Genomic DNA, 65,811 nt, shown 5'->3' with positions numbered 1-65,811 from the left:
TTAAGTTGATTAACACCTTAATATACTTCTTTGACATTTTAACAAACATCATCAACACAATCAACAACAATTATATTCCACACATATAATCAACAACTATCATCACAATACAATTAATCATGGTTATAAACACCTAATTGCATGTTAGGATACCTTAAATCCATGTTACAAGTGCCTAATTGCACTTAAAACAACTATCAAAAAGTTGCTGTCACAGTGCTGTTCGCTAAGCGAAGGCTTAGCGAAGCTCACCAGAGGATCACCTGCTCGTGGCGAAGCTGTAGCGAAGCTGTGGCGAGCTGTTCGCCACACGTTCGCTGAGCGAAGGCCTAGCGAACGCCTCCTGTCAGGACAGTTCAAAACCTGCGTTTTCCACACCAATTCACCCAAAAATCCCATTTTTCATGTTATAAACCCCAAATATGTTCATATTCAAGCATAACAAGCATATCTAAACACAAAAGGACGGTTCATTTCACCGATCTACCATTTTTACTACGAAAAAGTAGAGATTTAACACTTTTACTCAAAACACTCAAGAACACAAAGTTCTTGAGTTTAATCAATCATAAACTTCGTTTTTAACCATTAAATTCGTTCATACATCATGATAAGAGCATGTTAAACATGTTATGAACCTTAGAATCGATTTCCATTAAGAAAATCCATTCACAACTAAAACGAAAATGGGGTGGAGGAAGTTCGGGTGAGGAGAAATCGACATTCTCCCCTTCCTCGAGTCACCCACGAATATGAAATCTACTCTCTTACCTTGGATCGACGAAAGCTCCACGATTGCTCCTCGAATCCCTCCTCCAAGCTCTTGCCCTAGCTCCTTGAGCTCTCCCTTCTCTCTAAACTCTCACAAGAACAAGAAAAATGAAATGTTTCCTCTCTTCCCCTTGGCCATATGGCGCCCCTCACAAGTCCATAAGGCCCATTGGGCCTCAAGCCCAATTGGCTTGGCCCAACTCGCGTTAACTCTCACTAACTCGTGCGTTAACTAAAACTCTCGATAAATAACTTAAAGTTACTATCTTACTTAAAAACCACATCACCAAATAATTAAACACTTAAATTTGGGTCGTTACAACTCTCCCCTACTTAGAAGATTTTCGCCCTCGAAAATTACGCGACTAAAACAACTCTGGATAACTCCTGTATCCGAGCCTCCAACGAAACGCTCAAAACGCTACACATACTAAGTTTGACAAAATTAGTTTATCCCATCCAACACAATTTTTGTCCATTTATCAACAAGAGATCAAGGACGGCCAGTTCCTCAATTTGTCGATAGATAGTCAACAATCATGATATCGGCATAAACCATTCTTATCAAACCGCTAAAATGTCCACTCCGCACGAAACATCCATAGACTCACATTCTACGACCTCACAACGTTACCCTAAAATAGGTACAACCAATCGAACTCTCCGAAAGATACTTCCGTGGAATACTTCCACAACTCCATACTCCTCATAAATCTTTGATTCCCTCATGAATCACTTAACCGTGTTACATCACTTATTCATATTCGAATCTTATTCCAACATATCACTCGATAATTCAATTCCAACAATCACTTGATGACCAACATTCTCAAACTTCATTGACATATGCTAAAAACTACCGTCTCTAACCGTCAAATTCCTTTTCTCACATTGAGTCGAATCCAATACGACTACTCTGTTCCCAAGTAATCTCTTAACCAACCTTTGCATTCCTTAACACAAACAATTTCCAATACCACTTCTTAATCTTTTAGTAATTCGCTACTTCCAAATTAGACCACTGCCTAAAATTGGTTCTCCAAACAATCATAACCTCTATCTCGTTGATTCCAAACGACATCTTCAATTTGCCCATAATCCATCTATCCATGTTCCTCATCATCTTGCATTGCAACAAGTATACTCTTCTTCGTTTATTCACTCATCGAATTCTTATTCACCTCTGACTTCTACCAATCAACATCTCTCTATGGATAGCTATCTTTAAACTCCTCCTTAGTACATTCGATACCCAAAATCAAACTCTTGAATTTAAATCCACAAGGCTTCAAATACTCGTCATACGATCTAACTCTATCCATTAAATTCTAATATAAGGTACAAGGTCTTCCAATATCAACTCTTTGTCTTAGTATTCTTACTAGCGACTCCTTGTCTACTCCCAATATGACATCTCTAGAAAATTTCCAAAATTCTCGTCCAAAATACATCTCAAGTTTATTCCTCGAATCACTCTCATTCCGTCGTCCACGATGAGACCATACTATATCAACATCCACGATGCATCTAACAAAACTAGTCTCTACCGACTCTTCCATTCCATGAATCCAAATTCCTTAGCAAATACTTACTCACTCTTATCTTGTGGGCACTACCAAATGCTCTCCGACACTTACTTTAGGCATCACCTTCAACCCCTTACTATATGTGCTCAAACACAACATCTACTCACATGTGCGGTAATCCTTTTCGCAAACTCTCACCTAACACAAGTCACTTCCAACATGACCTCATATACTCATTCTCTGCACGTTCTTCAACAGCTAACTTTCTTATTTCCAATCATTCTAAGACGTTACTACTCACTTAGCTTCATCTCAACCTCCAAGACTCTACGTTCTCATTCAACATGTGACATCAATTGTCCGGTTATTATCCAAATCCAATTACCCTTTCTTCGACAAGCCTCTCACAAAATCTTTCGAATCGTTATCCTACTTCCATCTTCGAATAAACTCGACTACTCATACAATCCTTACTTCCAACGATTCAACAAACATACCAATCCTATTATGATATTTCTCAATTCCATTCTCGTCTACCTTAAAGCCTACTTCCCTTCATCGATTAATGAACACCAACGGTTCACTAATCTTCACATCTCTTATGAAAATTACTTCACACACTAGACTTAGAACTCCAAATTGTTCAACCAATTCAACCTACTACCAAATGCACGACTCACGTAAAACTTCTTACTCAAGAATCCGCTACAACATCCGATCCACTTGGATGACAACTTACTTCAAAATCATCACCTCCAAAGAATCTTAATCACTCCCTCTTCTTCATATTCGACTCCTTTCGATCAAACAGGTTCTTCAACTTTGGTCCACAAAACACGCCTCCATACTTTTAGTGCAACACACGATCTCCAATCATTCCGAATACCCTTCATCTCACTTAACCAATCTCACTAACGCCCCACAGCGTAACACTTGGTCTGACAACTTCCCTTCTAGTAGTTTCTCACAACTTGTTGCGCCCATTCATTCCACTTCGAACAACGTCGCCAATTCCTGAATATTCCGCTTCAAGAGCATCTCTACTCATCTCATCTTCTCACGTTCGAAACATCTCGGAGGGATATAACCTTCTCCCCCACTTATCTCAAACTCACTCGTACTCTTCCACTAGAACTTCCGGTGCTCACACCTAACGGTTCTATCGTCTCTAAACATATTCTTCCTAAGAAGAAACTAGTATCGACATCGTTTACACGCATGTCGCATACAAGGGACAAAACCTAACCCACGATACCTAAACACTTACACAAAATCATGCAAGCATCCCAGTAACCTATACTTCCCTCACTTCTCAAAGTTAGGAAATCAAAACAACACAAGAAAAATGAACATTGCATAGCAATAATTCATACTCACATTCAATCAACTCAGAACAAGACATCAACAAAATAAATTTCTTGTCTGGCTCCCTCACTTAGCAAAAGCTAGCGAGCTCCCGGCGAGACAAGTCACAAACATTCACAGGATATAGCAAGACTTAGCGAGACTCAGCGAGGTTCATTCTTCGCCTAGCGAGCACATCCAAAAATCTGGGTGCTCTGCTACGGTTTTGAACTTACGCTCACTAAACTCTCGTTTTCTCGACTCACTAATCCACAAAATCCAAAACATCAAGCATATAACATCATTATAGACTTGAAAGCACAATTAGAATCATGCATCAACAATCACAACATAGAATTATGAGATCTTCATGTTTTTACTCATAAAACGCATAGCAATTCAAACGCCTAGTAATCATCTAGCACATGTTATAAACAAACATATAACAAACACATACAAGGACACATTAATATCCTAATCTTCTCACCATTTTGAAAATTAAATTTTTCACTTACTCAAAGAAAATAACTCTATATTTTCACCAAAATCTTCAAGAAATAATATTAGTTTTTAAAATTATTTCAAATCATTACCACATGCAGTTTTATATCATGCCGGATCGTCACATGCAGTTTTACATCATGCCGGATCATCACATGCAGTTTTACATCATGCCGGATCATCAACAATTAGCAAATAAGCATCAATCAACCAAGTTTAAACTACACAAAGGTTAAACACTAAGCATATACAACTATTATAAACATAGAAGTATAATACTCACACATCTACTCACAAGAAGAATGGATAATCTAATCCAATTCACATCACTCATAGTTCCTAAATGAACAACATAAGTGATTTCACAAAACAAACACGACAAAATTGTTAAACAAACGCGACTGACACACAATACTCACTTGGTCTGACTGCACAGACCTGCTCTGATCGACACATAACCCACACAGTCCGAAGACAACGGGGCTCTGATACCAATTGTAACACCCAAACCCATTATTTATATATTTCTATCTTAGTAAAATCTTTTTCAAAATACGCAACGGAAAATCACATTTAATTTATTGAATATCGGTTCGAGTATTACACTCCTCTACCAAAATAATACTAATGTAGTTAATTAGTAAGAATACTTGTTTATACAAATGTTAAATCAACTAATGTACTTATTAGCTATACAAAACAACCTAGATATGGAGACTCTATATACATATAAAACCCCTTTTCCCGTGTCACAATCAGAGCAGAGCTTCACCGACGACTCGACATCGAATACCACAAAACCTGTAAATCTGGACCCCCAACGATCCAGCACATAACACATAAAAGAGAGTTAGACAACATACTCAAAATATAAGTGTAAGTAAAGGGTACTTAAACACTTCTTCATAAAACATGCATAATCATACATCATACATATACGTCACTATCATTCATGCATATTCATATATCATGCATATACTTCATTTATCACCTAATCAATCATTCACAAAATACACCAAACATATAGTTTCACGTCGTCTCGTACAATACCAAAACATCAACAAATACATTGTTCAGATTATGGTCATGACGGACCCTGCGTTGTTCATTTTATAGTCATGACGGACTCTGCTCCTCACATACGGATTAACAATCAACATTTACCAAGTATGTGTCAAACATCATTTATTATAAAATGCACACATAATCCCTAATGCAATCTAATGCTTCACATTCATGTTATGTCCTCTAGACACCTCTAATGCATGTGGTACCATCGTCTTTATCAGGGTATTTCACCTCTGATATCCTTCTTTATCAAACAAATATAGTTCGATATCCTTCTTTATTGGACAAGCCAATATCCCTAAATATTCATGATGCATGCACTCAAAACTCATGAATATATTCATCAACAATTTTGGCATATAGCCCATCAACAATAACGTGGAACACTATCCAACGTCCGTCTTTATTAAGATAATCAATACCTTAATATCCGTCTTTATCGAATAACATAATTCGATATACTTCTTTATTAGAATAACATACTCTAATATCCTTCTTTATTAAGTTGATTAACACCTTAATATACTTCTTTGACATTTTAACAAACATCATCAACACAATCAACAACAATTATATTCCACACATATAATCAACAACTATCATCACAATACAATTAATCATGGTTATAAACACCTAATTGCATGTTAGGATACCTTAAATCCATGTTACAAGTGCCTAATTGCACTTAAAACAACTATTAAAAAGTTGCTGTCACAGTGCTGTTCGCTAAGCGAAGGCTTAGCGAAGCTCACCAGAGGATCACCTGCTCGTGGTGAAGCTGTAGCGAAGCTGTGGCGAGCTGTTCGCCACACGTTCGCCGAGCGAAGGCCTAGCGAACGCCTCCTGTCAGGACAGTTCAAAACCTGCGTTTTCCACACCAATTCACCCAAAAATCCCATTTTTCATGTTATAAACCCCAAATATGTTCATATTCAAGCATAACAAGCATATCTAAACACAAAAGGACGGTTCATTTCACCGATCTACCATTTTTACTACGAAAAAGTAGAGATTTAACACTTTTACTCAAAACACTCAAGAACACAAAGTTCTTGAGTTTAATCAATCATAAACTTCGTTTTTAACCATTAAATTCGTTCATACATCATGATAAGAGCATGTTAAACATGTTATGAACCTTAGAATCGATTTCCATTAAGAAAATCCATTCACAACTAAAACGAAAATGGGGTGGAGGAAGTTCGGGTGAGGAGAAATCGACATTCTCCCCTTCCTCGAGTCACCCACGAATATGAAATCTACTCTCTTACCTTGGATCGACGAAAGCTCCACGATTGCTCCTCGAATCCCTCCTCCAAGCTCTTGCCCTAGCTCCTTGAGCTCTCCCTTCTCTCTAAACTCTCACAAGAACAAGAAAAATGAAATGTTTCCTCTCTTCCCCTTGGCCATATGGCGCCCCTCACAAGTCCATAAGGCCCATTGGGCCTCAAGCCCAATTGGCTTGGCCCAACTCGCGTTAACTCTCACTAACTCGTGCGTTAACTAAAACTCTCGATAAATAACTTAAAGTTACTATCTTACTTAAAAACCACATCACCAAATAATTAAACACTTAAATTTGGGTCGTTACACATCCCTCTTGCTTTCTTTCTCTTCGAATCCTGCTCCCTGATCATATTAAGTTTCGATCCTTGGTGAAACACCTTTCTGCTCCTCTTACTAGCTGAAAAGATCACTCCCGCATCCCCGTGATTCTGATCCTGCAGCCATTCCAAGCTCCAAGGCCCTGAAATAATGGATCGTCTCGCCTCCGGTGAGCAGGAATTTGTGCGCTTGCTAATAACCGGTCGAATAGTAGGCCTAACCTGAGCCTCCACCAAGGGGTAAGGCGCCTCTGCCTGACCATCCTGATCACCGAGCGCTTCCTTAGTGAAGGAAAATAGCGTGTATAAAAGAGATTAAAACGCAGCGGAATTAAAATTTCCTTCACTGAATCCTTGCGAATGGGCATGATCAGGGTTAAACGTTATACCTTTGTAGAACTAAAACAGCAAACTCTTTGCTTCTCTTATTGATCACAATCACCACACGACGGAAGCACCTCTAGCTAGTCCACACGAACAGGTCTTCAACTTTCAGTGCTAGCTGCTACAAGATGAAGGCTTAGGAAGTGCGGTTAGGGTTTAAGAGTTTTAGGGTTTCTCTGAAAACGAATTGTGAAAAAGCAAAAACAAACTGAACTACACAAGCTTCTATTTATAGAGTTTCTTGTGTGGTCAGTTGGGTCAAACTGTGTTTGGTCTTCTTAAGCCCAAAACTGTTTTTCACTAATCGCACCCTCAAATTAAGTCTTACTTATTTCTTCCATATCGACTGTCCTTATGTGTGTGACCCTGTAGGTTCTTATGACGTTGGCAATAATATTAATCTTAATATTATAAACAGTGAGCAGTATCTAGCAACACATCACTGCTACCCAAGTCACAAGAATGTCACGTGATCTGACAAACCTTTCCGTGATAAAACTCATGTGTATAATTACCCTTTTACCCTTATGTCTATATTGAACACAAGGCATAGTACGTCACCCTTGTTAAGTTCAATATTGGGCCCATAGACATATCTCCTGTTATGTAGGAGGGGTAAATTCCATCTAGGTCACTCATGTCCCTTAGCATGATTCGTTGAATACCCAGCAACCAACTTTATAGTCATCCTGTTACGGATAACTTTGAATGGCGACAAAGTACTACACTCCTACATCTGGGGAACATAGTGGTTTCAGGTCGAAGGGTGGAATACACCACTTATCACTATGAGAATATCTTATGACATTTCATAACATACTATGTAGTATTCTCATGGTGGGTCAATCCGATATAAATATTACTCTTAATATTTATATCTATGTGAAGACTTAATAACTCTTTATCTATGATCCGTGAGATGTGATCATCAGTCTACCAACATAATAGTCTCTATGTTTTGATGTTATCCCAATTCACAGTAAAGCTCGACTACGGATGTTTTAAGAATAGTGTTCTCATGTGTAATGGATTCTCACGATTAAGTCACACTTAACGTTCCATTCAATGAACTTACTATTCTAGGGACTCTATTATTATTTTACACATAAACATAATAAAGAAAAGCCTTTATTTAATAAGTAAATTATTCAATACAAGTATCATGCAATTATAAATAATTGGCCTCTATGGCTTACACCAACAATCTCCCACTAGCACTAGAGCCAATCAGGCATACTCCTAATACCTATGCCCCTAGTGTGGCCCTCATGCTTCGGCTGAGCAAGAGGCTTTGTAAGTGGATCAGCAGCATTGTCAAGTGTTGGTACTCTGCATATCTTCACATCTCCTCTATCAATTATTTCTCGAATAAGATGATAGCGCCTGAGTATGTGTTTGGACTTTTGGTGAGATCTAGGTTCCTTAGCTTGTGCGATTGCACCATTGTTGTCACAAAATAATTCAATGTGATCCACAATGCTAGGGAATATGCCAAGTTCAGTAATGAACTTCTTTATCCAAACAGCTTCCTTTGTTGCATTTGATGCAACAATGTACTCAGCTTCGGTTGTAGAATCAGCAACTGTATCTTGCTTTGAACTCTTCCAGCTCACAGCGCCACCATTTATGCAAAACACATAGCCTGATTGCGACCTAAAGTCATCCCTATCTGTTTGGAAGCTAGCATCAGTGTAACCAATTACATTTAGCTCTTCTTGGCCTCCATATATTAGGAATAAGTCTTTAGTCCTCCTTAAGTATTTAAGGATGTTCTTGACAGCCACCCAATGAGCCTCACCAGGATCAGACTGATAACGGCTTGTTGCGCTTAAGGCATATGAAACATCTGGTCGAGTACATATCATGGCATACATGATAGATCCTATTGCCGATGCATAAGGGATCTTACTCATGCGGTCCCTTTCTTCCTTAGATGAAGGAGACTGTGTCTTTGAAAGACATAGGCCATGTTGCATAGGAATGAATCTTTTCTTGGAATCATGCATATTAAAGCGTCTTAACACTTTATCTATGTATGTACTCTGGCTTAGGCCAAGCAGTTTCTGTGATCTATCTCTATAGATTCTTATTCCTAATATATAGGCTGCTTCACCCAGATCTTTCATAGAAAAGCAATTCCCTAACCAAGTTTTAACTTGTTGCAAGGTAGGGATGTCGTTTCCTATTAGTAATATGTCATCTACATATAATACTAGGAATGCGACTATGCTCCCACTAACCTTCTTGTAAACACAAGGCTCATCTTCATTTTGAATGAATCCGTACTGCTTTACAGTTTCATCAAAACGAAGATTCCAACTTCTAGAAGCTTGCTTCAATCCGTAGATTGATCGATGTAATTTGCATATCTTTTTGGCTTCTCCTGGAATGCAAAAGCCTTCAGGTTGTGTCATGTACACATCCTCAAGGAGACTCCCATTAAGGAAGGCAGTTTTTACATCCATCTGCCAGATTTCATAATCATAGTATGCAGCGATGGCAAGTAAGATCCGAATGGATTTGATCATCGCAACTGGTGAAAATGTTTCATCATAGTCTGCCCCATGAATTTGTTTGAAACCTTTAGCAACCAATCGCGCTTTGTAGGTCTGTACCTTTCCATCCATGTCAGTCTTCTTCTTGAAGACCCACTTGCATCCTATGGGTTTGATCCCATCAGGAGCTTCCACCAAGTTTCATGGCTTCTAGCCACTTCTCATATTCAGGGCCAGTAATAGCCTCTTGGTAAGTCACAGGCTCATCTTGATCCATGAGTAATACATCACCTTGCTCCGATATGAAATATCCATATCTTTCAGGTTCTTGACGTATCCTGTTAGACCTACGCGGTTCTTGTGTTACTTGAGTAGGACTCTCTGTCACAACCTCTTGTGCATCCTGCTCTTGTTCCTCCATTGGTGTGTCATTACTTTGTGGATCATGAATTTCTTCAAGATCTACTTTCCTCCCACTGATTCCTTTGGAAACAAAATCCTTTTCTAGGAATACTCCTGTCCTAGCGACAAACACTTTGCCCTCGGAAGGATTGTAGAAGTAATATCCTTTTGTCTCTTTAGGATATCCCACAAAGAAACACTTGTCAGATTTAGGTTCAAGTTTAGTAGAAATTTGGCGTCTTACATAAACTTCGCAACCCCAAATCTTTAAGTAAGACATATGTGGTTTCTTGCCACTCCACATCTCATATGGTGTCTTTTCAACCGTTTTAGAAGGAACACGGTTAAGTGTATAAGCTGCTGTTAATAGGGCGTGTCCCCAAAAGGAGTTTGGAAGATCAGCGTGACTCATCATAGACTGCACCATGTCCAACAAGGTTCGGTTTCTTCTCTCAGACACACCATTCCATTGTGGTGTTCCAGGAGGAGTGAGTTGGGATAAGATCCCACATTCTTTTAGATGGTCATCAAACTCTAGGCTTAAATACTCACCTCCTCGATCTGATCGAAGGGTTTTGATTTTCTTTCCTAGTTGGTTTTGTACTTCATTTTTAAATTCTTTGAACTTTTCAAAGGATTCCGACTTATGCTTCATTAGGTATACATACCCATATCTACTGTAGTCATCAGTAAATGTGATGAAGTACTGAAAACCTCCTCTGGCAGGTGTGTTAAATGGTCCACACACATCAGTATGTATGAGAACCAACAGATCATTTGCCCTTTCACCTTTACCAATGAATGGGGCCTTTGTCATTTTCCCCATTAAGCAAGATCTGCATTCTTCAAATGATTCATAATCAAATGGATCCAAGAGCCCATCTTTATGGAGCTTGGAAATACGTTTCTCGCTTATATGGCCTAAGCGACAATGCCAAAGGTAAGTAGGATTTAACTCATTTCGTTTTATCCTTTTAGTATCGATGTTATAAATTGGCATTTCAAGGTCAAGAATATATAATCCATTACTCATTTGTGCATTGGCATAAAAGATATCATTCATATAAATGAAGCAACAATTGTTCTTTATTATGAATGAAAAACCAAGTTTATCCAAACAAGAAACAGAAATAATATTCCTGCTAATGGCAGGTACATAAAAACAGTTCTCTAACTGTATTATTAGTCCACTAGGTAAAGTTAAAGCATAAACTCCTACAGCTAATGCGGCAACTCTTGCTCCATTTCCCACTCGTAGGTCGACTTCACCTTTAGCCAATCCTCTACTCCTTTGCAGCCCCTGCACATTAGTACAAATGTGAGAACCACATCCGGTATCTAATACCCATGTAGAAGAAGTAGATAAATTAATTTCAATAACAAAGATACCTGCTGAATTGGAGCTCTCTACTCCATTCTTTTTATCTTCCAGGTATTTTGGGCAGTTCCTCTTCCAATGTCCAGTCCTGTTACAGTGGAAGCACCTACCCTCCTTTGCAACTCCCCCAGTGGGCTTTAAAGCTTGAGGGGTAGGTTTGGGTTTGGCAACTTCCTTGCCCTTCCCTTTGCCTCCCTTCCCTTTGTTGCCCTTCCCTTTGTTTCCATTGCCAATCATAAGAACATGGTTGGACTTCCCTTTTGTTTTCATGTTCTGCTCAGCTTGCCTCAACATGCCTAGCAGTTGTTGTAACGACCCATTTTTCGTATTCGTATATTTTATTAAATGTTATTTTATTTATTAATTGGCTTTTATTATTTTAGTGAGCGACGAATAATTGTTTAGCCGATCGTAAGTTATTAGGCGCGAGAACCTTGTTTTGGGCTTAAAGGGGCGTGAGAGGCATGGGCCTAAGCCATTTGGGCTTGGTTCATGACATGAGAAGTAGTATAAGTAGCAAGTCAAACATATGAATAGTATCATAAATTCATTTCTTTGAGTTTGAGTGAGTAGAAGCAAGATAGAGCAAGAGCTAGGGTTTTGGCTAAGAGAAAGCTTGAGCAAGAGAAGGCTTGGATCATCATCTTTGCTTAAGGTAAGAGATTAGAATTCATGATTCTTGAGTGGTAAGGAGAGGGGAGATTGTCTATGTCTCCGTTCCCGAACTCTCCCACTCAATTTCTTTTAGATTTTGATTAAGCTTTTGTATGTGAGTATGATGTTCTTCATCATCACTTTGTATGTGTTAATCACTAGTTTGATTTCATGAAAAATATGCATGTATTTGGATCATGTTGAAAAAGTTTATGAAAGTTGCTTAAAACCCAAGAAATTGCCATGATTTTGATTGTTAGAGGTATTTGGATGTTTGGAAGGGATGATTAATGTTCCTTGATACCATATATGTTTGAAATGGCTGTTTATATGAATTTATAACATGTTTGAATGAATTTTTGAGTTGATTTGAGGTTAAACCGCCTTAGATAACTCAAGAACAGATATTCTGTTCTGGTGTGGTTCGCTAAGCGACCAGGAGTTCGCTGTAGCGAACAGGTTCGCTGAAGCTCGCCAATGCTCGCCATGAGTAGGTGACTTCCGGGTGAGGTTCGCTTAGGCTCGCTAAGCCTTCGCTCAGCGAATAGTTCGTTGAAGCTCGCCAATGCTCGCCATGAGCAGGTTACTTCCTGGTGTGGTTCGCCATGTCTCGCTAAGGCTTCGCTTAGCGAAGGCCTCTGTGACAGCAATTCTTGTTGATGTTTGTAAGTGTAATTAGGCACTTGTAACATGGTTTAAGGGTATCCTTACATGATTGTTGATACATGTTGATACTGTTAATGCTTATTGTTAATCGTTATATGAATGATAAACGTGTATGCAATAAGTTGTAGCTTAATATGAGCAATGTTATGTTTTGGCATTAATTTGCAATGTTAAGTGAATGTGTTAGGGTTTGTGTTCCCGCATTCATAAAAGAGTAGCTTCGAGCTAGAGAATATCATATGGTTGATATGTGTATGCATACATGCATTCATGATTGTATGTGAACATTGGAAACTTGGGTTCCAATAACGAAAATGGATTATGTGTCCATAATGAAGCCGAGGATCGGATTAGATGAATCCATGAGTCCAGAGCTGCTATCCAACAGGATATAAAACTGTTTTGGCTTATCCAAGGGAGATAAGATGGTTCGGTAAGTTCCGACATATCCAGCATGATATAAAACTGTTCTTGGTCCACCGTTGGTGAGACATCTTGGTACCACATGCATTTAGTTATGTCTAGGGATGGCATGACAGTGAATTAATTGGCATTAGATACCTTAGGGTAAATGCGCATATATTTGATAAATGGTACGTGACATTATTTGGTTGAATTGTGTTGAACTTTATTAATTGATAATCGTTTAGTGCGATGTTTTGGCGTGAGTTAGAATATGTATGATGTAGTTCGAAAGTGTAAGGTCTTTCTTATGCTCGTATGATATGCGATTATGTTTTCTAACTCTCTGCTTTGTGTTATTTGCTGGACCTTTGGGGGTTCAGATATTCAGGCTGAGGATTGTGCCGACGTTTAGACTGCTGTTCTAGCGTGGTGTTGAAGTACCTTTTGGTGAGGAGACTTAGCATAGATTACTCCTCTTAGTACTAGCTTTTGACTAGAGTTTGTAAATAGTGAATGCTCTGGTAATGTAACATCGAGTCGGGGATTACGCTTGGATTTCATCGTATATCGGTGTTACCTTTTTGTTATGCTAGTTCTTGTATAAGTGACATCCTTAGGGATGAATATGGCTTATGTATATATATATGTATATATATGCATGCTTGGTTTGATTGGAATCCGCTGTTGCTTTTCATGTTAAATTTCATGATGCTCTGTGTGTATGCTTGTGTTTAATTACCGCGTGGCACTCTGCCTTTACACTTGTTGAAAAGTTTTTAAAATTACGTTTTTAAGGGTAGTATAGGTTAGGGTGTTACAATAGTGGTATCAGAGCAGGTCGGTTCGTGTGAACCAATTAGGACTTTTCTTTTCCCCGTATGAGCATGTGTAGGGAACACTGTTAGTACTTTCTAACGTCTAGTTGTGATTCGTTCAGGAATCATGGCTGCTGCGAGAACGAATGCTCAGATTGCGGAAGCTTTGGCCGCACTCACCAACATTGTGGTTAGAGATCATCAACCTGGAAGAGAGGTAGAGATGAGGTTGGAAAGGTTCATGAAGCAGAAACCGCCAACATTTACCGGAGGTTACAACCCGGATGGAGCTCACAAGTGGCTGGAGGAACTTGAAATAATTTTTGAAGCAATGGATTGTTCCGAAGAAGGGAAGACAACCCTTGGGACATATGTGTTGCGTGAGGAAGCGAACGTGTGGTGGAAGAACGCCAAGTTGAGGCTAGGACCCGGTGGTATGGCTATACCATGGGCAATGTTTAAAAGAGAATTTTTGGTTAAGTATTTTCCTGTTGATGTGAAGAACAAGAAAGTGGTGGAATTCATGGAGTTGAAACAGGGAAATATGACGGTAGCTGATTATGCCGTCAAGTTTGAGACTTTGTGTGCGTTTAGCCCGCATTACAACACTTTGGAAGCGGAGAACGACAAGTGTGTGAAGTTTGAAAGTGGTCTACGTCCAGACATTAAGCATATGATTGGATTTTCGCAGATAAGGGATTTTGCGACCCTTGTGAACAAAAGTAGGATCTGTGATGAAGATGGTAGAGCTAAGGTGAACTACTACAAGGCTGCGAATGACCGAAAAGGGAAAGGACAAGAGCGCGGAAAACCTTATGACAACCGCGGTAAAGGGAATACCAGTGGTGGTAAGAAGCCGGTGAATGGAAGTTGTTACAACTGTGGAGAAAGGGGTCATATGTCTTATGATTGCCCTAAGAAAGGAGATAGGTGTAAGAATTGTGGAAAGCTGGGCCACAAGACCGAAGTGTGTAGGACAAGGGTGGTGTGTTTCAATTGTGGTGAAGAAGGCCACAAGAGTCCGACTTGTAAGAAGCCCAAGAAGGTGATGGGCAAGGTGTTTGCTTTAAGTGGAGAGGATGCTAGCCTTGAGGACAATCTCATTAGAGGTACGTGTTTCATCTATGACACTCCTTTAATTGCGATTATAGATACGGGAGCGACGCATTCTTTTATTTCTTTGGATTGTGTGAAGCGTCTTAGTATTCCTTTAACGGATATGATGGGTAGGATGGAAATAGAAACTCCTGCTAATGGTTCAGTGATTACCCGACAAGTATGTCGTAACTGCCCCGTAACCATTTTTGGTAGGCACTTTGGTATGGATTTAGTGTGTATTCCACTTAGTGGTATGGATGTGATTTTTGGTATGAATTGGTTAATCTTCAACCGAATTCATATCAACTGTCGTGAGAAGGCCGTTGTTTTTCCGAAGCCGGAGGAGAACTTGCATTTGATGAGCGAGAAGGAAGTATCGGAAGCGTTGAAAGAACATGCCGAGATGTTCATGATGTTTGCATCATTGAAACTCGAAGGAGGAGTTAAGATAGAAGAGTTACCGATCGTTTGTGAATTCCCAGATGTGTTTCCGGATGATATATCTGACGTGCCTCCGAAGCGAGAGGTAGAGTTTTCTATCGACCTAGTACCTGGAACTAGTCCGATATCGATGGCGCCGTATCGAATGTCAGCGTCTGAGTTGAATGAGTTGAAGAAGCAACTTGAAGAGCTGCTTGAGAAGAGGTTTGTTCGACCGAGTGTTTCGCCATGGGGAGCGCCAGTATTGCTTGTGAAGAAGAAAGATGGAAGCATGAGATTATGTATAGACTATCGTCAGTTGAACAAAGTGACGATCAAGAATAAATATCCACTTCCGAGGATAGATGATTTGATGGATCAACTAGTTGGAGCTTGTGTGTTTAGTAAGATCGATTTGAGATCTGGATACCATCAGATTAGAGTGAAGACGGAAGACATACCTAAGACTGCATTTAGGACAAGGTATGGGCACTACGAGTATTCAGTTATGCCGTTTGGTGTGACCAATGCACCTGGAGTTTTCATGGAGTATATGAACCGAATTTTCCATTCATTTTTGGATAGATTCGTGGTGGTGTTCATCGACGACATTTTGATTTACTCAAAATCCGAGGAAGAGCACGAAGAGCACTTGAGGATTGTTTTGCAAGTCTTGAAGGAGAAGAAGTTGTATGCCAAGTTGTCGAAGTGTGAATTTTGGATGAAAGAGGTGAGTTTCCTAGGGCATATAATTTCAAGTGGAGGAATCGCGGTAGATCCTGCGAAGGTTGACGCTGTGTCACAGTGGGGAACGCCGGAATCTATTTCAGAGATTAGAAGTTTTCTTGGTTTAGCCGGTTATTATAGAAGATTCATCGAAGGTTTTTCGAAGTTGGCTTTACCGTTAACCAAGTTGACGAGGAAAGATCAAGCGTTTGTTTGGGACGGTATTTGTGAGAAGAGTTTCCAAGAGCTCAAGAGAAGATTGACTACTGCACCCGTGTTGATTTTACCTGATGCCAAAGAGTCGTTCGTCGTGTATTGCGATGCTTCGAAGTTGGGACTTGGTGGAGTGCTTATGCAAGGGGGTAATGTGGTAGCATATGCTTCAAGGCAACTGAAGGTTCACGAGAGGAACTATCCGACGCATGATTTGGAGTTAGCCGCAGTGGTGTTTGCTTTGAAAGTGTGGAGACACTACTTGTATGGATCGAGGTTTGAAGTGTTTAGTGATCACAAGAGTTTGAAGTACTTATTCGACCAGAAGGAGTTGAATATGAGGCAACGAAGATGGCTCGAATTCTTAAAGGACTACGATTTTGAATTGAGTTATCACCCCGGAAAAGCCAATGTAGTGGCCGATGCATTAAGTAGGAAAACTTTACATATGTCATCATTGATGGTGAGAGAGTTAGAGTTGATTGAAGAATTCCGAGACTTGAGTCTGGTGTGTGAGGTTACTTCTTCAAGTGTGAAGCTTGGGATGTTGAGATTGACGAATCCTTTTCTTGAAGATATTAAAGAACGCCAGAAATCGGATAAGAAATTGATGGAGAAGATGGTACTCATCAATGAAGGTAAGGAGACCAATATCAAGATTGACGAAAGCGGAGTCATGAGATTTCAAGGAAGAGTTTGTGTACCGGATGTACCCGAATTGAAAAGAATGATCATGGAAGAAGGTCACAGAAGTGGTTTGAGTATTCATCCTGGAGTAACCAAGATGTATCAGGATTTGAGGAAGTTGTTTTGGTGGCCGGGAATGAAGAGGCAAATTTCTGAATTTGTTTATTCATGCTTAACTTGTCAGAAATCGAAGATTGAACATCAGAAGCCGTTTGGTTTGTTACAACCAATGTTTATACCCGAATGGAAATGGGATAGCATTGCAATGGATTTTGTGGGAGGTTTACCGAAGACCAAGAAAGGTAACGAAGTGATTTGGGTAGTAGTAGATCGTTTGACGAAGTGTGCTCACTTCATTGCTATCAGGAAAGGTACTTTGGTGCCTAAGTTGGCCGAGATTTATGTGGAGCAGATTGTGAGGCTACATGGTATTCCAACAAGTATTATTTCGGATAGAGATCCGAGATTTACTTCCAGATTTTGGGAAAGCTTGCAAGAAGCTTTAGGAACGAAGTTGAGGTTGAGTTCAGCTTATCATCCTCAGACAGATGGTCAGTCGGAGAGGACGATACAATCCTTAGAGGATTTGTTGAGGGCTTGTGTTTTGGAGCAAAACGTGAATTGGGATTCTTGTTTGCCGTTGGTAGAGTTTACATACAACAACAGTTACCATTCTAGTATCGGAATGGCACCGTTTGAGGCTTTGTATGGGAGAAGGTGTAGGACACCTCTGTGTTGGTATGAAACTGGAGAAGGTGCAATTCTTGGACCAGAGATTGTACAAGAGACAACAGAGAAGATTCGGATGATTCGTGAGAAGATGAAAGTGTCTCAGAGTCGACAGAAGAGTTATCATGATAAGAGGAGGAAGGACATTGAATTCCAAGAGGGGGATCATGTATTCCTACGAGTTACATCGACTACTGGAGTAGGACGTGCGTTGAAGTCAAGGAAGTTGACATCGAGGTTTATTGGACCGTTTGAGATTTTGAAGCGAGTTGGGAAAGTTGCGTATAGGATTGCATTACCGCCATCATTGGCGAATTTGCACGATGTTTTTCATGTATCACAGTTGCGCAAGTATGTGTCTGATCCGACACACGTGATTGAATCGGACGATGTTCAAGTGAGGGATGACTTGACCATTGAGACTGTGCCTTTGAGAATCGAAGGGAGAGAAGTGAAGAGGTTGAGAAACAAAGAGATTGCATCCGTGAAAGTCGTGTGGGGAGGACCGGCTGGTGAGAATGCGACGTGGGAGTTGGAAAGCAAGATGAGAGATTCTTATCCCGATCTGTTTCTAGGTAATTTCGAGGGCGAAATTCTTTTAAGGGGGGTAGGATTGTAACGACCCATTTTTCGTATTCGTATATTTTATTAAATGTTATTTTATTTATTAATTGGCTTTTATTATTTTAGTGAGCGACGAATAATTGTTTAGCCGATCGTAAGTTATTAGGCGCGAGAACCTTGTTTTGGGCTTAAAGGGGCGTGAGAGGCATGGGCCTAAGCCATTTGGGCTTGGTTCATGACATGAGAAGTAGTATAAGTAGCAAGTCAAACATATGAATAGTATCATAAATTCATTTCTTTGAGTTTGAGTGAGTAGAAGCAAGATAGAGAAAGAGCTAGGGTTTTGGCTAAGAGAAAGCTTGAGCAAGAGAAGGCTTGGATCATCATCTTTGCTTAAGGTAAGAGATTAGAATTCATGATTCTTGAGTGGTAAGGAGAGGGGAGATTGTCTATGTCTCCGTTCCCGAACTCTCCCACTCAATTTCTTTTAGATTTTGATTAAGCTTTTGTATGTGAGTATGATGTTCTTCATCATCACTTTGTATGTGTTAATCACTAGTTTGATTTCATGAAAAATATGCATGTATTTGGATCATGTTGAAAAAGTTTATGAAAGTTGCTTAAAACCCAAGAAATTGCCATGATTTTGATTGTTAGAGGTATTTGGATGTTTGGAAGGGATGATTAATGTTCCTTGATACCATATATGTTTGAAATGGCTGTTTATATGAATTTATAACATGTTTGAATGAATTTTTGAGTTGATTTGAGGTTAAACCGCCTTAGATAACTCAAGAACAGATATTCTGTTCTGGTGTGGTTCGCTAAGCGACCAGGAGTTCGCTGTAGCGAACAGGTTCGCTGAAGCTCGCCAATGCTCGCCATGAGTAGGTGACTTCCGGGTGAGGTTCGCTTAGGCTCGCTAAGCCTTCGCTCAGCGAATAGTTCGTTGAAGCTCGCCAATGCTCGCCATGAGCAGGTTACTTCCTGGTGTGGTTCGCCATGTCTCGCTAAGGCTTCGCTTAGCGAAGGCCTCTGTGACAACAATTCTTGTTGATGTTTGTAAGTGTAATTAGGCACTTGTAACATGGTTTAAGGGTATCCTTACATGATTGTTGATACATGTTGATACTGTTAATGCTTATTGTTAATCGTTATATGAATGATAAACGTGTATGCAATAAGTTGTAGCTTAATATGAGCAATGTTATGTTTTGGCATTAATTTGCAATGTTAAGTGAATGTGTTAGGGTTTGTGTTCCCGCATTCATAAAAGAGTAGCTTCGAGCTAGAGAATATCATATGGTTGATATGTGTATGCATACATGCATTCATGATTGTATGTGAACATTGAAAACTTGGGTTCCAATAACGAAAATGGATTATGTGTCCATAATGAAGCCGAGGATCGGATTAGATGAATCCATGAGTCCAGAGCTGCTATCCAACAGGATATAAAACTGTTTTGGCTTATCCAAGGGAGATAAGATGGTTCGGTAAGTTCCGACATATCCAGCATGATATAAAACTGTTCTTGGTCCACCGTTGGTGAGACATCTTGGTACCACATGCATTTAGTTATGTCTAGGGATGGCATGACAGTGAATTAATTGGCATTAGATACCTTAGGGTAAATGCGCATATATTTGATAAATGGTACGTGACATTATTTGGTTGAATTGTGTTGAACTTTATTAATTGATAATCGTTTAGTGCGATGTTTTGGCGTGAGTTAGAATATGTATGATGTAGTTCGAAAGTGTAAGGTCTTTCTTATGCTCGTATGATATGCGATTATGTTTTCTAACTCTCTGCTTTGTGTTATTTGCTGGACCTTTGGGGGTTCAGATATTCAGGCTGAGGATTGTGCCGACGTTTAGACTGCTGTTCTAGCGTGGTGTTGAAGTACCTTTTGGTGAGGAGACTTAGCATAGATTACTCCTCTTAGTACTAGCTTTTGACTAGAGTTTGTAAATAGTGAATGCTCTGGTAATGTAACATCGAGTCGGGGATTACGCTTGGATTTCATCGTATATCGGTGTTACCTTTTTGTTATGCTAGTTCTTGTATAAGTGACATCCTTAGGGATGAATATGGCTTATGTATATATATATGTATATATATGCATGCTTGGTTTGATTGGAATCCGCTGTTGCTTTTCATGTTAAATTTCATGATGCTCTGTGTGTATGCTTGTGTTTAATTACCGCGTGGCACTCTGCCTTTACACTTGTTGAAAAGTTTTTAAAATTACGTTTTTAAGGGTAGTATGGGTTAGGGTGTTACAGTTGTGGCAGAGTCTTCTCCATGTCGGACATGGTGAAGTTCAGAACAAACTGATTAAAACTCTCCGGCAACGATTGCAGGATCAGATCAGTTGCAAGCTCATTTCCGAGTGGAAATCCCAATTTTTCTAAGTTCCCCACGTACCCAATCATCTTGAGCACATGTGGACTTACTAGAGATCCCTCAGATAGCTTGGCTGAAAACAGGGCTTTGGAAACCTCAAACCTCTCAATCCTGGCTTGCTCTTGGTAGAGCGTCTTCAAGTGTTCGATCATATCGAACGCATACATGTCCTCATGTTGCTTCTGAAGCTCAGAGGTCATGGTAGCCAGCATGAGGCACTTTGCATCCATGGCATCATCAAGACGCTTCTGATAAGCATCCCTTTGAGCCTTAGGAGCATTGGCCGCAGGTTCATCCTCAGGGTTAGGTTGGGGTTCCTCAATAGCATACAGCTTTTTCTCGTGCATGAGGACTATCCTCAAGTTACGATGCCAATCAAGAAAATTTGTCCCAGACAATTTCTCTTTGTCAAGAATGCTTCGCAAAATGTTGTTCGAAGTATTGGTGTTTGACATGGTGATCTACAATTGTAAAAGTGAAAATATAAGTATTGAACAATTTTAATACACATTTAATTAGGCCTTTAATTAAACATGTGCTCCCACTATTTTACTCAAAACAAATGACCCTCGACATTTGATTCGGAAAATCCCGTTTGAAGATTTTCTAGTGAGAATGAGATCCATATTTCACTTCGTTTTAAGTCAGCGTTGGGCTGATTACACAAAATTTAGTTATTTAGGTAGGAAACTCCTTTCCAATTGTATCTCATACAACTCTCATATCCTTTCTATTGGGTGAATAACGCTTATTCTAATCCATCACATGGAATAACCCAATACTTGCTTCTAAAGTCATATAATCTTATTATATTTTCTTTAGTTAAGTTAGACCCATTAAATAGCGATCGGATAAACAAATTACCTCACCGCAACTTATCAATATTGACAATGCACTTCGCGTTGGCAAAACCTACATTGATCGATATTGATCTTGAAGGGCGCTATTCGTTGGAAAGCGATAAAACTTAATATTAATTCCTTTGAGGGCTTTTATAATTAATTTGATCTCATCTTACCACGGCTTACATACAATGACGTCACTCCATACATAACATGCATCAACATACATAATATAATAAAGTGACATGGTTATGGCCCCTAGCGTGATTGTTCCCTCAAGCCAATGAGAGAACCTATGCTATATCTAAGAACGACCTATACTTCTCCAAGATAGATCTTCATTGCTGTCCTTCCTGTCCGATTTGCTAATCTTATATTACATCACTACAAGAAACTCATGTTCATACGAGGGAGTGAGATGAGAAGAGAAATTACATCAAGAGAATATAAGAGAGGCACGACACGTAGGCCGTATTTAAAATCCCAAATAAAACGAAAAGAAGAACTAAGGCCATAACCATTCATCATGCAACTTTAATAACAATAAACACATAATTTATTATTATTAAATTAGTCCAATTAATAAAATACCATGATTGATCACCTTACGCAGAGTATAACAACACAACCCTTGTATTGTTACAAACCCTAATACAGTAATCATTCATCAAAACGTTTCAGGATTTTGTTCATCACAGACGATTGGATATATGATGCTTCACCAGTTATCGGTTTCGAAGCTCACACTCACAATCATCCATGCTCACGACAATCACTTAAAACTTTCAATGAACAATATGTTCTGTTTATATAACAACACAACCCTTGTATTGTTATAAACCCTAATACAATGACCATTCATCAAAACGTTTCAGGATTTTGTTCATCACAGACGATTGGATATATGATGCTTCACCAGTTATCTGTTCCGAAGATCACGCTCACAATCATCCATGCTCACGACAATCACTTAAAACTTTCAACGAATGATACTATCAGTATATCACATACACTGATGTCGTATCAGAATTATACCATATATCACATATATGTTAAGATTGATCATTCAAATTTTATTAATCTTTGTTATTATTATTATTATTATTATTATTACCGATTCTGATCATATTAATAAAACTGTAAATAACAACAAAACCGATTCATGGTTTCACAAGTGGCTCTGATACCACTGAAGGAGAATAGCGTGTATAAAAGAGATTAAAACGCAGCGGAATTAAAATTTCCTTCACTGAATCCTTGCGAATGGGCATGATCAGGGTTAAACGTTATACCTTTGTATAACTGAAACAGCAAACTCTTTGCTTCTCTTATTGATCACAAGCACCACACGACGGCAGCACCTCTAGCTAGTCCACACGAACAGGTCTTCAACTTTCAGTGCTAGCTGCTACAAGATGAAGGCTTAGGAAGTGCGGTTAGGGTTTCAGAGTTTTAGGGTTTCTCTGAAAACGAATTGTGAAAAAGCAAAAACAAACTGAACTACACAAGCTTCTATTTATAGAGTTTCTTGTGTGGTCAGTTGGGTCAAACTGTGTTTGGTCTTCTTAAGCCCAAAACTGTTTTTCACTAATCGCACCCTCAAATTAAGTCTTACTTATTTCTTCCATATCGACTGTCCTTATGTGTGTGACCCTGTAGGTTCTTATGACGTTGGCAATAATATTAATCTTAATATTATAAACAGTGAGCAGTATCTAGCAACACATCACTGCTACCCAAGTCACAAGAATGTCACGTGATCTGACAAACCTTTCCGTGATAAAACTCATGTGTATAATTACCCTTTTACCCTTATGTCTATATTGAACACAAGGCATAGTACGTCACCCTTGTTAAGTTCAATATTGGGCCCATAGACATATCTCCTGTTATGTAGGAGGGGTAAATTCCATCTAGGTCACTCATGTCCCTTAGCATGATTCGTTGAATACCCAGCAACCAACTTTATAGTCATCCTGTTACGGATAACTTTGAATGGCGACAAAGTACTACACTCCTACATCTGGGGAACATAGTGGTTTCAGGTCGAAGGGTGGAATACACCACTTATCACTATGAGAATATCTTATGACATTTCATAACATACTATGTAGTATTCTCATGGTGGGTCAATCCGATATAAATATTACTCTTAATATTTATATCTATGTGAAGACTTAATAACTCTTTATCTATGATCCGTGAGATGTGATCATCAGTCTACCAACATAATAGTCTCTATGTTTTGATGTTATCCCAATTCACAGTAAAGCTCGACTACGGATGTTTTAAGAATAGTGTTCTCATGTGTAATGGATTCTCACGATTAAGTCACACTTAACGTTCCATTCAATGAACTTACTATTCTAGGGACTCTATTATTATTTTACACATAACCATAATAAAGAAAAGCCTTTATTTAATAAGTAAATTATTCAATACAAGTATCATGCAATTATAAATAATTGGCCTCTATGGCTTACACCAACAATCTCCCACTAGCACTAGAGCCAATCAGGCATACTCCTAATACCTATGCCCCTAGTGTGGCCCTCATGCTTCGGCTGAGCAAGAGGCTTTGTAAGTGGATCAGCAGCATTGTCAAGTGTTGGTACTCTGCATATCTTCACATCTCCTCTATCAATTATTTCTCGAATAAGATGATAGCGCCTGAGTATGTGTTTGGACTTTTGGTGAGATCTAGGTTCCTTAGCTTGTGCGATTGCACCATTGTTGTCACAAAATAATTCAATGTGATCCACAATGCTAGGGAATATGCCAAGTTCAGTAATGAACTTCTTTATCCAAACAGCTTCCTTTGTTGCATTTGATGCAACAATGTACTCAGCTTCGGTTGTAGAATCAGCAACTGTATCTTGCTTTGAACTCTTCCAGCTCACAGCGCCACCATTTATGCAAAACACATAGCCTGATTGCGACCTAAAGTCATCCCTATCTGTTTGGAAGCTAGCATCAGTGTAACCAATTACATTTAGCTCTTCTTGGCCTCCATATATTAGGAATAAGTCTTTAGTCCTCCTTAAGTATTTAAGGATGTTCTTGACAGCCACCCAATGAGCCTCACCAGGATCAGACTGATAACGGCTTGTTGCGCTTAAGGCATATGAAACATCTGGTCGAGTACATATCATGGCATACATGATAGATCCTATTGCCGATGCATAAGGGATCTTACTCATGCGGTCCCTTTCTTCCTTAGATGAAGGAGACTGTGTCTTTGAAAGACATAGGCCATGTTGCATAGGAATGAATCTTTTCTTGGAATCATGCATATTAAAGCGTCTTAACACTTTATCTATGTATGTACTCTGGCTTAGGCCAAGCAGTTTCTGTGATCTATCTCTATAGATTCTTATTCCTAATATATAGGCTGCTTCACCCAGATCTTTCATAGAAAAGCAATTCCCTAACCAAGTTTTAACTTGTTGCAAGGTAGGGATGTCGTTTCCTATTAGTAATATGTCATCTACATATAATACTAGGAATGCGACTATGCTCCCACTAACCTTCTTGTAAACACAAGGCTCATCTTCATTTTGAATGAATCCGTACTGCTTTACAGTTTCATCAAAACGAAGATTCCAACTTCTAGAAGCTTGCTTCAATCCGTAGATTGATCGATGTAATTTGCATATCTTTTTGGCTTCTCCTGGAATGCAAAAGCCTTCAGGTTGTGTCATGTACACATCCTCAAGGAGACTCCCATTAAGGAAGGCAGTTTTTACATCCATCTGCCAGATTTCATAATCATAGTATGCAGCGATGGCAAGTAAGATCCGAATGGATTTGATCATCGCAACTGGTGAAAATGTTTCATCATAGTCTGCCCCATGAATTTGTTTGAAACCTTTAGCAACCAATCGCGCTTTGTAGGTCTGTACCTTTCCATCCATGTCAGTCTTCTTCTTGAAGACCCACTTGCATCCTATGGGTTTGATCCCATCAGGAGCTTCCACCAAGTTTCATGGCTTCTAGCCACTTCTCATATTCAGGGCCAGTAATAGCCTCTTGGTAAGTCACAGGCTCATCTTGATCCATGAGTAATACATCACCTTGCTCCGATATGAAATATCCATATCTTTCAGGTTCTTGACGTATCCTGTTAGACCTACGCGGTTCTTGTGTTACTTGAGTAGGACTCTCTGTCACAACCTCTTGTGCATCCTGCTCTTGTTCCTCCATTGGTGTGTCATTACTTTGTGGATCATGAATTTCTTCAAGATCTACTTTCCTCCCACTGATTCCTTTGGAAACAAAATCCTTTTCTAGGAATACTCCTGTCCTAGCGACAAACACTTTGCCCTCGGAAGGATTGTAGAAGTAATATCCTTTTGTCTCTTTAGGATATCCCACAAAGAAACACTTGTCAGATTTAGGTTCAAGTTTAGTAGAAATTTGGCGTCTTACATAAACTTCGCAACCCCAAATCTTTAAGTAAGACATATGTGGTTTCTTGCCACTCCACATCTCATATGGTGTCTTTTCAACCGTTTTAGAAGGAACACGGTTAAGTGTATAAGCTGCTGTTAATAGGGCGTGTCCCCAAAAGGAGTTTGGAAGATCAGCGTGACTCATCATAGACTGCACCATGTCCAACAAGGTTCGGTTTCTTCTCTCAGACACACCATTCCATTGTGGTGTTCCAGGAGGAGTGAGTTGGGATAAGATCCCACATTCTTTTAGATGGTCATCAAACTCTAGGCTTAAATACTCACCTCCTCGATCTGATCGAAGGGTTTTGATTTTCTTTCCTAGTTGGTTTTGTACTTCATTTTTAAATTCTTTGAACTTTTCAAAGGATTCCGACTTATGCTTCATTAGGTATACATACCCATATCTACTGTAGTCATCAGTAAATGTGATGAAGTACTGAAAACCTCCTCTGGCAGGTGTGTTAAATGGTCCACACACATCAGTATGTATGAGAACCAACAGATCATTTGCCCTTTCACCTTTACCAATGAATGGGGCCTTTGTCATTTTCCCCATTAAGCAAGATCTGCATTCTTCAAATGATTCATAATCAAATGGATCCAAGAGCCCATCTTTATGGAGCTTGGAAATACGTTTCTCGCTTATATGGCCTAAGCGACAATGCCAAAGGTAAGTAGGATTTAACTCATTTCGTTTTATCCTTTTAGTATCGATGTTATAAATTGGCATTTCAAGGTCAAGAATATATAATCCATTACTCATTTGTGCATTGGCATAAAAGATATCATTCATATAAATGAAGCAACAATTGTTCTTTATTATGAATGAAAAACCAAGTTTATCCAAACAAGAAACAGAAATAATATTCCTGCTAATGGCAGGTACATAAAAACAGTTCTCTAACTGTATTATTAGTCCACTAGGTAAAGTTAAAGCATAAACTCCTACAGCTAATGCGGCAACTCTTGCTCCATTTCCCACTCGTAGGTCGACTTCACCTTTAGCCAATCCTCTACTCCTTTGCAGCCCCTGCACATTAGTACAAATGTGAGAACCACATCCGGTATCTAATACCCATGTAGAAGAAGTAGATAAATTAATTTCAATAACAAAGATACCTGCTGAATTGGAGCTCTCTACTCCATTCTTTTTATCTTCCAGGTATTTTGGGCAGTTCCTCTTCCAATGTCCAGTCCTGTTACAGTGGAAGCACCTACCCTCCTTTGCAACTCCCCCAGTGGGCTTTAAAGCATGAGGGGTAGGTTTGGGTTTGGCAACTTCCTTGCCCTTCCCTTTGCCTCCCTTCCCTTTGTTGCCCTTCCCTTTGTTTCCATTGCCAATCATAAGAACATGGTTGGACTTCCCTTTTGTTTTCATGTTCTGCTCAGCTTGCCTCAACATGCCTAGCAGTTGTGGCAGAGTCTTCTCCATGTCGGACATGGTGAAGTTCAGAACAAACTGATTAAAACTCTCCGGCAACGATTGCAGGATCAGATCAGTTGCAAGCTCATTTCCGAGTGGAAATCCCAATTTTTCTAAGTTCCCCACGTACCCAATCATCTTGAGCACATGTGGACTTACTAGAGATCCCTCAGATAGCTTGGCTGAAAACAGGGCTTTGGAAACCTCAAACCTCTCAATCCTGGCTTGCTCTTGGTAGAGCGTCTTCAAGTGTTCGATCATATCGAACGCATACATGTCCTCATGTTGCTTCTGAAGCTCAGAGGTCATGGTAGCCAGCATGAGGCACTTTGCATCCATGGCATCATCAAGACGCTTCTGATAAGCATCCCTTTGAGCCTTAGGAGCATTGGCCGCAGGTTCATCCTCAGGGTTAGGTTGGGGTTCCTCAATAGCATACAGCTTTTTCTCGTGCATGAGGACTATCCTCAAGTTACGATGCCAATCAAGAAAATTTGTCCCAGACAATTTCTCTTTGTCAAGAATGCTTCGCAAAATGTTGTTCGAAGTATTGGTGTTTGACATGGTGATCTACAATTGTAAAAGTGAAAATATAAGTATTGAACAATTTTAATACACATTTAATTAGGCCTTTAATTAAACATGTGCTCCCACTATTTTACTCAAAACAAATGACCCTCGACATTTGATTCGGAAAATCCCGTTTGAAGATTTTCTAGTGAGAATGAGATCCATATTTCACTTCGTTTTAAGTCAGCGTTGGGCTGATTACACAAAATTTAGTTATTTAGGTAGGAAACTCCTTTCCAATTGTATCTCATACAACTCTCATATCCTTTCTATTGGGTGAATAACGCTTATTCTAATCCATCACATGGAATAACCCAATACTTGCTTCTAAAGTCATATAATCTTATTATATTTTCTTTAGTTAAGTTAGACCCATTAAATAGCGATCGGATAAACAAATTACCTCACCGCAACTTATCAATATTGACAATGCACTTCGCGTTGGCAAAACCTACATTGATCGATATTGATCTTGAAGGGCGCTATTCGTTGGAAAGCGATAAAACTTAATATTAATTCCTTTGAGGGCTTTTATAATTAATTTGATCTCATCTTACCACGGCTTACATACAATGACGTCACTCCATACATAACATGCATCAACATACATAATATAATAAAGTGACATGGTTATGGCCCCTAGCGTGATTGTTCCCTCAAGCCAATGAGAGAACCTATGCTATATCTAAGAACGACCTATACTTCTCCAAGATAGATCTTCATTGCTGTCCTTCCTGTCCTATTTGCTAATCTTATATTACATCACTACAAGAAACTCATGTTCATACGAGGGAGTGAGATGAGAAGAGAAATTACATCAAGAGAATATAAGAGAGGCACGACACGTAGGCCGTATTTAAAATCCCAAATAAAACGAAAAGAAGAACTAAGGCCATAACCATTCATCATGCAACTTTAATAACAATAAACACATAATTTATTATTATTAAATTAGTCCAATTAATAAAATACCATGATTGATCACCTTACGCAGAGTATAACAACACAACCCTTGTATTGTTACAAACCCTAATACAGTAATCATTCATCAAAACGTTTCAGGATTTTGTTCATCACAGACGATTGGATATATGATGCTTCACCAGTTATCGGTTTCGAAGCTCACACTCACAATCATCCATGCTCACGACAATCACTTAAAACTTTCAATGAACAATATGTTCTGTTTATATAACAACACAACCCTTGTATTGTTATAAACCCTAATACAATGACCATTCATCAAAACGTTTCAGGATTTTGTTCATCACAGACGATTGGATATATGATGCTTCACCAGTTATCGGTTCCGAAGATCACGCTCACAATCATCCATGCTCACGACAATCACTTAAAACTTTCAACGAATGATACTATCAGTATATCACATACACTGATGTCGTATCAGAATTATACCATATATCACATATATGTTAAGATTGATCATTCAAATTTTATTAATCTTTGTTATTATTATTATTATTATTACCGATTCTGATCATATTAATAAAACTGTAAATAACAACAAAACTGATTCATGGTTTCACAAGTGGCTCTGATACCACTGAAGGAGAATAGCGTGTATAAAAGAGATTAAAACGCAGCGGAATTAAAATTTCCTTCACTGAATCCTTGCGAATGGGCATGATCAGGGTTAAACGTTATACCTTTGTATAACTGAAACAGCAAACTCTTTGCTTCTCTTATTGATCACAAGCACCACACGACGGCAGCACCTCTAGCTAGTCCACACGAACAGGTCTTCAACTTTCAGTGCTAGCTGCTACAAGATGAAGGCTTAGGAAGTGCGGTTAGGGTTTCAGAGTTTTAGGGTTTCTCTGAAAACGAATTGTGAAAAAGCAAAAACAAACTGAACTACACAAGCTTCTATTTATAGAGTTTCTTGTGTGGTCAGTTGGGTCAAACGGTGTTTGGTCTTCTTAAGCCCAAAACTGTTTTTCACTAATCGAACCCTCAAAATAAGTCTTACTTATTTCTTCCATATCGACTGTCCTTATGTGTGTGACCCTGTAGGTTCTTATGACGTTGGCAATAATATTAATCTTAATATTATAAACAGTGAGCAGTATCTAGCAACACATCACTGCTACCCAAGTCACAAGAATGTCACGTGATTTGACAAACCTTTCCGTGATAAAACTCATATGTATAATTACCCTTTTACCCTTATGTCTATATTGAACACAAGGCATAGTACGTCACCCTTGTTAAGTTCAATATTGGGCCCATAGACATATCTCCTGTTATGTAGGAGGGGTAAATTCCATCTAGGTCACTCATGTCCCTTAGCATGATTCGTGGAATACCCATCAACCAACTTTATAGTCATCCTGTTACGGATAACTTTGAATGGCGACAAAGTACTACACTCCTACATTTGGGGAACATAGTGGTTTCAGGTCGAAGGGTGGAATACACCACTTATCACTATGAGAATATCTTATGACATTTCATAACATACTATGTAGTATTCTCATGGTGGGTCAATCCGATATAAATATTACTCTTAATATTTATATCTATGTGAAGACTTGATAACTCTTTATCTATGATCCGTGAGATGTGATCATCAGTCTACCAACATAATAGTCTCTATGTTTTGATGTTATCCCAATTCACAGTAAAGCTCGACTACGGATGTTTTAAGAATAGTGTTCTCATGTGTAATGGATTCTCACGATTAAGTCACACTTAACGTTCCATTCAATGAACTTACTATTCTAGGGACTCTATTATTATTTGTTGGGTTTTTGTATATTGGCTACATTTTGCAAAAACATATTTTAGCCAAGTGTTGAGACAAGTGTGCTGACCCCAAGTGTTGTGACAAATGTTGTTACACTTTGGAACAACACCTGACTCTGTTCTGCGCGCGCCAGCTGGATGTTTTTATTTTCTACTCAATCTTTTGAAGATCTGTTTGAAGAATTGTTTCAAGTTTTCTTACAGAGGAAGGCGCACGTGTTTAATGTGTTTCATGAGGCAGCTAAACCCTAGTTTTATTTTCCAAAGGAATTATATTTTTGGAAAATATATTTTTGCGGTTTCAAAAATATAACTATTATTTTCAGAAATATATCACTGCTGCCGCAATTCTAGAAGCCCTGATTTTGTCTTGAAGCCCAAGTCGTTCTACTACTATAAATACGAAGGCAAGCATATGGTTTCAAGCATCTAAAATCGTGTTCTTACAAAGCGTGTGTTTTAGGGATTTTAGAGTGTTAATTGTGAGCCTATCTTGTGTCTCATTGATGCAAGCTTAGGACCTGAGTGTTATTGAGTTGTAAGTGTGAACTTCTCCTAAGCTTTGAAGTACGGAGATTGTTCTATTGTGTTGTGTGGTTTACTCGCAAGCTTTTAAGCAAGAGTGAATCCTAGTTTCTTAGGAGTGTGTCTCCACCTGTTGTGTTTTGTGGAATTGAATAGCAGCGCTGTCTGTGTTGCTAAGGTGGGAATTGGGACGGGGTCTCATATCTAGGAGTTCCTAGGTAGAAGGGTCATTGGGTAGTGATTAAGTGAGAAGTTGTAAACGGGTGAGTTTAGCTTCGAAGTAATACTGCTGATAGTGGACTTCATTCCTGGATTGGTATCCCCCAGAGTAGGCTTTAGGCTGAACTGGGTTAACAACTCTCGTGTGTTATTTACTTTACTGTTTGTATTGTTTTATGTTATTTGCTCTGTTTATAAGACAAGTGTTGGCGCACCAGTGACAACATCTGTCTACAACAGACAAGTGTTGCTACACCTTGAGCAACACCTGTCCACTGCGTGCCAGGAATTTCAATTGGCATCAGAGCAGGCACCCTGTTCTGAATTTTAGGGTGAGCTCCAGGGAAATCGTTTCTGGCAAGGATGGACAAAGAAGGAGGTTTTGTTACCAGACCACCTCTTTTGGTTGGCGCTTCAAACTATGACTATTGGAAGTCCCGCATGATGGCCTTTCTAAAACAAATTGATAGCAAGACATGGAAGGCAATTCTGAGAGGATGGACTCCACCTGTGAAGATGGACAAAGATGGTAAACCAACTCTTGAGTTGAAATCTGCTGAAGAATGGTCCAAAGAGGAAGATGAGCTTGCTCTTGCAAACTCAAAAGCATTATATGCACTTTATAATGGTGTTGACAAACACATATTCAGACTCATCAAAAAGTGTGTCTGCGCTAAGGAAGCTTGGACAATTCTTGAGACTGTTCATGAAGGTACCTCTAAAGTGAAGCTGTCTAAGCTACAACTTCTAACAACTAAGTTTGAGAATCTTAGAATGAATGATGATGAAACCATTCAGGATTTTCACATGACCATACTTGATTTTGACAATCAATTTGATGCCTTGGGTGAAAAGATACCTGAAGAAAAGCTGGTAAGGAAAATGCTCAGGTCTTTACCTAAGAAGTTTGACATGAAAGTCACAGCTATAGAAGAAGCAAAGGATATCACAGATATGAAGCTAGATGAACTGGTTGGTTCACTACAAACCTATGAAGTAGCTACAAATGAAAAGATGGATAAGAAAAACAAAAGTATTGCTTTTGTTTCAAATGCTGAGGAAGAAGATCAACTGAGTGACACAGAGTCTGAACAAAGCATCTCTGATGCAATGGTTCTTTTGGGAAAACAATTTAATAAGGTGCTAAAGAGAATGGACAAACGCTCTAAGACAGGTGCAGCTGACATTGGTCGCAACACTTACAGGAATTTCAGAAAACCTGTAACAGATGAGAAATCAGCTCCAAATAAAGGTGTTCAATGCCATGAATGTGAGGGGTTTGGTCACATTAGAAGTGAATGTGGAACTTTTCTGAAGAAACAAAAGAAGGGGTTAACTGTAACTTGGTCAGATGAAGATTCTGAAGGAGAAGCCGATACTGCAAAAGCTATACATGTATTGACAAGTGTTTGCACATCTGACACTGAATCATGTGAAGAAGAACTAACCTTTGATGAGCTTGCTGAATCATATAAAAAGCTGTGTCTGAAGAGTGCAGAAGTCTGCAGAGTCTCTGAAGAGCAAAAAGAGACAATCACTAAGCTGCAAATTGAGAAAGCTGCTAATTTGTCAAGAATCTCTGAATTTAGTACTAAATGGGAAGATAGCTTAAAGATCATTGAGGAACAGAAGGGAACCATCATCAACTTAGAAGCTGACAAGATCAAACAACTGACTGAGATAGCCCATCTGAATGAAGAGGTAACTGAATTAAACTCTCATCTTGAGAATTTAAAGAAGCATGTTCTTAGGCTATTCAAAGGAAGTGATCTAGATGAAATCCTGGAAACTTTGCCTGCCCCTAGTAGATCCAAAACAGGCATTGGGTATGAATACAAAAATGTTAATAGGATTATGGATTACAACAAAGAAGGGAAATTTATGCCTGAGATAAGTAAACAACCGTCTCCAAAAATGCATGACAGGATGTCGTCACACCTGTCCCCTAGACAGCAGAGACAAGTGTTGCCACATGTGGCACCACATCAGCAAAGATGGCAGAGACCTAGGTTTATACCTAGACCAAGAAGCAGGTACCATTCATGGAGATGTCATCACTGTGGAAGAAAGGGGCACATAAGGCCTTATTGCTACAAACTGTATGGTTATCCAAGTGAAATTCCACAAGAATCTGATCAATCCATCACTAAAACAAAGATGGAATGGAAGCAAAAAGATGATGCAACCAATACCAAGGAGTATACAGCTGAAAGCAGTGGGAAAAGTTTGATTGCCCATACATCTCTCAGAGCATCATCAAAAGAAGATTGGTACTTTGATAGTGGCTGTTCCAGACACATGACTGGTGTTGAAAAATATTTAAAGGAAGTAAAATCTTATGCCACAAGTTTTGTGACATTTGGAGATGGAGCAAAGGGGGAAATCAAAGGTATTGGAAGACTCATTGACCATGGTCTACCAAAACTTGAAAATGTTCTCCTTGTAAAAGGACTAACTGCCAATCTAATCAGTATAAGCCAACTATGTGATCAAGGCATGAAAGTCAACTTTACAAAAAATGAATGTCTGGTCAGCAATAATGAAGGAGACATCCTTATGAGGGGTGTTAGATCAAAAGACAACTGCTACTTGTGGATCCCTTTTGAAGAAGGTAATGTATCTACATGTCTCTTAACAAAAAATGAAGAGGTTAAGCTGTGGCATCAAAAATTAGGACACCTTAACCTGAAGAGCATGAAGAGAGTCATATCAGAAGAAGCTGTCAGAGGACTACCAATCTTACAGATACAGGAAGGCAATATCTGTGGTGAATGTCAGATTGGGAAGCAAACCAAAGTGTCGCACCAAAAGTTGCAACACTTGTCCACCTCTAGAGTTCTTGAGTTACTACATATGGATCTGATGGGGCCCATACAAGTTGAGAGTCTTGGAGGTAAGAAATATGTTCTTGTTATTGTTGATGACTTCTCTAGGTATACTTGGGTGAATTTCATTAGGGAAAAATCTGAGACTTTTGAAGAATTCAAAAATCTTTGTGTACAACTTCAAAAAGAGAAAGACTGTGGTATTGTAAGAATCAGAAGTGACCATGGTAAGGAATTTGAAAACTCTAAATTTGCTGATTTTTGTGCTGCTGAAGGAATAATTCATGAATTTTCTTCACCAATTACACCTCAACAAAATGGTGTGGTTGAAAGAAAGAATAGAACCTTACAGGAATCTGCTAGAGTAATGTTGCATGCCAAAAATGTTCCTTACAAGTTCTGGGCTGAAGCCATGAATACAGCATGTTACATTCACAATAGAGTAACATTAAGGAAAGGTACTGCTACAACATTGTATGAACTATGGAAGAATAGGAAGCCTACTGTGAAGTACTTCCATGTGTTTGGGTCAAAATGTTATATTTTGGCAGATAGAGAACCTAGGAGAAAATTGGATCCCAAAAGTGATGAGGGGATATTTTTAGGTTACTCAACCAACAGCAGAGCATACAGGGTTTTTAACTCCAGAACAAGAACTATGATGGAATCAATTAATGTTGTTGTTGATGACAGTGATACAACAAGTGCAGATCCAGCTGAAGAGACAGATGTCATAACACCTGTCCCAACACCTGATGATGATCAAACTGAACCTGAACCTGATCAACATTCTGAGTCTACTACAGAGGTTCCTAGACCAAACAAGGGACCATCTACTAGAACACAGAAGAATCATCCTCTGGAACTTGTCATTGGAAATCCAAATCAAGGAATTGCAACAAGAAGATCAAAAGAAGCAATTTCCAATTCATGCTTCATATCAAAGATTGAACCAAAGAATGTTAAAGAAGCTTTGACTGATGAATACTGGATCAATGCTATGCAGGAGGAACTAACTCAGTTCAAAAGAAGTGAGGTATGGGATCTAGTACCTAGACCAGATGGTATAAACGTTATTGGTACAAAGTGGGTGTACAAGAACAAAACTGATGAAAATGGTGATATTACTAGAAATAAAGCCAGACTTGTAGCACAAGGATACACCCAGATAGAAGGAGTAGATTTTGATGAGACTTTTGCTCCAGTTGCTCGCTTGGAGTCCATAAGATTACTCTTGGCTGTGGCATGCATTTTGAAATTCAAGCTATATCAAATGGATGTAAAAAGTGCATTCCTAAATGGCTATCTAAATGAAGAGGTATATGTTGAGCAACCAAAAGGGTTTGTAGATCCAAGCTTTCCTAACCATGTTTACAAACTAAAGAAAGCACTCTACGGATTAAAACAAGCCCCTAGAGCATGGTATGAAAGATTGACTGAATTCCTTGTCAGCAATGGATACAAGAAGGGTGGTAATGATAAAACCTTGTTTGTAAGAAAAGAGAAAGGGAAGCTAATGATAGCTCAGATATATGTGGATGATATTGTATTTGGTGGAATGTCGCGACAAATGGTGGAACACTTTGTGCATCAAATGCAATCTGAATTTGAAATGAGTCTTGTAGGTGAGCTAACTTATTTTTTAGGTCTTCAGGTCAAACAAATGGAAGACACCATATTTATCTCTCAAGAAAAATATGCAAGAAACATTGTAAAGAAATTTGGAATGGAGGGTGGTAGTCACAAAAGGACACCTGCACCTACACATTTGAAGCTTACCAAAGATGAGAAAGGGGTTGATGTGGATCAAAGTCTCTACAGAAGTATGATTGGGAGCTTACTATATCTCACAGCTAGCAGGCCTGATATCATGTTTGCAGTTGGTGTTTGTGCTAGATACCAATCTGAACCCAAGATGAGTCATCTGACTCAAGTAAAGAGGATCTTCAAATATGTCAATGGCACATGTGGCTATGGAATTCTATACACTCATGGCAATGATTCTACCTTAATTGGATATTGTGATGCAGATTGGGCTGGAAGTGCTGATGATAGAAAGAGCACCTCTGGTGCATGTTTCTTCTTGGGAAACAATCTAGTATCTTGGTTTAGTAAGAAGCAAAATAGTGTGTCTCTATCAACAGCTGAGGCAGAATATATAGCAGCTGGAAGTAGTTGCTCTCAATTGTTATGGATGAGACAAATGTTGAAAGAGTATAGTGTGGAGCAAGATGTCATGACACTCTACTGTGACAATCTTAGTGCTATAAACATTTCTAAAAATCCTATTCAACATAGTAGGACTAAGCACATTGACATACGTCATCATTTTATAAGAGAGCTTGTAGAAGAAAAAATTGTTACACTTGAGCACATTGCATCGGAAGAACAATTAGCAGACATTTTTACTAAGGCGTTGGATGCAAGTCAATTTGAAAATTTAAGAGGCAAACTTGGAATTTGCCTTTTTGAAGACAAATAGCAGTTACAGCATGCAATGCGTGTAACTACCTCTCATCACTTTAAGTTACACGCTAATCAAGGAAGTTCTCATTCAACTTCCCACAACCTCCATCAACCACAATCATTACTTTTCATCTATTCTCTCTCTCACGCTCAAAAACTCTCTATCTTCCTCATCAACATTTCTCTGACTTCTCCTCTTCTCAGAAAATTTCAATTCCAAATCATGTCTAACTCCGCCAAATCTTCACCAACAAAGACAGATGCTACTCCATCACTACAAAAGGTGGTAATCGATGCTGTTCCTCTCACCACCATACCTTCCATAAGTCCAACTATGAGGAGAAAATCAGTTGCGAAGAAGGAAAAATTATCACGATCGAGCATAAATCCTTCATCTCCCTCCTCTTCAATTAAGAAAACGAAGAAGAAGAGCAAGAAATCGCGAACTGAATCGAGAAGGGCTTATACAATGTCTGAACTGCATGTTGATCCTCTGCCATCGAAAGATGTTCCTACTCCTGTCGTTGATACTACAGAGGACGATGTTGACACATCTGGTAAGAACTCACTTAATCACAACTCTGATGCTCCAAATTCTGTTGAAAACCTAGGTTTAGAGAAACCTACTGTGTCTGAAAATTTGGGGAAAAGTGTTCCTAACTCCCCTGTTACTGTTGATGATAATATTGGTGCTTCTACTGAGACCAATAATGATGTTGTTGATGAGTCCATTAAGAAAACTGCTCCTGAGACTCATGTTGCGCCAAGTGTTGCAACACATGGCGCTACGCCAAATGTGGTGCCAGATGTTACCACATCTTTGGCACAAGAAAACCTTGTGGACTATTCTGAATCTGATGAGAGTCCCCCACCTAAGGCCACTGATAAAGAGACCGTTCCTGATAAAGTTGTGAATGAAAATCCTGAGGTCATAATTGTTAATGAAACTACTGTTAGTGATAAGGCTGTTCCTACAAATTCTGGGGCTAGTGTGGCTAGGAGGACTAGAAGTAGGGTTGGTAAAGGTGTAGAGACTGCTAACACACCTGTCCAAACACCCAAGAAGGCTGGAAAAGATACTGGTAAAAAGCCTATGTATGGACCTCCAAAATCTGTCAGTAAAGTGGTCCCTAGATCAGAGACCAAGAAAAGAAAAGCTCCCCCAACTAGTGATTCTGATTTTGAACCTGAGACAGATGTTGCTGCATCTGGCAGCACATCTAGGAAGAGTGTAGGAAGGAAGAAGGTTCCCCAATCTGTTCCCTATGCTCCATTAGATAATGTTTCATTTCATCTGGAAAATGGGTCTGCAAGGTGGAAGTTTGTGTATCATAGAAGGTTAGCTCTGGAAAGAAATTTGAAAGCTGATATTCTTGAATGTCCTAGTATTGTAGAAGCTCTTGAGTATGCAGGTCTGATGAAAACTGTGGTTGGTTTGGACAAGTGCTTTGACAGGCTTGTCAAGGAATTTTTGATTAATGTGGCTGCAGACTGTAATGATCCTGCAAGTCCTGAATACAGGCAAGTATTTGTTCGTGGAAAGTGTGTTCAATTCTCCCCTATTGTGATAAACCAATATCTCCAAAGAAGTTCTGATGAAGTGGCTCCTCTGAAAGCCACAAATAATGAAATCTGCAAGGTCCTCACTGGTGGAAAAATTAAAGTGTGGCCAAGCAAGGCAAAGTTGTCTGCAACTTCCCTCTCACCATTCTATGCTGTTTTAAATAGGATTGCTGCCCATAATTGGGTACCAACCACCCACTCAGGTGATATTGCAAGAGGATTGGGTAAGTTCATTTATGCTGTGGGTACCAAGGCCAATTTTGACTATGGAGCTTATTTCTTTCAAGAAACTTTGAGCCATGCTTTAACATATGCTGTTGAGAAACCAGTTGCTTTTCCCACTCTGCTATGCAATATTATACTTGAACAACACCCAGATATACTAAGAAGTTCTGATGTTCCTTGCAAAAGGAAAGGGGTGTTGGTGATTGAGCAGAGGCTGCTGGATGGGACAAATGCTGCAGCAGGTGTTGGCACATCTGTCCAGGCTGGTGTATTTTCAAGGAAGCAGATGATTGCTGATCTTACTGAGACTAGCACAGCTCTTGAGGCCAGGAAGCTGAAAATAGACCGTGTGATTGAGGCACTCAAGGCTGAGGAAGCTGCTGAAATGGCTGAGGGTGAGCCAGATGGACAAGAAGGAAAAGAGGCTAGTGAGTCTGAGGATGGTTCTGAGGATGTGATGGAGGACTCTGATGAAAGTTCTTCAATCTGATTTCTGATGTTTCCTTATATTTGTTTCTGATGTACTTTTGTTGTTTTTCTTGGTGTTTCTTTTATGGGCAAGGCCCTAAATTTCTAGCACCTGTGTGTGCTCTATGGTCTATAATAACTGCACACTGATATTCTCTATGCTCTGGTACACTATGATTTCCTATTCATGATGTTTGTCTAAATTGTGGCTAAAAAGGGGGAGTAGTGTGTGTGTGTGACAAGTATGACGACAGATGTTCTCACATCTGGTGACAATTGTTCGTATGCTCGTATTGAGGGGGAGTGTGAGCAATATGCATGTACTGAGGGGGAGTAGTGAATATTCTTTCTCTATCTGGTGTGTGTATGCATGAATTCAGGGGGAGTGTGAGTGATATTATCTCTTGATCGCCTGAATATGTTTGATGACAAATGTTGTGCCAAGTGTTATGGCACCTGACTATTGAGTCCACTATCCACTATGACGGAGAATTTATTTTTCTCAGATGTTTATGGGAATTTATTTTTCCCTGTTATTCTTATGATGAATGGATGCGCGATAAACTATTAGGAGTTTATTTCTCCTATTTCTTTGCATCTACTATGGGAGTTTATTTCTCCCCTGTGTTGTTCCATGAGGCTAGTTGTGTTTTTATTCCGCTGTTGCATTGCCTCTGATACTACTTAACTCTTCTGGAAGTAGTTTTTATTATGTGTTACTTTCTTTCCTAGTTGTGTGATCATGTTGACTCGAAAGAAAGGTAATACTGTATCTCTCTATATACTGGTCTAATATTGTTTTAGCCAAAATTTGCCAAAGGGGGAGATTGTTGGGTTTTTGTATATTGGCTACATTTTGCAAAAACATATTTTAGCCAAGTGTTGAGACAAGTGTGCTGACCCCAAGTGTTGTGACAAATGTTGTTACACTTTGGAACAACACCTGACTCTGTTCTGCGCGCGCCAGCTGGATGTTTTTATTTTCTACTCAATCTTTTGAAGATCTGTTTGAAGAATTGTTTCAAGTTTTCTTACAGAGGAAGGCGCACGTGTTTAATGTGTTTCATGAGGCAGCTAAACCCTAGTTTTATTTTCCAAAGGAATTATATTTTTGGAAAATATATTTTTGCGGTTTCAAAAATATAACTATTATTTTCAGAAATATATCACTGCTGCCGCAATTCTAGAAGCCCTAATTTTGTCTTGAAGCCCAAGTCGTTCTACTACTATAAATACGAAGGCAAGCATATGGTTTCAAGCATCTAAAATCGTGTTCTTACAAAGCGTGTGTTTTAGGGATTTTAGAGTGTTAATTGTGAGCCTATCTTGTGTCTCATTGATGCAAGCTTAGGACCTGAGTGTTATTGAGTTGTAAGTGTGAACTTCTCCTAAGCTTTGAAGTACGGAGATTGTTCTATTGTGTTGTGTGGTTTACTCGCAAGCTTTTAAGCAAGAGTGAATCCTAGTTTCTTAGGAGTGTGTCTCCACCTGTTGTGTTTTGTGGAATTGAATAGCAGCGCTGTCTGTGTTGCTAAGGTGGGAATTGGGACGGGGTCTCATATCTAGGAGTTCCTAGGTAGAAGGGTCATTGGGTAGTGATTAAGTGAGAAGTTGTAAACGGGTGAGTTTAGCTTCGAAGTAATACTGCTGATAGTGGACTTCATTCCTGGATTGGTATCCCCCAGAGTAGGCTTTAGGCTGAACTGGGTTAACAACTCTCGTGTGTTATTTACTTTACTGTTTGTATTGTTTTATGTTATTTGCTCTGTTTATAAGACAAGTGTTGGCGCACCAGTGACAACATCTGTCTACAACAGACAAGTGTTGCTACACCTTGAGCAACACCTGTCCACTGCGTGCCAGGAATTTCATTATTTAACACATAAACATAATAAAGAAAAGCCTTTATTTAATAAGTAAATTATCCAATACAAGTATCATGCAATTATAAATAATTGGCCTCTAGGGCTTACACCAACACTTAGAACCCTTCCCCAAAACATATGAAATCCCGACTCTCTCAGGACCTGGTTTAGCTTCAGACTTGTCTAACAATTCGTCATCCCGCATGCCTTGGCCTTCAACGAGATCCTCCTCATCAAGCCCTTCCTTAAATTTATCGATTAACATGTCCACACTGCGGTTAACCTCCGGATCCACCTGACCTTCACTGTAATCAGCTTGAGATTCCTCAAACTCACTCCCCTCGTCAAAAAGACAAGAATCCTCTCCCATAGCGTATCCCCATTCCTCCACGATCTTAATCTCCACTATGATTTCGTCCACCAGCACAAACACACTTTTTTTGATTATGTCAAGTTCCGGTGTAGCTATTAAGACTCGCGCGAAGTCTAATATGGTCTTTTCAACAGAACTACTATCCGTTCGAAGGAACCGTCCACTTTCAAAAACGCACAGCTGGAAGAATTGCTCATTCCAAGCATGAAGAGGAACTCCATACAAACGGACCCAAGCACCTCTCCGATAAGGTGATGTCTCCTTATCCCATCGCATCCAATTCCAAAAAACTAGTTGGAAGAACTCCTTAGCATTGTTGATCACTGACATAGCATCTCCATTCTCAGTGCTATGGACAAAAACCTTATCGGCACCCATTGGAATGAGAATCAGATCACTAAAACCCGCGTCCATAATTCTGTTATGCACCACAGAAAGCGATTCACCATTGAAGACTGTAGCCACTACCCCTTTGTAAGCCCACTCCGTATCATTAGGCTTCGATTTATAGCTTTGCATAAAGACTTTGCAGTCCTTGACTGAATCATTTAGCTGCTCAACCTTATTCGCAGACTTTACTACCCCTTTTGTTGAGTCTGCCTTTTTTGACTATCTCCTCCTGCCGAGCCCCTAGCTTGATAACCACCTCCCCCACCTGCACTCCTTCCCATGGGGCACTACTATCCTTCTCCGCAGTAATATCAATACTACAGCATAATCATTAATTTTCTTCGGCGACTTATTATTACCAGCACATCCTGTAGGCTCTACATTCCTTGCTGAGTCTTGCTGCCCCACTTTCAGCTACTGCACTTCTTCTCCTTTTCTTAATCCACCCCTTTGCCTCTCCGAGTTCCTTCCCACCCCGGAAACATTGCGTTCAAACATGGCAACACTAACTTTAACCCGAAAATATCCAAACCAAACATTGTTGATAGCATTCAACAATTTTGTCACGTTTTTAACATTAGAAAATTTAACGAAACCGTAAGGTTTACCGTATCTATTTCTTTTTTTTGCAACAAACACGTCCTCCAGCATACCACAGACTTTAAAACCCTTCCTCAAATAAAAGTTCGACATTTGTGCTGGAAAATTTGTGAAATAAAAAGATACGTACCGTTTTAGAGCACAACCCGAAGCACCACCATCACCAATCTTATTATGTGAACGCTCAACATCGCCATTCACATAATTTAACTCCGCACTCGCACCGCCGTTGTTGCCCTTAACCGTGCCTTGGCCAAAATGATTTCTGCCATACTCTTGCTTCTTCAAGGAATTCTTCTCCTCCTGCATAACACGGTTATTATAAACAACACACTTAGAATCATGAATTTCTTCCTCCCTTCCATGATTGAAACCCAAACGGTGTCTATCTGCATTCCTTCCATCGTGATTTCGGCCGGAATCTCTACCTCTACCGTCCTCCCTTTCCTCCTGCCTACATCGCCGGCCACTGGAAGCTTTCCGCCGCCCTTCCATGGCTGAAAACGATCACGTTCTAGAATTGAAGGAGAAGGATCGCGCAACACGCCAGTTCCTTGACCGATGAAACATGCTTCGCCCTCTGTTATATCGTGACCTGCTTCTTCCAGATCGATAGTGATTGCAGACCTGGTGATTGGGAATACAACACCGATCGTGAGAAATATCTCGTCCAGGTTTCGAGCGCGATCGCGAATGGTGATCATAGGTTCGTCTATATCTGTCCTGTTTTCGTTCATCCCGTCTAAGCTCTTTCCACCCTCTCCGTCGCACCTCAGCCCATTCTCCACTATCAATGGAATCGCCCCCCGTTTCTGCCTTACTTCCGGTGAAGGCGATGACCGAAACTGCCGTCCTAGGCTTGCCCTAGAAGCAGCTCTTCTCTCTCTCTCTCTAACTCTCTCTCTCTCTCTATCATCGCTCTGTTTTTTTAAATATTTTATTATTATTATTATTATTATTATTTATATTTATATATTAAAATTTGTATTTTGATTAAATTATAAATTTATTAATTTTTTCGGTAGTTTTGGTTCCGGCGAACGAATAATCATTGAATCCTACTCTAAATCACTAGTATGGCTATCGAAATCATGAGCATTAGCATGTAGGTTCCAGATCCAAGTAGTAGTATCGGGTCCCTTAGCTATTGTTCTTGAGAAATGACCAAGTTTTGCCCATTGCTTGAAAGAAGTTTTTATGGGATCCCTATCTACCAAAATTTTGACGGGTGCGTTTGTTACAGATTAAAAAAATAGTGATTTTGATGTAAAATAATTTAGAGATTAGTTTTTATAGATTTTTAGAAAAGTTGAATTTACATTGTGTTTGTTTATTATAATAAAAATCACTTTTTATAAATAAAATAATCTTTAGTTTGTTTAGATACAACTTATAAAAGTGATTTTTTTAAGGAAAACACTTAATAGCACGACACATGGTTGTCGTCTAGGAAACACCGACACTCCTCAGATTAGGCGTGTCTGTGTCGGACACGTGTCGGTGTCCGACACCGACATTGACACTTATGATTACACTAAATTATGTCACTTTTCCAATTTTTTATCGGTGTCGACGTGTCTGTGTCTGTGTCGTGTCCGGTATCTGTGTCCCCGCTTCATAGGTTATCGTCAATAGCACACGACTAGTATTAATGACCATATAATTAATTACTCTCCTATCTTAATTATTTATTTTTTTGGGTAAACATTTATCCTTGAATTTTTATGCGCCAAAAAGAATAGTTAATTTTCTTTTGTTAAAATAAATAAATTTAAAATTTGCAAAGAAAGATTCCTATAATGTATATTAAAATGACAGGAAAAAAAAAAGTTAAAATTTCGAATGATGTACACGAGTTGACTGAAAAGTAGGGATAAAAAATCATGTTAGAAAACTTGTTGAAATATTTTATAAAAGTTGTATTGTTTGCAAACTCTAATCCTAACCCCTTTTTCCCACATTTGTGGAGTTCAGCTAATGTCACATGGTCATGTTATAATAACACCCTTCAACTGAATGCGATCTTCCGTTTCATGTCCATGACTTTTATAGAATTTGCAGCACTTCGTTATGTCTGTCCTTGATGATTTCTTAATCTCTCTAGGGAATCTCACCCCGGACTCTACAAACTCGTGTTTATACACTCCTACAAGATTCGTTCTCTAGATGTGCTCATAGGAGTGTATTTAGAGAAATTACCACGTGGTCCTCACCCTGTTGTTCTGTTTGCTGGCTCAGTTGATCTGATTGGCTATGGGGAATCGTCTCCTAGTTTCGCATGATATTTACATTCATTAAGCAAATCTTGCCAAAACACTTCAATATGAATCTCTTTATGTCTAATTTCAACTTGATTGATTTGATTAGTATCCTCTTCAACATCTTGATGTGGTTCAAGCTTACTCCCTCCCTTGTAAAACTTTTGTCCTTTTAGCCTTTTACTTTTATCCCAAAACTTTGATTCTTTTAAGAATTCAATGTACAATTAATGATATTTTACCATTTGTACCTTACAAGAATAAAAACATTTATTAAATGACCAAAGATTTGGGACGGAGGGGGTAACAAAATTTAAGCACTCTTCAGCAGCATCTCTTAAATCATCATTTACTTCAACATTACTAGGCCCTTGACTAATAATTCTCCTCTTCTTGGAAAAAAACTTCCTCTAACTATTTTCTCCGTCCCTTCTGCTGAAGCAATTGTTGCAACAAAATTAGGATTTTGCATTGCTCTTGCCAAGAAACTCCTCATCTGTTTTTGTTTCTATTTAAGCTTTCCTTCCACTGTTTCAAAGGAAAATTCTACTATTCTGTTGATATTAAGTACTAAATTATGAATATTGTTTTCTCCATTCCAACAATAGGCAGGGGCGTCTCCGAGTTTTTGGAGGCTCTGTGCAAAATATAAAAGTGACCCTTTAATAAAAATAGGCCATAATAAAAGAAACAATGCAAAATTAGCTATGAAGCGTCTAAGAAACAAGAAAATCTCTATTACGCATCTCTTCATTTAATAAAACTATAGTATAACAATTAGCTATAAAACGTCTAAAAAATTTATTCACAATAGAAAAATCTCTTTTAGGACATTTTGTAACTAATAAATCAATCATTTTAGAATAAAGAGAATCTCAAGTATTTGAGTGCAATTACTAGTTTTATATCTGTCATTTACTAATACTACTACCCTATAAAAAAAATTTAGAGCCCCTATTTTTATGGGGTCTTATGCCGTCGCACATGTCGCACACCCACAAAAGACCCCTCTGGCAATAGGAATAATAGCTTATATTGGTGGTTACTTGAAGAGATCTACCGATGGAGAGATCAATTAGAAAGATTGAAGAAAGCATCGTAGAGTGCAGCTGCCGAGACGTCGTCTCTCATCTCTCAAGAACAAGGCTTCAATAGGGGCTTGGGTACTGTTCTGGTAAAAAACGAGGGGGTTTGTATTATTGATCAAATGGTGTGATTACACTCAGTTCAATCCCAACAACCCTGGGAGTTTAATAAGTCAGAATTCGATCCTTTTACAAATGAGAGTATGGAGCTATTTATAGAGCTTCTAGTCTTCTTCTCCAAGCAAGGGTTCCTAAAAATCCGGTCCTTAGCATCTTCTTCGGTGGTATAGCGTGAAAATAGGGATGAGAACCTTGGTCTCCAAGCTATGGCAGTTGCGAGAAGTTTATTTCTTCCTTCTTAAGTTAGCGGTTGATACAAGGAAGGAGAAGATATTTACAGTAACACAGAATCCACCCTTTTTGGCGTTGCCTTAGAGTTTCAGGTCACGCCCTAGCTTCTAATCGCCTATTGGGTATTTTAGGGTTTACTTGATTTGGGCTTATCATCCTTTTTACTCTAATTGGGCTTACTGGATATTTTCTTAAGCCCATTGCCCAGTCCACAGCCCCCCAAGCACGAGGTCCAGAGGAATGAAGTGCTTGAGTAGGATTCGAATTTTCCCTCTAAAACCTGTAGCGCGGGAAGAATTTCATCGCGTTCCTCCCCACTTTCTGGCGCACGTTCTTGTACTCCTGGACCATATCTATCAACCGCTTCTCCATTCACTGATACCACGATGGGATATTTTCTCTATAAAATGGAGCATTTGATAGAATCAACTCGTCACATTCTCACCTGCTCTCTTGAAAGTTTTCCTTCTGCAGTATGTCTCCTAAAAGCCTTCCCTTTGAATGTGGTCAGTCTCCCGCTTCCCCCGTCATTAAACGACTCCGCCGTATGCTGAACCTGAGTACGGAGGACTTAATGGACGATTTTAGTGAATTCTCGGAGTTTGTCAAAGAACTTAATGATTATTGCTGGAGGTTGACCAAGGAAGAGAAACGTTTTCTTGACAGTGTGCTGCGTCTGGAGAAGGAACTGAAGGATAGTGCATCCTTTGTGATCGCTGTGGAAAATGTGAAGGAGTGCCACGCCGAAGTCACTGAAGCTGTTGACAGCCAGATAGAAATTACGAAAGAGACTATGGGTGTGCAGGAGGAAATCTTGGGGATATGCTTCAATGAGGAGCGCAGAGTGGATGATCGTCTGGCGATGCTGAATAAGGAGATGAAGCCGCTGGTGAAGAGGAAGAGGGCTCTTCAAGGCGAGATTAGGGATGACATTGCTAAGTTGATTACCCGGCGCCATTCTTTGGTGGACCTTCTGGACAAACAAGGCGAACTAAGAGAGGATCTGAAGCCCATTGACGAGAATATGGTGAAGGCGAAGAGGGTGAAACGGGCATTGGAGGAAATGCACCGTATCGCCGTTGCCGATGCTGGTGAATTGGGGAGCTCTACCATGCCATGAAGTCTTTTATTTGCTCATCTTTCCGTTTTGTGCTTTTCTTTCTAGTATTTGTAATTTGCTTCCGCATTTTGGGATCTTTGTTATTTTCATTCTGTTTCTTTGCTTCCGTTGTATTTCCTTTATAAGAATTTGAATATTTAAGCAGTTTCCTTTCCTTATGTGTTGCTCTTCTGTTCTTTTTAGTACCGCCTCCCCTTGCAGTCTTCAATAACTAAAATGGGTCAAATTTTGACTTCTTGGAAACGTAAAAGTGACATTTTTTCGAGATAGTCAAAACTTGGTGGTTGCAACCGTCCAAGCATTTATTACTACCGTTAATAACGATGTTAAGGTTAAACATTGACTATAAATATCACCTGATAAAACTCGAATTTCCATCAACTTGTTTTGAATCCTCACGATGGAAAAGAACAATGCCAAAATACCTGCTGCTGAGAGGTCTCAACCTCAGCGAAGGAAGAAAAGGGTAGAGGCATCTACCTCTAACTCCACTCTCTCCCGAAGGTCTAAAGAGGTCAAAAAGGTGGAGGTTATCGTTCTTTCCTCAGATACCTCCGATTCTGGTAGTGGTGATGAGGATTACGTTTCGTTTCTGGAGACCTATATTCCTCCCGAGCTTTCTTCTCGTGCTTCTTCGTCGGGTGACGAAGATGGATCTCGGATTACCGTGGAATCCAAGATGACGCTTCCTGAGCCTATGCAGAAGGATTCGAAATCCGGGTGATGGGGCTTTTTAGGAATACTTGTTGTTTTTTGTAACTTGGTTTCCCCTTGTTGTACTTTTATCTTCTATCATTAATAAAGATTCCCTTTCCTGTTTTGAGTTGAATTTATTTTTGCGCTTTTCATTTTCCTTGTCTTTGACTTCTTCTCTTTGGGCACTATTCCGATTATTCTTGTCGCGCCCTAGAAGGCGAATCAAACTTTTATCCGGCGGGATAATTAGTCCTGGCGTGACCGTTTAATTAAGGGCGCCTCTCTATCCGCCTGTAGGCGTCGTATTTAATTATCTGACGATAGATCTTCTAAGGTTTATTCTCGAGATACGCGCTTTGACACGTACGTGATCCGACGATGAATACGATGCTTACTCGTTCGAACCTTACAACTTCAAATTAACTGTTCGGAATAAAGTCTTATAAATAGGGGTTTTACTCTTTCTTTTTCCTTTACTTCTTCTGCAAAATCTTCTACTCCCATTCCGATCCAGTTTACGCTCTCTTCTTCATTCTCTTGATAAAGGTTTTCAACGGTCTCCATTTTAAGACGACTTTATCTCCCTGCTTCGAGGTCTTCCTCCGTTTCATAAGGTATTTCATTTCATACCTTTCTTCTTTTCGTTAATTAGGACTGTTCTGAGTAGGAACCCTAATTTCTCTAATTAGGTTTAGAACAAATGGTTATTTTGAGGGAGCTAGATGAGGATGAGGGGAGAGTTCCTATTTCTTCTCCTAGTTATCTCGAGTGGGCGCAACAAGTTCGTGCCCACTATACTAGGGCTAACGGCGTTCTTAATAGCCGGGGGTTTTATTCGGAATTGTGGGGTTTTGATGTTGGGAGTAGTAGTAGTGATAGTGATAGCAGTAGTGATAGTAGTAATGACAGTGATTGCGTCATAATCTCCCCTTCCTCTTTCACAGGAAAGCGGAAGAACCCCTGCCGAGATCTGGTCGTTGCTGACTACACTCCAGTCACCATGGAAGTTTCTTCAAAGTATACTAGTGTGGAAATGGTGAGGAGCTTTAGGAAAGCTGTCAAACTCTCTGACTCCCTTCCTCGTGAAGATTTGATTATAACCGAGCCCGTCAGGGAGGGCGAGTTCGTGTTTTCCCAGAATGATACCCCGCCAGATTATTTCTATCTTTATACTGGCGTGATCCAGCCCCTCAATATTTGGTTGCCTTTCACTTCTTTCGAGGCGGAGATGTTGAGGGTTCTTAATGTCGCCCCCACCCAACTCCATCCTAATAGTTGGGCCTTTATAAAAGCTTTTGAGGTAATGTGTTCAGGTTTTAACCTGGATCCCTCTGTTGGTGTTTTCTTCTCTTTTTACCAAATAAAGAACCTAAAACCTCAATCTCTAGTTTCCCTTAGTAGTCAGCCCAACCGCCGTCTCCTAAGTTTATATGCCTCCAATTTCAAAAACTTCAAAGACTCTTTCTTTCGGGTTCGCAATGATGAGAAATTTCCTGATCTGATGTATGATGAGGTTGAGGATCCTTTATTTCCTTTCTATTGGACCAAAAACCCTAGGCTTATCAAGGGAGCCATCTTTGAGGCTTTGAGTGATTTTGAGCAAGATACCGTCAACTTCCTTGATTCCTATGCCCTTATGGATACCGCTGACGTTCTTAGGTGTGAGGGTAATAGTGGCGCCTTGGAAGAATATTTGCGTAAGTGATAAATTTGTATCTTTCTTTATTTGTTTAATGTTGATCTCGCCTCGTTATTAACTTGTATTTCTTTGCCTTCCTTGTTTTTGTAGAGAGAATGAGAACTATCTCGAATGAGGAGAGGTTGGCGTTTTTGGCAAAAGCTCGCCAGCAGAAGGCCAATCCCGCCGTTGCTGTGGTCGACTCATTGAAGCAGCTACAAGTGGAGGAAGCTGCTGCCAAAGAAGGGCGAAGTAAGAAGAAGCACGAAGGGCGGATCCGTGTCGAGATCCCGGGGAAAACAGCTCCTGGAGCCAAGGAAACCGAGGGTGTTGAACCTCCTCCTCCCAAAAAACAAAAATTAGAGAAAACTACTCAAAAGGCTGGGGGTGCCGACAAGGGCAAAGGTGCGGCTTCCAGTTCTTCTCAGCCTCCTTCTCAAGATGCTGAAGCCGCTGCGCCCCTTTCCTGGAGCTCCTTCGATCCTCTGGAGTTTATTGAGAGGGGAGTAACCATGGTGGGTGACATGACTCGCTTCGCCAACACTTCGACGGAAGACCTGAGGAAGAAAGCCTTAGAGTATGAAGTCAAGGGTACTCTCCTTAATTATCTGTTGACAAACCGCCAGGAGCAAGAGGTTATGGAGGCGAGGCAAAAAGTGAAGATGGTTGATGATAACCTCGCTGATATTGAGAAGAGGTATTCTGAAACTAAGGCGAAGCTGGAGGATGACATCAAAAAGTTGAAGGAAGAACGGGAGGGCGAGGCAGAGAGGCTGAGGAAAGAGTATGAGGAGAAGCTGGCCAAGATTAAAGAAAGCTATGCCGCTTCTGAGACCAAGCTTAAAGAGAATGCTGCTGCTCAGGACGAGAAACTTTCTAAGCTTTCCAAGGAGAAGGATGAGGCGGTACTGTCTGTTGGGACCTTAGCTGATGAGAAGGTAAGGTTGGAGAACGACATCAATGAGCTTCAACTCTGTGCAGCCAACCAATATGATGAAGGCTTCGCCTTTGCGATCGAGCAGGTTAAGTTGCTCTTTCCTGATTTGGATGCTGAGCGCCTGGGCGAGGCCGATGCAATGAAGCAGATAGTTGACGGAAAGCTCGTCCCTTATGTTCCTCCTCAGTGAATGACTTTTTTTTTTTTTTTGTTGTAATAGATTAAATTTTGCCCTTATGTGGCTTTTGTAACTATTCTGTATGCCCCTTTGTGGCCTGAACAATTTACCCTTTATTGGGTTTCTATTAATCCCTTTATTTGCAATGATCTTCTTTCTTCATAATTTTGCGGATGAATTTTGCATTACGTTGTGAGGTAACGCCTTCTGTTATTCTCACCTTGGAAACTTTGTCCCTACACCAGTTATATCTTCAACATTCTATAATAATTGTGAATCGATAAAAAATACTTTATACCTGTTGTCATTTGGCGTTATAATGAATCGCCTTGCCTTGGTTGTGTGTAAGCTTCTTCTGGCGGTGTTGATAATTTCGCCTTTCTTTGCTGTATCTTTTTCTGACGCACCCAACTCGTAAGACTTACAGGTAACGCCAAGGCTTTGCAACCTTTTTAATTTTTCTTTTTCTGACGTACCCAACTCGTAAGACTTACAGGTAACGCCAAGGCTTTGCAACCTTTTTAATTTTTCTTTTTCTGACGTACCCAACTCGTAAGACTTACAGGTAACGCCAAGGTTTTGCAACCTTTTTAATTTTTCTTTTTCTGACGTACCCAACTCGTAAGACTTACAGGTAACGCCAAGGCTTTGCAACCTTTTTAATTTTTCTTTTTCTGACGTACCCAACTCGTAAGACTTACAGGTAACGCCAAGGCTTTGCAACCTTTTTAATTTTTCTTTTTCTGACGTACCCAACTCGTAAGACTTACAGGTAACGCCAAGGCTTTGCAACCTTTTTAATTTTTCTTTTTCTGACGCACCCAACTCGTAAGACTTACAGGTAACGCCAAGGCCTTGCAACCTTGTTTAATTTTTCTTTTTCTGACGTACCCCACTCGTAAGACTTACAGGTAACGCCAAGGCTTTGCAACCTTTTTAATTTTTCTTTTTCTGACGTACCCAACTCGTAAGACTTACAGGTAACGCCAAGGCTTTGCAACCTTTTTAATTTTTCTTTTTCTGACGTACCCAACTCGTAAGACTTACAGGTAACGCCAAGGCTTTGCAACCTTTTTAATTTTTCTTTTTCTGACGTACCCAACTCGTAAGACTTACAGGTAACGCCAAGGCTTTGCAACCTTTTTAATTTTTCTTTTTCTGACGTACCCAACTCGTAAGACTTACAGGTAACGCCAAGGCTTTGCAACCTTTTTAATTTTTCTTTTTCTGACGTACCCAACTCGTAAGACTTACAGGTAACGCCAAGGCCTTGCAACCTTGTTTAATTTTTCTTTTTCTGACGTACCCCACTCGTAAGACTTACAGGTAACGCCAAGGCTTTGCAACCTTTTTAATTTTTCTTTTTCTGACGTACCCAACTCGTAAGACTTACAGGTAACGCCAAGGCTTTGCAACCTTTTTAATTTTTCTTTTTCTGACGTACCCAACTCGTAAGACTTACAGGTAACGCCAAGGCTTTGCAACCTTTTTAATTTTTCTTTTTCTGAGTTGATCTTTGATAAAGATTCAGAGCTCAAGTTTGAGATAACCATTTTCATTGATTCAGAGCCCGTAACTTAATCAGGTTGACGCAAATATTTTGACATATGCAAGAAGATATAAAATACTAGAATTTTGAAATTCAATGAGCCTCGATAAAAACCCCAGTTAAAACAGGGGAAAAGAGTGTCTCATTGTCTTTTTATTCATTTATGAAAACGGTTCTTATACATCGAACTGGTGAATAAATTTTTTATGAAAGTCAGCATAACTCTCAATTGAGTTTCTTGGAAGGTTCATGTACCAACGCAGGGCGACATCCTTGAAGGTGCCGGCTAGTAATTTACACTTTAGATGTTCCGGAGCATTGATTATGGCGGTTTGTGTCCCAATTGCCATCAGGTGCTCCCTTGGATCCGTCTTTCCGTCGAAGGTAGGAAGGTGAGGAACCTTGATTGTTTCCACTACTTGGGCATCCCACAAGTGTTGTGCTAAGGGTTGTACGTCCATGACGCCCTCTCCCTCCTCCTCCTCCAAAATCAATTTCGCTTTCTCTTTCTCATTAGTTCTTTCGGCTTCGATGGCCGCAATCTGAGTTTGTAAGCGCCGTATCTCTACGACGGCGGCTTGCAGGGTGTTAACGCTAGAGCTATCGTTGTTTCCATGCTCTCCAGCCATGTGAAGATGTTTGATTCCTTGTCTAGTTGCTGTGATAGGCTGGGATCAAATGATTTTACCGCAGCCCCACGGTGGGCGCCAAAATGTTCTGGTAAAAAACGAGGGGGTTTGTATTATTGATCAAATGATGTGATTACACTTAGTTCAATCCCAACAACCCTGGGAGTTTAATAAGTCAGAATTCGATCCTTTTACAAATGAGAGTATGGAGCTATTTATAGAGCTTCTAGTCTTCTTCTCCAAGCAAGGGTTCCTAAAAATCCGGTCCTTAGCATCTTCTTCGGTGGTATAGCGTGAAAATAGGGATGAGAACCTTGGTCTCCAAGCTATGGCAGTTGCGAGAAGTTTATTTCTTCCTTCTTAAGTTAGCGGTTGATACAAGGAAGGAGAAGATATTTACAGTAACACAGAATCCACCCTTTTTGGCGTTGCCTTAGAGTTTCAGGTCACGCCCTAGCTTCTAATCGCCTATTGGGTATTTTAGGGTTTACTTGATTTGGGCTTATCATCCTTTTTACTCTAATTGGGCTTACTGGATATTTTCTTAAGCCCATTGCCCAGTCCAGGTACTGTAGGGTGTCCAAGTCCCACATCAAATAGTACGAAATTCTTTGTGGTGTATTATTTAATAACTAGTTTGGTTCTCCTCCATAATAACTAGCTTTAAGGCTTCCCAAGTGTTTGTGATACTTATATAAATGCTGGAGATGAGGCCAAGATTTTCTTGCAATCTTTATGTCAAATAGTAGAAGGAAAAGGAATATTTCAACAGAGGAATCTATATAATATAAAGAGACATACATACTCAATAAAAGAAGAATCAATGAAATTCACGTAAGGAAGAAAAAAAATAGAATCAATGAAACTCATAAAGTATTCCATTTGAATACAAATTGTGTGCGATACCAGAGCCTAATCAGCACAATATGTGAATATACAAGGATCACAATTTTTAACATTATGTACTTGTACACGAAGTTTTATATATACTTAAGAAAAATAAGATTGGCAGAACACGGAAAACTACTTTGGAGGTATCCAATAATACACTTCTTTAAAAGAAGGAACCCTACTAGCTAATATGAACAAAAAGCAATCCATTTTATTAACGAAAACATGATTCTGAGACTAAAATAATAACAAAACTAGCTGCCAAGTAAATCGAGCAGAATTTAGAGCTGAATGAATTGAACAAAGACAAATCCATTAAATAATAGGTTGTACCTGTCAGATTCAGACTTTTTTTAAGATGCATGCTTAAGGTCTTAAACATAATAGCAGACTACAATTGCACTAACATCTGAGCAGCTCTTTTAAATCACTTATTGAGTTCTTTAAATCAAAATAGCAACTTGAACCGAAAGGACGATGATTTAGTGATCGGTTATGAACAAACAAATTTCAATGAAATGAGCAAACAATAATTGTTCAACCTGTCAAATCACTAGCGTCTAGTGCAAGGAAGACAGTGCTCGAATTTCAAATCAATAGCATCTATATAAAAGGGGAATCATGAATCATATTGATGTGTGCAAGTGTTGCCATCCTGAACTATTCAATCATATTTATGCTTTATTAAGAATTTAATTTAACAACGAGCACAAAAAAGTGAACAATACATTTAAGTATATGCTGCTGCATATATAATTATGGAGAAAATAGAATTATGCTTCCTACAAATCAAATAACTACCTTTGTAACGGCCACTAAGACTTCACCTTGGCTTTATAGTGATAGCAGGAAAGTGGCAGCAATACAGAGGCAACACCTTTGCATATTCCATCATGCTTTCATCAACAGGTTCAATTTATTTTTCAATTGCAACAAAAGTTTCATGTAGAAATATGATCAAAACAACACATTGACATTAGGCAACTAAATCAGTTGACTACAATAGCCAAAGCTGGACACATGATGCATCTGCTGTTGAAATTCAGAGTTGTTGTACTTACTGATATAGCGATAAACGCATGCTGCTTCTGTGATTCTTCACATCTGGACCCATTGTCCAACTATCAATAGACATCTCAAATATAATATACATTCTTGAGACATTTTTATGTATCAATCTGATTTCATTAAGAGCTTTTGCAACACTAGTGCAATTAATCTATAATTGTTGTTGAAATTGGTGTCGAGGAGGATAATTGGAAGCGTGACGTCGCGTTTCGTAAAGGGGAACCTCCATGTGAGAACCGTTACTCTCTGTATCTTCTCCAAAAAAACTGCCCCACATTCGAGGATCCCGATCCTCTCCTGTGTGTTATTTCCTGCTGTCTATCGTAGGCTGAAAACAAAAGAAACTAAAGAGACAGAATATGTGGTGAAGAAGGCTGAGAGGGATGGTGAGGCGATGACGGCGGTGAAATAGGAGACTTGCTATAAAATATACTAGAAACATACTTTGTTGTACATCAGAAACAAAAACCGTAGATAACAGAACTCCCACAAAACAAAATTTTTTGTGACATCAACGATTCAGTGCATATACATTTCAGATAGATAAGAATGACAGAACATGGAAAACTACATTAGATAAATAAGCTTTGAATGAAAAATCAAAGCTTGTTAAAGTTAAAAAAGACAAGGAAAAGGCGAATAAACCTTTAATTTTGACTCACTTCACGCGCCATAACAAGTTACTTCTTTGGTCATAATAATGCAAGGAATAACAGGATATTATATTTCCCAAACCATAACAAGTTTGCTTTCAGTCTCTATAGACCTGTATCCATGATCCCATTCCCTCACCCAAGATATCTGGTGTATTCTACTTCTGTATCGAAATGATTTTTTTAATATATATAAAGCATCTAGATATTAGCTATTGTTGATTAAGAAAACCATTGGCTAGTGTTGGGTTTTAAATATTGGATACAATTTCGCAAAAACAACAATAGCCAAATGTTGGACCAAGATGTCGTAGCATGTCCGTACAACATGTGTCTCTTGAAGCAGCGCACCTAAATTTTGTTTTATATCATTTTGAAGATTTGATTTACAAATAAGTTCATACTTATCCAGCAAGCTAAAACGCACCTTCTACTGCAAGATACCTAAGGCGGTTTGTTTTATTTGTTACAAAAATATGTTTTATATGTTGTGGGGTAGTGAGGGGAGTGAGACACGGTCTCATATCTAGGAGTTCCTAGGTAGAGTATAGCACGAGTAGTAGCTAGGTGACAAGTTGTAAACGGGGCGTTTACTGATAACTTAGAACTAGTACTATTATAGTGGATTCCTCCTGGATTGGTATCCCCATAGTAGGTGTGTTTACACTGAACTGGGTTAACAAACCTACTGTGTTCTTTATTATTCTGCAGTTTATTATTTTGCTTGTCTGCTGTTTGATTTATATAGACAACTGGTGTAGCATCTGTCAAAGCATTTGTCCACTGCGTGCCAGGAATTTTAGCTAGAGCAAGTGTAATACAATTAGTACAAACTGAACCCAACAACACTCTTATGACATCAATAATTTTCAAGTCCTACCAATTTCCCAAAACACACTTATCCAAAAGAAATGACAAAAGCCTTATTTCCATTGAGTGAAGCAACTAAATAAATGAAATGATGAAACAATGTTGAAACATAAATATCATAATACCTAGTTTTAGTCTTACAACAGACCTCTTGAAATCATTTCACGAAGAAGTTTCTCTGCCTTATCATTTTCATCTTTATCAAATAGAGAATGGATAATAATTTCATACGTTGCAGCATTTGGAATGCAACTATTGTCTTTCATTTTTGACAGCATGGTCAATGCTTCGTCAAACAAACCCTTGTTACAAAATCCTTTGATCATAACAGTATATATATGAACATCTAGATTGTAGCCTTTGACCAAAAGATCTTCAAAAACCTTTCTCGCATCCTCCAGCCTTCCACCTTTACACAATCCACCAATAAGAATAGTGTACGTGCACATATCTGGCTGAATATCGTTCTCTATAATTTTGGTTAATAATGCAATTGCCTTGTTAACATCATGGTTTTTGCACAAAGCATCCAATATAGAATTATAAGTAAATATATCAGGTGGTTGACCTCTATCATGCATCTCATTGACAAGCTCCAAAGCATATGAGATTCTTCCTGATTTGCACAAACCATCAATAAGGGAATTGTAAGTTACCACATTAGGTATAATTTTTCTGCAATGCATTTCATTGAAGAGATTGATGGCTTCATCTACCATTTTAATCTTACAAAATCCATTAATCATGATACTGTAGCTATGAACATCAGGAGCCACTCCCATCTGAGCCATAGTGTTGAATATACCATTGGCCTTGTTAATTTCTTTAACTAAGCAATATCCATCCATTAAAGAGTTATAAGTAACAACATCAGGTTTAACACCTTTTCTCATCATCATAGCAAACATAGTTTTAGCTTCTTTCACTTTTCCTTCTTTACAAAATGCATCAACCAATATATTAAAGGTATAAATATTATGGTTGATGTTTTCCGATACCATTTTATTAAACAGATGAATTGCTTCTTTTAACCAACCTACGATGCAAAAGCCGTTAATTAAAGTATTGTAAGTGACTACATCAGGAGAAAGTTTCTTAGCAATCATTTCAGAGTATAAATGAAAAGCATGATTAACAAGTTTATCCTTGCACATACTATCAATAATTGCATTGTACATTACCACATTAGGTTGAAGCAGTTTCTCATCAACTCGTCTCAGCAGTTGTAGGGCTGTTCTTGTTTGTCCAAGTTTACATAACCCATTGATCAAGGTCCCATAACTAACATGACCTAACCGGAATCCCTGCGCTACGACCTTATCATGAAAGTTGAATGCTTTATGGATCTGACCTTTGAGACAGAGACCCTTAATGAGTGTAGTCAATGTTATGACATCTGGATGAAAACCCTTTTTGAGAATGTTGGCAAATACAGAAAAGGAAAGAGAGATTTGACCTAATTGTGAAAAACAATTGATCAATATGTTGGAAGTGACTAAATCTGAGGAAATTCCATTTAATTCCATCTCTCGATGAAGTGAAACAACAGTGGAGTATTGATTGAGTTTGACAAGGGAACCTAAAATTTTACCAAATTGGATGATGGGTGGTGTAGGATTTTGATGCACTAATTGATTGAATTTGGAAACGAGATTTTCTTCGTCTTTGTCTTGAGAGTATAGTGTTGTTGTAGTTGAAGAGGAGAAGAATCGAATCAAATTAGGGTTTTCGAGTTTTTGAAAATGACGAGAAGAAGCAACATACGACATGGTTTTTGGTTTAAAATGAAAATCGAACAACAAGGAAGAAGTGAGCTTTGCCTATCTATGTAAAATGGGTACCTGGGTTGGGTTAGGTAGCGCTATTTTTGTAAAATGGGTAGTGCTTTTTTGGTTAAATGGGTGGTGAATTTTTTAAATAATATTTATATTGATCATATTAAAGAAATGGGTAGCGTTGTACCAAAAACATGAAAAAGAAATGGGTAGTGTTTTTTTTTTGTTAAATGGGTAGTGCATTTTTTATGGTACATAGTTTAATAAATCTAATATATTAATTAAATAAATGGATCAAATACATTATTAAATTAATTTTCGTTAAAGATTTTTTAATTTGGGGCATTTTGGTACTTTCAAATATAATTAACATTTCGATCTTTCTCTTATACAAAACAATATCTTAAGGGTGCGTTTGATTTGTAAAGAAATAAGGGATAGGACAGAACAAAAATAATTGTTCAGCGTTTGATTTAAAAAAGGAAAAAGGACAGCACAAAAAAAGTCACGGAGGACAGGACAACTATCCATTTTTTTTGTTACTCACTAAAGTGGGGGACAACTTTAAGCCACTAGGTTTGGTCTAGTGGCGAGGGGTTTGGCTAGTATGTTATAGGTCATGGGTTCGATTCCCACTCATTGTAAACAAAAAAAAAAGTGGGGGACAACTTTTTGTCCAGCGGACAAATAAACAAAAAATACGTTTTTATCCTTTAGGTTATCTCGTTGCCTCTTCCTGGAATTTTTTTCCTACCCGACAATTATTCTTTTACCCCTACAAACACATTTTTCTTCCAATATTACTCTTTTAATTGTTTGACTTCAACCCTACAATTTTTTTTTGCCACGCAAAAAAAAATTATAGTCAAATTTTCATACCGGAAAACTTTAATAAAAAATTCCTGGAGGAAAAAAAAATCCGGAATTTCTAGCGTGCGTTGTTCAAGAGTATTGCAACATATCTGATTGCTACAAAACCAATATTTGAAAGGATTTTGATACTACCCATCAACGAGGCAGTATCAAAATTTTTGGTTGCTCTTCATGAATTTTGATACCAGTTTATTGTATCCAAATCCCCTATCTCTATGGGAATTTTCACTTCTCACTCCCTTCACCCATTTTCAATTTCTTCGCTCAATTCAATTCCGGCGGCGACGGTGAAAACGGCGGCGACGGTGGAGAGGAGAGAAAAAGCAAAGAGAAAAGGGGCTAGATCCATAATTAGTTGTTGTTGAACGAGAAAAGGGAAATTTGATTTGAGATTGGGGATTAGAGATTTGGAAACTGGAATTGGATTGAGAGTGAGAAGGACCGAGGTGTTAGTTTCTCATGATGTTGGAGATTTCTGGGTTTATGAGATGAAGATGATGTTGGGATTTTTTTATTAATTTTTTTTTTCCAGAAAAGAAGATGAAGATGATGAACATTGTTCATCAAATTATGAGATGGTTTAATTTTAATTAGAATTTTTTTTTAAAAAAAAAGTAAAATTATGCATTTTTTAACTAAAAATTCATTGTACATTAAAAAGGATATTACAGTAAATTTTGTATTATTTTGTCCAGTACTTAACATATCAAATAAAGTACGGTACAAAATTGTTTGTCCTGTACATCGATCATCAAACAAAGTGCAGTACAAAAAATTGTCTTGTAACTCAGTCACTTGTCCAGTATTGTTCTGTCCGGTAATCATCTTTTTGCAAATCAAACGCACCCTAAATCTACTCAATTTCTATCTTCTTATACTCTCTCTCACCCTTTTCTCTCTTCTCATTTTCTCTTCACACCCAAACATACCCTAAATCTTTTGGCAGCTATGGAAATTGATGATATATCTTTGAGCCATGCAAAAATTGAAGAACCACAATTGAGAATCTCTTAATATACAAATCCATGCAACATAGAAGCACTTGAATATTAGCTACTAAGGTAGATTTTAATCATTATCAACGCTTCTTGCAAAATAAAACTCATAGATTATATCTTTTTGGAAGTCACATATTAAGTTGGACCCTAATCATTATCAAAGTTTTTTTTTTCTTTTACAAGAATTCTCTTTGCAAGCTAGATATGATGACAACTTAGATCTTTTGGCAACAATAGCACTACAACAAAAGTGTGTTTTAGCTTCAAAAATTTTAGCGTCAGCCACGACACGGACGCTACAAGCGTCCCCATTGTGTCTGTTGGGCGGACTCTACATCTTTTTCAATTTAATTTAAATTTTTAATGAGACATTAAATTTAGCATCTGCCAAAGCAGACGTTACTTAGAAGCTAAAGAAATTAAAAATACAAAAATATATTAGTGTCTATAATGGCAGACGCTAAATAGACCAAATTAATAAAAAAAATTACATTATATTATAAAACACTTAAATTAATAAAAATAAAAATATTAGTTTTAGCCAACAATTATCTTCCCTCTCTGATGAACTAACCCTCAATCTCACAAACCCTCAATCTCATTAAACTCTCTTCAGTTCCCAACTTCTCAAATTTCACACAAATCTACAATCTAAGCCAACTCTTTTCTCGATCGAACCCGATTTTGCTAAATTGGATAATCTTTTCCCTATAATGTTCACGTTCTAGGGATTTGCTTTTCTCCCTGAATCATCATCTCTACGATAGTACTGCAATCCAATCCAACTCCATCTGAAGTGCTTGATATATAGCAGGGTCTTCAGACCCGACCATTTCCCAAGTCGCTGCTGCAGCCAGCCACCAGGAACCCGTCGGAGTCGCGAAAGGTAGGTAGCTCCCAAACCCCATCGGCCTTCTCTTGTCAGCGAGGTTAGCATCACAATTAATCTTGATAATACTGCTAATAGAAACAAGTAGGATTGTGTTGCTGATACTCAGTTAGCAGTTTCATATTCCTTCATACTTTCTAAAGTAGCAGCCGCTGCTGTATTCGTAGATTATTTGAGTTTGTATTTGTACACAGCAATTTCTGGTGAAGGATTATCACTAATTTATTTATTTATTTATTTTCTGAATTTCAGCATAAGCATCGTTATCTGGTGTTTCTGTTCAACTCATGCAAGTCCTTTACTGCTTGTTGTAAACTTTCAATAACAACTTTCAACTATGGCGCTTTCCGGAACTGCCTTATCCTTCAATGTAAGCTTCTCATTGTTTTAAACCTTAAAACTTTGCTTCTTTTTCTTATTATTTTTTTTAGCGGAATTTAGAAGTCTCTTTTATAGGTTCTTTAAAATCACCACTTTAGAGTATTTGTGTGTTGATCAACGATAAATTGATTTAAAACTTCCTGGATTTAATATAGATTCAATTCAACTACTTGAAATGGAAATTTTGGAATGATTTATAAGTTTTTTTTTGTCAGTAACCTAGTGGCTAAAAATTTCATTATTTAAGGTGAATAAGTGGGTTGTCCGGGGGTTCGAACTACGGCCCCTGCATATAAACTGTGATGCCCCTGCCAATTGAGCTAAGCTCACGAGGAAGAAATGATTTATAACTCTAATGGATTGAATGTTAGTATTTTGTTTACCTAGAATTTCGTTGAATGATTGAAAAAAGGGTGACCTTTTTATGAATTTTACTTAAGGAAATTGTACTTCATGAAATGCTGAGGAATAAAGATGAAGTTATGTTTTCCCTTTCAATCTTGATTAATTTTGAGTTTTTTCATGAAGGGACTTTCTTCTACTCTCAAGGAGTTTAATTTCTCGCCGGGTTTGTTCATGAATAGTTTTAACAAGCGACATCATGTTTGTCTGTCATCCTTTGAGCCAAATAGGTTGGTTTTTGGAAAAAGTGAAAGAGGAAACCAACTATCTATTTCTCCTAATCAATGCCTCAAGTTTCAAATGAGAAGATTAGGTAAGTTTCTTTTGCTTCAACCCTTAAAAATCAATCCAGGGCTCTTTTTGTATAATATTATAATTGAGTAAATCGTCATTTTAGTTCCTAAATGTGTAAAGTTGTGTTTACTATAGTCTTTGAATGTATTGGAATTGAAATTACAAAAACATCCTCGATTATGTTTTTTGTTAGTGATTTTGTGGACTAAACTTATTAAGAGGAGACATTTAAGGACTATTCTAACTAATGAAAGACACATTAGTGGATCAAACTCTCTAAGGACAGACAAATCCAGGGATGTTTTTGTAACTGTAATACATTCAAGAAATATAGTGAGAGCCCTTGACACGTTCAAGGACCTAAACAACTGTTTATTATAGTTTGTGTCTAGTGAACGAGCATAGAAATTGTTGGTTATTTCTTTCTGTTGTCTTGATTTTGCTGCAGTCTGATTATATTTTCATCCATGGCCCTAACTATTCTGTACTAACTATTTTACTAAATTTAATGTTTCATTTTATGAAAATGTCGTTGATTTCTCTCAAGGACACGACAGGGAGTAAAAAGCGAAGACTCATTCTGCTTGGAAATTGATAGTCACGGAAACTTCTCTCAACTCGCTAATTCTCTCCGTCGTTCAGTCATCATTTCACTGCCGATGACTCCTCCTTCAATTGGTATATCTCAATCTTGCTCCCTCATCTCGATCTCTAATCTTCTGAGTTCACTGACTGTATTTTCTTTGTTTACGTCTATTTTTTCCTCCTTAGCTAACCGTGTATTTGGATGATGGTGGGTTGAACAAATTCTCCCTCCCACTATTGATTGTTTTGATTGGCTACCATTTACAAGCTAACTTTCATTTTATTATAGTATATTGTATTCAAATTCTGATGAATTGAAGTGTTTCTAATTTAACCACACCCATTTTAACCAATTTTTTTCGATTCTTATGAAAAACTAATGATAGACATTGACTTAAGCCTTCAAAGTTTGTACCTACTTTGTGCTTAAAACTGAAATTGGTTTTATATATGCAGGTAAACCCTATGAATCTTGTGTCCAGGAACAAAAAGATACAAGATATTTCAATCTTGAAGGGTCATTGCCAAGACCTTCTTGCTTCCATGCAGGTGATTTTTTATTGTTATTCTACTTCAATGCATTTTAGTGGGTTCTATATGTAGAATTGGATTTTAATTACGTTAGGTGGTCGTGTCTTTATTGGTTGTCCATAGCTACATGGTGCTTTCTTTGGTAATAATATAGATATGTGTGTGTTTGTGTGTGTGAAATGGAAACAAGAGCTAGGATTTGTGTTTGGATCTTGAGTTGTGCATGATTTTCTTTGAATTTGGATGACTTTTGATGTGCTTGCATGATGGCTAAGTTATCCAATTTATGTTTAAGATTTATTATACTTTAAGGGAATTTTTCTTTTGAATCGTTTAAAAATGCACAAGATCAACCAATAAGAAGCTTGCTGTTGCATTATCTTTAGATAATTACACATATATGTACTTGCATATAATTATCTACCTCTATGACAAAAATACTTATAAGATTTACTTACCAATATATGGCTTTTTATTATCTACCTCTATGCATTATCTCTTTAAAGTGTTGATGAAGATCTGACTTACCAGCTTCAGATTTACTTACCAATATATGGCTTTTTATTATAAAATTAGTTTACCATAGGGAATATATTAATATGTTCTCCAAGAGTGTAAGAAACCTTTTATAAGTATTGCATGTAACACTCTTAATTTTTAGTAAATGTGTCTATAAACACTTTGAATTTGATCTGTTCCTCAAATCAAATGGACCGATCTCTTGAAGAGAAAATTTCACAATTGGTCAGTATAGAGAAAAAACTCCTAAATTTTATTCATACTTATACTTATAAATCATGGGCACATATTGTTTAATTGCTTACTTGCACATGATATTGCATGTTAGTTTTTCTAGTGGCATAGTGTTGATATTATTGAAGGCTTAAATTTTGGCATTTTCAACAAATATTACTAATCTTACCAAGAGGCTAATAACGTATTAGTAAAGAAGTTGAGTTTGATTATCTTTGATAATAACTTGGTATTTACTCTTTGTTATGTAAATTGAAATTATAGCATTTTTGGGAAAGTCATAAGCCACTAAGCTTACCTTGCCACACTCAATAGTCTTCTATACTCACTTTGAAACTGAATTTATAATTTCTAGCTGCTGGATTTATTGATTTTTCAATTTCCATTTTCATAAAATATGCTGGTACATTTTATGTAGTGGGAATTTTGATTGAATATTTGAATGCTTAAATATGCAGGACAGACATCTGGAACATTTGAGTCAATTGACAGTGCTTTTGGGGTTTGTAATGATATTAGTGTCATATCGATTTACAGGAACAACATCTAGAACATTTGAGTCAATTGACACAAAATGAAGACAGTCGAAGAAGATGATGAAATTAAGTTGCACATCATTGCCACTATTTCAGCACTTGTACCAAAATATCTTGCTTATGCTAGATTGGTATAATTGAATCTTTTAGCATCTATATATGTACAATTGATATGCAATCATTTACATAGGTCGAAGGTAGGTGAATTTCTATTAAACCGGTGTATTTAAAGTTTTCCTAGATTCATAGGCATATTGGTCCAAGGATGCAGTATGAGTTATACTAATGACATTATTTTTGTCGCATTTCTAAGTTATTAATTGTATAAATACAATTGTGTTCTTGGCTTTCTTTTATGCCTTTGACTCTTTATCTTTGGTTTTGATGACCTTAATGAGTACATTGGTAGAGATTTTATGATTGTTATCTTTGGTTTTGATATTTTAATGAATATATTGGTAGAGATTTTATGGTTGTGAGAAATTATGGTCGCAAACTATGAAAGATAATAATTTTTTGATGTATTTTTAGAAATACAGGATAGGTTCCTTTCTAGGATGAGTTTTTTAAATTAAAAAATAATAAACAAAAGCGTCTGCTTTAGCGGACGCTATATAATTCAGAAACTAAAATATAGCATCTATTTAGAGCAGACGCTATATTTAGCGTCTGTCAAGCGGACTCTAAGGGTGACGTTTTATAACACCAATATATATGTGTAGCGTCACCCAAAAATCGAAGCTACTAGCGTCTGCCTCATATACATGTCACTAGCTTCCGCTTAGCATCTAACGGGACGGACGCCAAATAGCGTCTGTTGGACGCAACTGTCTAGCTTCGGGCATTTAAGTGTCTGCCACGATGTAGACGCTAAGCTGACGCTAAGTACCTTGTAGCGTCCGCTTTTTGCCATTTAGCGTCTCTTTTTGGCCGACGCTCCAAAGCAGTTTTCTTGTAGTGAGAAATGGATGATATCCCTTAAGTCAGGTAAAAAATGAAACATCATAATTGAGAATCTCTCAATATACAAATTTATACAATATAGAAGCACCTGAATATTAACTATTAAGGTTTCTTGCAAAACAAAACTCAAACTACATTTTTTTAGAACTCACCTATTAAAATGTATGAAATTTTCAAGCACTTTTTATGTAATTTTTATATTGCAACTAACTATTTTTAATGGTTCAATACAAATATAATATTAAAAAATTCAATACTACAATAATTAGCATGGGTCAAAGTCTAGTAAGTACTTATTGTTACTTAGTGAGATCCCTAGTTAAATATAATGTGAGAATGAAAGAGAAAGTTGTCAAAAATTAGTTGTTCAAATAACATTTCTCCATTAAATATGGTCTTCCGTCTTGCTTGATTTCCAAACAATGTGGAATTTCT

General features: G+C 38.4%; 3 protein-coding genes across 5 annotated transcripts; 1 reads left to right on the top strand and 2 right to left on the bottom strand.

Moving 5' to 3' along the window:
• Positions 1–41,167: 41,167 nt before the first annotated feature.
• Positions 41,168–43,170, bottom strand: LOC123905000. Its single transcript, XM_045954602.1, has 3 exons — positions 42,862–43,170; positions 42,564–42,736; positions 41,168–41,954 (listed from the first exon to the last, which is right to left on the bottom strand). Exons 1-3 carry the CDS (start codon positions 43,168–43,170, stop codon positions 41,168–41,170), a joined length of 1,269 nt encoding a protein of 422 aa, XP_045810558.1.
• Positions 43,171–56,201: 13,031 nt separating this feature from the next.
• On the bottom strand, positions 56,202–58,285 carry LOC123908765 (putative pentatricopeptide repeat-containing protein At1g12700, mitochondrial). The gene has a single exon (XM_045959488.1). The coding sequence runs from the start codon at positions 58,163–58,165 to the stop codon at positions 56,534–56,536; it is 1,632 nt and encodes a 543-aa protein (XP_045815444.1). The 5' UTR covers positions 58,166–58,285; the 3' UTR covers positions 56,202–56,533.
• Positions 58,286–60,672: 2,387 nt separating this feature from the next.
• Positions 60,673–64,896, top strand: LOC123908766. Of its 3 annotated transcripts, none has more exons than XM_045959490.1 (6): positions 60,673–60,932; positions 61,184–61,301; positions 61,841–62,027; positions 62,555–62,686; positions 63,050–63,142; positions 64,336–64,896. In XM_045959490.1, the coding sequence occupies exons 2-6, from the start codon at positions 61,269–61,271 to the stop codon at positions 64,425–64,427; spliced, it is 537 nt and encodes a 178-aa protein (XP_045815446.1). In that variant the 5' UTR covers positions 60,673–60,932; positions 61,184–61,268; the 3' UTR covers positions 64,428–64,896. The 3 variants fall into 3 exon arrangements, with proteins under 3 accessions (XP_045815446.1, XP_045815445.1, XP_045815447.1); XM_045959489.1 differs by having other exon boundaries at positions 60,676–60,928; XM_045959491.1 differs by lacking the exon at positions 62,555–62,686 and having other exon boundaries at positions 60,698–60,928.
• Positions 64,897–65,811: the final 915 nt, after the last annotated feature.

This window comes from Trifolium pratense, linkage group LG2 (genome assembly GCF_020283565.1).
Source record: "Trifolium pratense cultivar HEN17-A07 linkage group LG2, ARS_RC_1.1, whole genome shotgun sequence".
Taxonomy (NCBI): domain Eukaryota; kingdom Viridiplantae; phylum Streptophyta; class Magnoliopsida; order Fabales; family Fabaceae; genus Trifolium; species Trifolium pratense.
This window is presented reverse-complemented; position numbering and strand designations above follow the sequence as displayed.

What these genes read in the sequence shown, in the direction of transcription:
- LOC123905000 (XM_045954602.1), bottom strand. Translation starts at nt 43,170, where the DNA reads ATGAACGAAAACAGGACAGATATAGACGAACCTATGATCACCATTCGC. An exon ending in GGAAAGGGAGGACGGTAGAG is followed by an intron (nt 42,737 to 42,861) that starts GTAGAGATTCCG and finishes CGTGTTATGCAG; the next exon opens with GAGGAGAAGAATTCCTTGAA. An exon ending in TCGGGTTGTGCTCTAAAACG is followed by an intron (nt 41,955 to 42,563) that starts GTACGTATCTTT and finishes CTTTATGCAAAG; the next exon opens with CTATAAATCGAAGCCTAATG.
- LOC123908765 (XM_045959488.1), bottom strand. Translation starts at nt 58,165, where the DNA reads ATGTCGTATGTTGCTTCTTCTCGTCATTTTCAAAAACTCGAAAACCCT.
- LOC123908766 (XM_045959490.1), top strand. Translation starts at nt 61,269, where the DNA reads ATGGCGCTTTCCGGAACTGCCTTATCCTTCAAT. An exon ending in GAACTGCCTTATCCTTCAAT is followed by an intron (nt 61,302 to 61,840) that starts GTAAGCTTCTCA and finishes TTTTTCATGAAG; the next exon opens with GGACTTTCTTCTACTCTCAA. An exon ending in GTTTCAAATGAGAAGATTAG is followed by an intron (nt 62,028 to 62,554) that starts GTAAGTTTCTTT and finishes GATTTCTCTCAA; the next exon opens with GGACACGACAGGGAGTAAAA.